The sequence below is a fragment of the Lepeophtheirus salmonis genome, chromosome 8 (genome assembly GCF_016086655.4).
Source record: "Lepeophtheirus salmonis chromosome 8, UVic_Lsal_1.4, whole genome shotgun sequence".
Classification (NCBI taxonomy): domain Eukaryota; kingdom Metazoa; phylum Arthropoda; class Copepoda; order Siphonostomatoida; family Caligidae; genus Lepeophtheirus; species Lepeophtheirus salmonis.
This window is the reverse complement of record NC_052138.2, coordinates 35,610,897-35,682,985: the sequence shown is the minus strand read 5'-3', so window position 1 is coordinate 35,682,985 and position 72,089 is coordinate 35,610,897. Positions and strand designations below refer to the sequence as shown.

Genomic DNA, 72,089 nt, shown 5'->3' with positions numbered 1-72,089 from the left:
ACAATGACTTCTAACTTTGCGGAACATCGCTTAGTGCTCAATAATACTGATCAATTTCATAAGTTGGACTCCATCCTCCATCCACAGTTCCTTACTTAGAACTGAAAAATAAGAAACATTCTATGAATTCGAGTTTTTATTGTCCTTGGCAAACAAATTTGTCCACTCTATCACACTAATCTGATAGCAATTCTGTTTATGAGACTCAATTTGTGATGTACGTCTATTATTATTTGGACTATTAATTACTTTACATCCTAGACAATTCAAGCCTTAAGTGTCATGTTCTTAATACTTGTAAATCATTTATGGGATTAGAAAATATGAATATCATTGCAATTACAAAACTTAGTGAGTCTGGATTTCTAAATCGTAACTCACAATAATAAAATATTCCCGTTGTCAAGACCTAGGATCTCCACGCAAGTAAATTAATAACAGATTTTAACTAAATGTTTTTCATAAAAGTTTTATTTAAATCTTGTTATTGTTCTAATAATTCTTGACAAAACAATTAACAATTAAGAAGATTAAAGATATTTTCCCCTTGAAACATAAATTGTTTAGTTCATATTAATTCCCTATTTAATTTGTTTATTCTTTTTGATTTCTACTATTTAATTTTGCTATTTCATCTCTTCCCTTGCCAAATTTGTGTTTCAGAGGCTAATGATAATATCATTAACCTATGAAACAAAAATTTAGCGATTCAACTAATCATATTTCTTCCAATAAAAGAGGCATTTATTAGTGAAAGCTATGATGAGCATCACATTCTGATTCCAGAATATCGAAAACATGAGGTAATCTGCTAATATTTCATTACTAAAACTATGCCTATTTTTTCCATGCTTCAAATAGTGATGCCTTTTAAAATTGATTAGGATCAGAATTAATTTGTCTGTGAAGAACATAGCTCACATTGGTTTATTTTGCATATCATTTATAGATTATTAAAAAGTCCAGTTGTTGTTACTGTGGCAGCCTGGAAATAGTCCCTTTTGAGACTTGTAGTATTGTCCCCAATCTTTTCCATTCACGACGTTACGATGAAAAATCCTAAAAAAAAGTAACTGAGCACAATCTAGTTTGATTTCCATATTCATGATATAACCATTTTATATATTCTATTGCGTAATTGAGTTCAATCAAGCTTCTTGTAAAATTCTTCTGAGGAAGATACTGTATAAATCATCTGGAAGTTCTTAATTCCATTTTTTTTTTCAGTTTCCTTAGGGAGCCGAACTGAAGAAAGGCAAGAATTTGAGCCAAACTGGTGGAATTAGTTCAGAGTAATAAAGGGTAAGATTTGAAAACTAGGACCATCTATTGTATGATTTTTACACTGAAGTTTGTTAATATTCTCAGATACAAGTATACTAATCAGAAGAGATAAATTGTAGTTCACTAAGGAGGAAATATTTTGAAGGTACCTAATGCTGTTTAATTATGTTTCTAGGCCAGTTTTGATACTTTAAGTTTTAGTTACTCTGAATACAGAAACCTTGTGCAATAAAACTCATACCCATGATTCCATACTTAAATAAATCAAACACGTTATTTAAGTTAAATATCACACTTTCAGCTTAATCCTGTGTTAACTCATTATAATTCAGTATTTATATATTATTACTGTTGTTTTTTTACTACTTTTGAATTTCTTTGTGGCATTAAGGGAGGGGAGGTTGCGCGAACCTTCCTATTATTATTTGTTAAGATACCTATAATTGCATTACGATATCATTTTCAAAATATACATAAAATATTAAATCAATAAAAATCAAGAAAATAAAACAAAAATAATAACAAAAAAAAACACTTTACACAATAATACCAATATGCTATATTAAGACCAAAATCGTATTTAACTAAGAACAGACTCGTTTCTTCCACCTCTTTCTACAAAATTTTAAGGTCAAATAATGCCTACTTGAGTTTGATGGATTATATCTGATACTATCAGAGGCCTAGCCCAAAGCACCATCAATTTAAATTAGAATCTTCAATTCAATTCGCCGAAATTAAAATTGCACAAACATCATATTGAACATGATATTGACTAAAATTACTCCAATTTTGATATTCAATTTCTACTCCAAGTCCAACAATGACTAACACTTATATCTGAACAATAAATTCTCAGACTTACCCTTTGTTAATCCACCCACTATTGATTATTGTATTCTTATTCTTTTATTTTTAAGAATATAAGAATAATGAACAAGGCTTTAGATCATACAAAAATATTTTCAAGAAGGAATTACAAAAAGAGTGAGATCTTAAAATCTTATATTTTTTAACCCCTGGTCATATTTTTTATCTAGAGATAAGATTTATTTCAGAGCGCGAGGAAAAAGCGAGGGTGAGACTTATGGTATATTTGAATTAAGACTATTGTTTATATCAACTTTCTATTATGAGAAAATAAAATTTACAGCTAAAAAGAGGAGAAAGGACTACATCAGAAATAACCATAGTAAAGGGAAAAAATTATTGTTTATTTTAATTCATATATTCTTATTTGATTATGCCTTTGTAAGTCAATTTATTCCAAAAATAGGCGAGAATTCTTTTTTCGGAGGGATGAAGCTAGCACACACACACATCTTATTAAATAATGTACAAAAAAGGAGAAAGTGGACACACATCAAAAACCTTTTATAACTGATATACTAATTTTCCTATTTTCTCTGAAAAAGTTGAAATTATTTTGTTATTTTTGCAAAATTAAATTAAAGGAAGTGTGAAAAACTATAATTATGTAGAAATTATATTCAATTTAATCGTTTTTTCAACCTTTCCTAGGATATTTATTAAAAAAATTACTACAAAACTGCAGATAATTATTGTTTCAGTACTTTTCGCTGTAGTAGAGTTATTTAATTGTTAAATATCACTAAAAAAACCATTAAAATTGGTTTTTTCTATTAGGTGTGCATATATAGAAATAATGTATTATTAATTTAATTGAATATTGGTTTTTAACTAAATGATCGATAAATTATGACATTGATCTTTTAATTATATTGTAACATATAAATACCAGAATATTTGATAATTATTACTTTAAATATACTAAATAATAAATACTAATTCTTTTAAAAAATCAATTGGAAAGATATACAAATGTTGTTGTTTTTTATAATAAAAAGTAGTTTCTGAATAAATTACTCTTATAAAATTTTAAACTTGTTTCATGAACAGTTTTACATGCATAAAAAACTTTATTAAAGTTTTTAAAAACATTTCATTAAATATAAAAAATGTGCAATACAATATTATACATATGTATATGTTTTTATAACAATAGTGAATCAAATACTTATACAAAGTTAGATAAGCAATAAGAAATGTTTGAAGGTTCTTCAAAAAAAGTTATAAAATAACTTTTTTTTTTCTTGAAATTCTAAGCCATTAAAGAGGAGATGCATATCATTAGAAAAGAATTAATTAATTCAAAATATTTTTTCTTCGTTTAGTTATATATATGGAAAACTAAATATGCGGTAATTTAACAACAAAACAAAAATACAATCTTGAACAAAAATAAAAAAAAGCATATAGTCTCTTAAATAATCATGAATACAAATAGTCTTTTATTTTTTGGGAATATTTCCGTCAGTTATAGGTAATGTATATTAAGTTCAAGAATGAGTTAAAATCGAAAAAAATGTTAACTTAATTGTTCAATCTTTATTTTATTTTTAAGCTTTAATTTTGCCCCGATAGGGTCTTTCAAAAATTAAACTAACAATTTATCTTTGTGACAAGACGCTACTCTTAAGTGAAATTTGTAACTCCTCTCACGCATTAATAAGAATATATTTCTGATTGAAATGAAAGATAATTTATCACGAAATACAAAATTATGTATGTTGATCCTCTAAAAATAACGTAATCAATTATGCCAAAAGATGCAAAATGTTCTCAGTGAGGGAAAACTTCAAACAAAATAAATCTACTTTTTTAAATATGAAATATTGGACTTTTTCAAAGATATAAAATGAAATAGAAGACACTAAGTCCTTTTGGTTTACCTTTCAAATTTCAGAAGACCTTTAACTCCCAATTGTCTACAATCCTCCAAAATTTATTCAAGAATATGTTCAAAATTGGTTATATCCTAGAGTTTATCAAAAATGGTCTATTAACTTTGATTCACAAAAAGAATAAAAATTGAGAAGATAGTTTAAAACTTTCAAACAAAATCACAAATAAATATCTCTTCTATGGTACTTACTGGTATATTAAACAAAATAATTATTAAACTGCTTCCAAACATAAAAACTCAAGAGCAGATTTGTTTTATGAACGCAAGGCTTCTAGAAGATATTTCAGACGCTCAATGTCTATCCAAAAAATCAAAATTTTGCAGCTTGGTTAGTTGATTTTCAAAAGTTTTTGATAAACTCTCCTTCAAATTTATGACAAAGCGACATCTTAAAAATTGATTTTCAGATGGATCTTATTGGAATTATATAAAAGCTTCTTGGTAAAACATCATGTATTTTGTTGTACCTGTCATAGATTTTTGTGGTCCTTCAAACTACAGGGAGCGGGGACCAAATTTTCTCCTACTTTAAATCTTGATAACTTGACGACGACATTATCAAATAAAAAACCGGTTACCAAATAGGAAAGCTATTCTCGTCAGCTGACGATACGTAGTTCAGTTAGCATCATGCCGTCATCATATGAGGAGATAAAGAGCTATAAGTGGAACAAGGAGCTTTTGAGGTCCACCGTAGTCATGGCATTGGTTAATAATGGAGGTGAAATCTCCAATTCAACGATTGCTTCAACCTTAGGAGTGAATTTACGGACTGTTCAGCGTATCGGTAAGAAGCTAGAGGACACCTGGGATGTTGATGTCACCATAAAGAGGGCACCCAAGGAGGAGGGCGCCGACAGGAAGGTCAGGGACACCGACTTTGTCGACAAGGTGAAGAAGATGGTTGAGGATGACCCTACCAGGTCCATGAAGGCCAAGGGGTGGCCGAAGACAGTCCCTGGGTGTGGCAACAGGACTCAACACCCTGCCATGTGTCCAAAATCTCCATGCAGTGGTTCGAGAACTGTTATGACGTGTTAACCAAGGATTTGTGGCCTCCTAACTCTCCCGACCTTAATCCTTTGTACTATTTTGTCTGGGGCTATGTCGAGAGACATACCAACAGACATCCCCATAGCAACAAGGCCAGCCTAATGGACTCCACCAAGGATCTCATTTGGCAACAATGAGATGGTCAGAAGAGCCTGCGGCCGGTTCAGAGGCCGTATTGAGGCCGTTATTGATGGCAACGGTGATTATATCGAATGAATGGCTACTTTATACCTATATGCTCGTCATAATTTTGATTTTCAATAAAAAAGTTAAAAAATGTACATTTTGTGTTGTTTTTTGTAGAAAAATATTTTGGCGACAATTTGATCCCCGCTCCCTCTATATCTTACTTGGAAGCGGAGGTGAGATCATGAAAGAGACTGAACAAATGACCATGGATCAATTCCATAACTATAACAACTAAGAGCTAAGAAATTTCATATTGATGCTATACCAAGTAGCCAAAGGGCCCTTTAATCATTATTGAAGGAAAAATTATGAGACGAGGATACTTTCCAAACCAAGTTAAAATGGATTAAAAAGTGATTTTTGGAAATACATTCTCTAATCTCCGAGACAAATGGTTCAGATACAGATTAAAAATGTCTTTCATTTATTAAAACAATTATCAAGTCCAAGAAGAGGATAGAGTATATCACCTCTGTCAACCGGAACTGGAGACCTTTTTTTCATATATTTTACACATATTCTAAGATAGTATCATTGATAAGAATTATAGAAGCCTAAAAAACTATCAGGTTACTCTTTGGCCTTCAGATTGTCTAGCATCAACTTTGCCTCTGTCAAAAACACCTTTAGAATCAAATATATTATTACGGGAATCAAAAGAGTTATTTACGTGATAAAAATTAAAAACAAACCTATTCTGGATGGGCTCAAGAGTGGGGTTTCGACAAGAGAGTCATTATCAGGTTTCTCAAGGGATAAAATGAAGTTTCAACGTTAAGAAACAAAGTACTTAGCAAATCTTCAAATCCAGAAAAAGAAAAAAACGTGACGTTGGTCTCTTGTTATCGACAAACTTTAATTCACGAATGGCGTGTTCTCTTTTCAATTTTTATGTTTTATACCTAGCTTAATGTATATGTATTCTGCAAAATATTTAGTTAGTTGACATAATTAATTATTTTGCTTTATATTGAAACATTTTAATTCTTAAATAATATTACAGTAAGAACTTGAATAGTAATAATGAAAAAGATATCAATAAAATCTAAAGTCATTTTTAGGAAAGTTCATTATAGTTTGCTTTTATTTTTACGAAACACATATGTACAAATGAAGGTACATTCATACAGGGTTTAACAGCTAAAGCCGTACAATGTCTGACGTCATCAAGTTTAATAACAAAGTAAGATGGTAAAGGTCTACATCCTTTATTTATTTATATAGGCATAGAAACAATCTTTTATTCAATTCGGAAGCTGTAAGCCGCCATTACGCGCTAGATCATGCGCATAAATCTGGTAGAGGCGTTTGGACGTTAGTAGAATACAGCTTCTTGGCCTCAGGCGCGATGCTGGTCTTCAATTCATTTATGGAGGGGTATAATTGGCGCAAGTCAAGACTAACTCCCTTTCGATGTAGATGTCCAACACATGTTGGGGGAGCCGGGGCAGGTTTTGACGTCCAAGAAAGTTTTGGCATTGGCTCGCAAAGATTTCCTTGACCAGCTAGGACATCGACTTCATTGTATTATATTCAATTGACCTCTTTAGGACGGTCAAGAATGTCGGGATCCTCTTTTTGTCGCTTGTATACTTCTAGAGTACTCTAGTGACGTCATCCGACTGGCTATGCACTTTAAAAAAACTGATGGAGTCGATATTAGTTGATTATTATTTTATAACTGTTAGGAATTCTTCAGAGCCTCGCAAGAGCTAATTCAACTACAAAAAGTTGTGAACACGGATTAAGTGAATAGAAGCAAAAAAATTGACAGTTGATCACAAAATGCAGAGTATATTTTTGTGTTAGTGAGGTAACTCCGTCTTGTACTTTTTTTTGACTAATGATGTACTCGTATCTAGTCTTATATCCTCTTACAAAACAAAAAGTTAAATTAATGATACCATTTGGTACAGCCTGTAAGATCATTATTTCTTAACTAACACACAAAAACTATTTATTTATTCAATCCGTGCAATAAAGTATATTCTGTAGTCTTCTTTTGTTAATTTTTTTTTCTTTTTTTTTTTTGCATTAATATGAAATAATTATGTATAATATTATATTTAACTATTAATAAAATAAGCATTAATTATATTTTAAAAACAAAGCCATTATCTTGACTCGTTCATTAGAGTGAGTTATATTTATGTTTCAATGTATCTAATAATGTAATGTACAGTTAATTAGAGAATTATTTTGATTCAACCATTTAAACCATATCCAAAATCACATAAAGACCGTTTTTTATAGTGTTGATATTTCTCGATTATACTAAGTCAAATTTGTGAAATGCTTAACTACGCCCACAGATCATTTAAAAATTTTCAAGTAATTCAGATCTGATATTTCATAAAAAGAGAGAGCATTTTAAATCTGGAACAACTTTAGACCTCATTATCTTGCCCACCCTAAGATCTATGTTTATCAAAGTGTGTTCATACGAATTAAATGACAAAACTTTAAAATAAATAATACAACATCATTGAGATATACTCCGAATAGGAACGCCGAATGACCATTATTTTGTGCTTGTGATCCGTTGAATCTTCACGGACGTCTATTCAAGAGGTAGTGGTCAACATGGACAATAAGTTCATCAACAAGGTTTGTGGCAGGTTTAGGGCCAAGTTGGAGGCTATGGCTGAATCTGGAGGCTGTTGGTTTGAGTAATTGACTTCACTATGGAGCCCTATATGTATGAGAAAAATATTTTTTAATTGTTGAGTTATTTTTTGGAAATTAATTTTTAATATAGTCTATCATTAAAGTTACATTTATTCTAAAAGATGTTTCAAAAGTATATTAATGCTGTTAAAATCTATTTTTAACATATTTAATGCAATTTTATTAAACATTATGAGCAGAAAATCCCACCTCACTATTATAGGTAAAAAAAACACATGTTTTTTGTCAGTCGTTCATAGGTCAACTTTTGTCTCGTTGAGAATTTTGAAGGATTAGTCCACTTTTGTCTCTCATTAGTTATCTGAAAAATGATTTGTTAAACTCGAAATAAGTTGAGATTAATTCCCTCTTCTGAAATGAAGAACACAATAGTAGAACAGATGCAGTACTTTCCAAACTGTGGTATGCGAGCTTCGTGTAGTAATACTGTTAATAAGGTAAGCATATGATATAGTTTATTCAGTTACTTCAATATATATTTAAAAAATCTATAATTAACTAAGTAAATATGTTTAAAATACAATACGAAATTTACTTAATTCGTTATACAGGTTTCTAAAGAATAAAATCTTCAATAGACTTTGGAAAAGAGCAAACTCTGTATCTGAGCAACAGTTTCGCTGGAACCAAAAATTGTTTTTTCATCTGTATTTATTTATACATGATAAGAACATGCGGCTTAATGTTATAAAAAATTCTTTAATATGCCATCAAAACTATTTATTATAAATTACAAATTAAATAAACCCATACCATACTAAACACATTCTTATCATAATGGCAAAAAACATTCTACCATTACACATTTGTTAATGGTTAAAAATATATTAATCAATATCTGAAAATCAGGTGATACATCAAAACAGAATGAAGATTACTAAGCAAAACTTTTTATTCTGGACTATGAGCATCCCTCATATAGACATCCATAAATTATGACTTGATTTCATCCATTATTATTTCAAGCTCCATGAACACAAAATGACTCGTTGCATAGCCGTAGTGAGTGAGTGATTCTAAAAGAGGGACATTCAAGGGAGTCCTCGTAGCAAATCGTTCATGGAAACGGCGAAGAGCGTATGTCTAAGAAGGATTTTCTTGACAGCTTCCAACCTGTATGTTTCTCTTGCAATGAAAATTCCTAAATAAGAATGTGAATCATGGAATTTTCTGTAGTAGAACTCCGGTACCTCCCATCAACTTCCCATAATCAAATAAATATTCCCAAAAAGGGTTTAAGAAATCCCAATAAATATTTGTCTTGACTGTGAATTTGTATTTTTTTAGTTTGTTTACTTTCTTTATTTAAAGATTCATTTTAAGAATATAAGCTAACATTCTACCTCCTGGGCAATAAGTTTAAGCTTTCATGTTTATTTATATACACAATTGCTTCGGCTTATACATATTTAAATGTATGTTCTGTAAATAATATAAACCAAATAATGACTGACGATAAAAAAAGATTTTAAAACATGAAATTCAACTTTCTTGTTGTCCATTTTTTTTTATTCTTCAATGGCTATAAACAATATAAAAATTAATAGCAAATTGATTATATTTGTTAGGAAGCTGTCAAAAGAGGGAAAGTCAGTTATGAAATGTATAATTAAATATATATATATATAGAATAAAGGTAATTTTCTTTTTGTTTGTTTGAATGATTTTCGATATGCCAATGTATTTGTATAAGCATAGATATAGTCCTGTCGAAAGTCAAGGACTGTTATTAAAAGAAACATAATGTTTAAAGTTAAACCTTTTTATAATTAAAAATAAGCATTTATAAATTTTATAATTAATTGATAATACAATGTACATAGGTAACATGGGGCATGAACAAATTAAACAAATAGTCAAGTGAGTTGCGATTAAATTCTGAACACATTGAATTTTAAAATTCATCAACATATCTATAATTCATTTATTAACACCAAAATTTCAACAAAATTTATACTATAAATAGATGTGTATCTGAGCTCTAATAACCATTAATGTAGCCATTTTTAGCGGCAATTATGGCTTTCAGACGGCAGCCGAAGGCCTGGAACCCGCTGCTGATGCAGTACTCTGCCAAGGCATCTCAATTGTGGCTTTTAGGAATGTTTGAATGACGGACACTGCAGACCTTTCCTTGAGATTGACGTTAAAGGTGTAGTCGAGGGAGTTTGCATTAGGAATGTAGGGAGCCAAAAATGTCAAAAAAGTGTTCAAAAGAACCCAAAAGTATCATTCAAAAGAGAACAAAGGAGATGGGTTTCTTTCATTGCCGGTGTTAAAAATAGCCTTTCCAAAATCACATGGCTACTTCCTCCCATTTTTTTATAGCTGTCTGAACAGTCTCGTCTGATACCTCGATATCTCTTGCATTGACCCTCATGGACTTGAAGGGATTTGCCTGGGCAATTTTCTTTAACTCCTCCGGATGCTTTCTGGCTATTTTGACATAGTCTTTCTTCCTCCCCAACTTGCTGACGGCCAATAGGGTGGTCCTGGAGAAGCCCAACTCCTTGGAGTACGCGAATGAAAATAAATCGATCACGTTTAAGTGTCATTTTCTGGACTTGTACGCAAGCTAAAGAGCTCAGGTTTGTAATGTTTTGTAAAAATTGTTGATAGTTTAATCTATCAAAATATCAAAAAATTTCAATCATTTAACCTTCATTAATTATTGAATTAGTAAATTGTCAGATTTCAATGAACCACACGGTATTTTAGTATGTCTTAAGCATATTTTTGTAAGCTACACCAAAACATCCTATACAATTTAATAAATTATATTCATTTATTTATAAAAAATTGGGAAATTATAATACAAACAAAATATTTGGGGTTTTCAGGATATAGATTCTTTTTGAAGATGTGCACTAAAGATGCAAAGATCTTCTTTTTTTTTTTTTTTTTTGTAAATATATTTCAAAATTAAATGATTTGCTTTGATAAACTTTTTTTTCGGAGAAAAGATATCGTATTTACAAAATAAAATAATTTCCAGGTCTCATGTCAGTATATAATTGTAGCTTGCATGTTTATACTTACATATAAAAAAATTGCTTTATTGAACATTCGTGCAATTAAAAGTAAATTATTTCAAAAAAATGTTTATGCTTGCAATCCATCTATATAATTAAGTGAAAATAAATGTTTTTTTAATAAAAAAACTCTAATGATTTTTTAATAGCTTATTGTAAAAAAAATTAAAAGAAGATTATTTAATTAAAATTTTGCAAACAAATCAACAATAGAATACATATTTTACAAGCAATAAACTAACGTTCTAACTCTTTTAAAGTATTGTTAATAGTGGCACTTCTAATAAACATTAATAATTCAAGAACTGTGTTAGTAATAAATTATGTTTTAACTATTTTATTTTGAATTAAACATGTAAAAAGATATTTTAATTGTAATACTTTACTTTACTAAAATTAGTAATATATAATAATGTTATACCATATATAATGGGATTCTCACGTACACATCTATATTAAGATATTAGTACTGCAGTAGGCAAATGTTGTGGTTTTTAAGATCATTTAAATCTATTATTTTAAGAAAAGGACAAAAATTATTTTTCAATAAATTTGGAAGGGCTCTTCATACTTTCACGGGCCAAATTTTTTTTAATAATAATGATATCCATATCTAAATACTTATCCAATGGTATCACATAAGTAATATATCCAGTTCTTTACATCCTTATAAGTGTATACTGCTTAAATTCAACTCCCTTTTCAAAGATTTTAACAATATCCAAGACATAAATTACCTCTGAGGAAAACGATACCAGTCACAAAGTTGCGGTGCAAAGTTAGACATTGTTGATTGTATTGAAGAAATATCCATGTTGTAAAGAGTCAGGTAAGACCTATTAAAGAAGCCTATAGCTCAATTTGTCGAGAGAATAAGCATAATATATATATTCGTTCCATGATCATTGATAGAGAAATACTACATTGTTACACATAGCCACATTGTAATTTTCCATAATTCATATACATCAGAAAATTATTGATAGACTAAGTAGAAAGCAGAAGATGAAGATCAATAAGATGTTTGCATCAATTATCTCATAGAGCCATTTTTCAGAGATGTTATTGGTGTGCAATTTTTTGTGCTAAAATGAAGTATAAAGCCTATGGTCTAATCTTTATAATCAAGAACTTTTCTTTACAGGTTGCCCAAATATATGAACTACATCTAAAGTAATATTTTATGTTATGTTATATGCATGTTCCGCACAATTTGGTTAAAAGTGGACGGGCACTGTAATTATTAAAAATATTGTTAAATGTTGGTTGACCAACTGCTCTCGTTGGCCCAGACATGACGTTTTTTTAGAATCTGTCCATAACGTCTTTATGAATTTATTAAATATTTAAATATCCAGTTTTTGTATAGTTTCGTGTATGAAAAAAGAGTAAATATTTGTACAAATGAGGACGGCTGGTCTTCCTAATTTAATATACGATAAGGATTTTCTGTATACAATCTATTATACAAGAAATTTAAAAATAATAAAAGTTCAAAATAAAATGTATATGTTGTGTACAAGTTGCAACCAAAAGCTGAGATGAATGATGGTAGATGAAAGATATACAGTACTTGGGATGAGGATAATGCAATAAGAGAATATATGATTGATATCTGAATGAGATAATTTTTGCCTATATTTTTACAAATTTATAAAATGCAGGGTAGGGCAGTAAAATGTGGAACTTGAGAGATGGATTTAGAACTGCCACAATAATTTAATATTTTTAAAATGGACAAAAAATAATTATGATTAAATATGTAGACAAAGTTTTTTGCAAAACTTTTTTCAATCAGAGTCTTTACATGTCGCCTAAAAGCCATACACGAGTTGATAACAAACTCCATTGACAAGTTGTCCCATGCAGCCACAATGGAGGTCTCCAATGAGACCACATTTGGGTGCGAGGACCTGTTAGTTTCCATCTCCAAATTGCTCCATATAGAAAAGGCCAGTTGGTTCAAATCTTGTGAGGAAAGAGGCCACTTTTCTTTGGACCAGAATTAAGCAATGTTATCTGCAAAATAATTTTGGTACTTGGCGGACGTGTGAGAGGGGTGGCATTCTGAGTCTGCATGTAGTTACCCTACGGGTAGTTGGTCTTCAGCCATGGCAAGATGGTACACCTAAGCACCTGATAGTAGGCCTCCTGGCCGATTTTCTGTCCAGCCTTGCAAAAGAACGGAGGCATCTTTATTTCATAAGAGGCCACAACGTCGAGTACCATTCTTTGGTCCAGATATTTGGTGTGGCAAATCTCTTGGACCTCTTCTTTTGTTTCCACAAGCCAGCGGTCGTTCCAGCGGTTATGGAACAGATCAAGTGTGAAAATCTTCCTATCCCAGAAAATTTTCACAATTGACTCATTTGCCTTACTCTATGCAAGGAATTTCTTGTACTTCTCGGGCCACTTGGCTTTCATGCCCTCTGTCAGAAGGTGGCTTTTCGTACTCGTGAAAGAAACTAATCCCAAATGGTGCTCTTGAGACCTGCTGATGGCTGATGAGTCACATAGATGTCCATGGCGAGATGATTCATCGACTGAGTGGGATCATTCATTATATTCTTCTCCAAACTTAACAATGCCCGTAATCTTCATCACATCAACTCCAGCATCTAGGAGATCTGAGATGTGCAGCCTTTTTTCTTGTTGCTCGCTCATGATGATTAAATGAAAAAAAAAATGATTAGTTTAGTTTATGTATGTAAAAAGGACGGTTGAAACAGAATATCAAAAAATAATCACTAATCCTTTGCATAGTAATGAGAAAAAAACATTAATTTACAGTCCACGTATTGTTGTACTACATTGCATATGTTAAGTATTATATGACATATCATAAAGTTCGAATGTCCACGGTTATATAACTCATAAATTCATAATAGCCATGTATTTTTAATGGCTCAAAATGATATGATAGTTTTAATGTATAATTGGTTATACGAATGTCCAATGTCTTAATTAAATAATGAACTTTAAGACAAATGATTTGCAATTTGTAGGATTTGCGAATACAAGTTGCAACTTGTACTGACTAAATAAAAGAAGAGTCGTAAACATTGGACAAATCATGTGCTTGTTATGAAATAGAGTTTGTACATATTTATATTCATTATTAATTACCTTTTGTTATTTTATTAATTCGTAATAGGATTTAGAAATAATTGAATAAAGCCTAAATTATTTTATAACATATGGATCATTTTCTACTCTTCAATCAATTTAAAATCCCCATACGTCAATGGATTAACTTCTTAAATACCCTTTTTAATTGTATAATCATGTGCAAGATTTCGTGAAGAAGATTTTAATAATGGATATAGGATGGAGTTGGACCTAGAGCTGTAGTTGAATCCAAAGTCCTCCTGGTTCCAAGTCTTTTTGCTCAATGTTGAATTTGACCATACAGGACACTCCTCATTGGCCTCTACGTGCACCACTCATATCGAAAGGAAGAGCTTACCCCTAAGTGTCCCACAGTCGTTGGGACAGCTCTTTAACTTTTATACAAGGTACTGTAAGACAAGAGATCGCAAAATGAAAGTCCTGAGGATCACACCCACATTGCAAAAGATGGTTACGAATTATCACAACCAGTTCAGCTTCTTTTTGTTCCCTTCTACTTCCTTAACGCAATTACCACAAATTCCATTCTCAACCCTGCATCATGAAGCTTATCACACTTTAAGTTGGGTTGGAGTTTCGCCATCTTTGTGGCCACGTGTAGTGTTTAACTACCTTATGTATTTTTGGATAACTTCGGAGTAGTAAAATAATATAATAGGCGGAATAAAGGTAAATCAAGGATTATATAAAAGGCCCACTAATTCCACAAAATACATTAATACAAAGTAGACACATATTATAACACTCCTTAGACTGGGACAAAGTTCCAGTTCAGATCTACTAGATATAATAACACATTTCACCAAAGAATGCGGGAGCGTTCAATTATATACAATTATCATACATAAAAAAAAGGAATATTTTTTGGTGGTCCTGCAGATGATTTGGTCCTAAACACCAATCTTCTTGGCATACTCCTCCATCTACTTCAAAAGGTTGGCCTGGGCAGCCTCCTTGACTTGTTTCAGATTAAATTTCATTTTATCGCCCGACCAAGTTTCCTGTCTACCACCTCCGAGCTCATAACGACACAAACGGTTGGCCTGAAGATCCCCAACTGCTTTGAAATCTCCGTTGGTTTCTTGCCAGCGTTCAAAAGTGCGCGGACAAAAATTCTTTGGTCACGTTAAGAGCGCATTTTTTCGGCTTCTAAGATACTTAGTAAGATCTAGCTTTTTTAATTTATTTCATATTTTTGTTTTTGTAGTATTTGGCCTGAACAATTTGACTACATTCACAAAAACCTTGATTAATGTAGCAAAAACAAAGTGTAAAGATTTTTTGGCCGCACCCGGTAGGATCTCTATTAAAAAATTCATTATATTCTCTTTTACCACGGAAAGTTTATTGTGGAACATAATTCCAAGTACCCTCTGAAGCTGCCATAAGTTAATCTTTTCTCAGTCTTGGAAGAGCATTGGCCTTCCTCTCAACAACAATCTTAAAGAATTAGTCCAATTGTCTACACTCAGTAAAAGAAAAAGTCTAACAATATTTTGGACTTCATGCCAAAAAATGGAAACACACTGTACCTTGACAATTTTGGTTGAGCAGGAAGAGAAAAAAGATAAATCTGCCCTTTTCTTTCTTAACTTTTTTAATTAATGATTTTAAATTTTTAGAAGAAAAAAAACTGAGGGCCTTTCTTTTTTTCAAACAATCTTTAAATGGTCAAAAATAATTTTATATTTTTGTTTTTGATTGACTTGATTGCCAAATCTTTAATGAGTTTTTTTTTTTAAAGTAATTTATATCTTTATTTCTTTTGGTGACTTTTTTCGAGAAAATAATAAATGCTTTTCATTTTTTAAATGAACTTTTAGCAACAAAAAAAAGTTATTTTAATTTAAATTTCGTCTTCATATATATATTTATTTAAATTATGCACTTATCAACCCCTCCATTCTAAAGAAACCATGACTTTAGTACCTAATCTTATCAAAAATCCATGGAACAGACTATAATTTTTATTATTATACAAATATGACAATATCAAAACTTTATTTCTTAATAAAATAATTATGAAAAAGATAAAGATATGTCTTTTCCGAAAAGAAATAAATTTATATAGAAAAATACTTCAAGCGTTAAGAAAAAATAAAACAAAGACGCAAACAAAGTTACATTTAAGCCCAAAATAAACTTATTAAAAAATATATGATCTATTCATATAATATACTACAAAAATATATCTAGTTTCTTAATAAAATTAGCCAAAAGTATGCACAAATTATTATTTTTGTAAAGCCAAACACCAACCAAAAGTATTCTTTTTAATAGATATGGCATTGACTCATTTAGAAATTAATATATCATTAACAAAACGATTACAACACTTGGTCAAGGTCGAAGTACACTTTTTTATCTTTCTTTAAAAAAATTGAGTCGTCTTTTAGATCTGTATTCAAGAATACTGAAGAATTTGAAGAAGAAAGGAATTGAAGCAGCAGTTGCCAGAAGGCACGCCTTAAAAAAGAAACTTAAGACACCTATGATATCAGTGTCGAAAAAGAAAGATCCTCTCAACTTTATCAACAACAGACCTGTCACAGTTCTTAACACATCGTATAAGATCCTCACTGGAATCCTTAAAAAAATGATTAGTGATTATTAAGTTTATTGGAAATAGCGTTTATTTTGTATATTTTACATTATAGCAAATATCTGATTTTCATAAATCAGACAAATCAAACTCAGGAGCTAAATTACAATTATTTTAAATCTATTAATTATTCTGTCAAACCATTTTTAGGTCATAGTTATTTTCGACGGCTAACTCATATTTCCTGCTATTCAAATGCAAGATAGCAACTGCCTTTATTCCAAAGAAAACTATAGCATCTGACCACTGGAATTAACCCCCTACCCACCCACCCACTACTTATACAGCCTGATAACTCCACCTTTTATAAATAGTAAATTATCTTGATATCCCCTACATTATAAGGTCCAGAAGCTGTCAATCACTATAAAGTCATCAAACACAATAGGAGTTGCTATTTACATCTTTATAAGATACTATGAAACGTGAACTGTATGTTTACTGTATGTTGGTAGATAATATATTTTTATAATGAAGACATCAAACTAATAATACTTTTACAAGTTCATATGGATTACTATAGAGGGCGACAAAAGTCAGGTCCCTTTTCTCTTCCTTTCATTATCTTTGTGAAAGCCTTTTCACTAAGGTCCTCTATAGTATTCTTTTCAAAGTTGTATAAAATGCAGTACATATTTAAAAACAGAGAATGAATCAATATTGATGTAATTTGACGTTGAAATTGTAACTTATTGGAACAAACAAACTACAAATGGGGTGTGTTATCATTAAACCTATCTTTTAACAAAAGAAAGGGATACAAATTTTTTTTCTTTACTTTATATATGGATACAATATTTCATACTGGGTAGTCCATTGAGAAATGAAAAGATACTAATTCAATAATAAATGAAAATTGAGTGAATAAAATTAATTCATAGCTTGATATATTAAAGTATAAGCAATTACTTACAAAACAGACAAAAACCTAACCTCTCTAACTTACGTACAAGTCGAAACAATAAGAATTGAACATGACAGACAAATTTCCATTCGGACAGTGCACCAAATTTTTTGTAGTAATCATTACATTAGTTTATTTGATTATATCAAATAATGACACTTGAACATGATCGACGCACTCCGACCTTTGGGCGTCTCCAGACCCACCTTATACGTCCTCAGCAAGTCTGAAACGTTGGAAAGGAAGAAGGTCTATGGCATAAAGGCCAAACTGGACCTAGAGGGGGTAAAAAAATAGCCCAGTCCAATCCCCTCAATTCCATGAGAGCCAAAGCTGGGCATATTGTGTTTTGACACCAGACTGTCCAGAGAGCTACAAAAAAGTTGGTGGATTTAACCTTGTGAAGGTGTAGAAGCCACTTTTAACACAAGCGATCAAAGAAACCTATCTCCTACGTTTCCAGACTTTTTTAAATGAGTATCTTGGTTCCTTTTTTGACACTTATGGCCCTGATGCCAACACCTTCGACTACATCTTTTGTGTGCAAGTCGAGGGGAAGGCTTTTAATGTTCGTTATCCTCTTAAATCCACTCTAAGCCAGCACTGGGACTCCATGACAGATTACTACATCTGTAATGAGTGGCAAACCGTCTTCCACTACCTGGAAGCAATCACTCCAGCTAAGGGCAGCTCCGTTAACGAGTACGAGATCTCAGACACACATCTATTTATGGCATTAATTTTGTTGAATTTCCATTGTTAAATAATAAATAAATTCAAATTTGTGATATGAATTTAGATGCCTAAGATATTTAACTGTGATTTAAAACCTTCATTTCATTTAAAGCTTATATTAGCCCCTGATAAGGCTCTTTCTAATAAATTATCTCAATTACTTAATCTTTTATCTGATAACCAGTTGTACATACTTAAAGTTCCATCTGAGACGTCTCCAAAGGATTTATAGAAAAATGACAATAAATTGTTAAATAATAAAAAGTAAAAGTAACATATAAATATCTGAAATACTATAAGTTTATTTTAGAAATTATTTTTATTTTTAATATTAACAAGCAAAAAGTGACACAATATTAATTTGCTAACTTATGTAATTTAATGTATTAGCAAGTGAAGAATCTGAAGCCCTTCAAAATATAATAATGTGCTACATAATACTTATTAATAAGTCATTTTCATGAAATATTTAAAATTACGAAAGATATTAATTATGGTGGGGAAAAAGTAATTTCGTATTTCCCTTACCTTTTTTATAACTAAGAATATTTTGTTCAACAGAGTATCGGCTCGTATACATTGCAAATTATCTTGGTCACCTTCGACGCATTTTTCCCTTTCAGGAAGAAAAAATGTAAAATATTGCGAATTTCTTACTTAGGAGACCACTATACTCAAGCCAAAAATAATTAAGCACTTTACCAGCCAAATGCAATAATGTACGAAAAGCGTGTGTTGTATAAACGTACACCTTTATAACACTTTATCGTATTACTCAATGTGACCAATAATGACATTTTATTAGATCAGCTGCAACCAGCTGTTAGAAGAAGGAAATAAACACAAATTGTACACAGTATATAGCAAGGACATATACCGGGTTCGGCAAAAAATCTTTACACTTTGAATCTAGACCTTTATCAAGATGTATTTTAGCAACCAGATGTAATAGGATATGACAATAAAAAAAATGATTAAGATGATGTCTTGTCTATCTTCGCTGTAGCCCCCCCCCCTTGGCAGCAATTTTGGCCTCCAGACAGCCACAGAAGGCCTTCCACCCATTTCAGATGGGTGCAAGACATGACATCCCAGTGCTGGTTGAGGGTGTCCTTGAGGTTATTGATATTTGGGTGACGGACGGTTTAGGCTTTGGACTCAACATGCACCCAAAAAGTGAAGTCGAATTGGTTGGCATCTGGTGAGTAGGACGGGTAGATTTCCTTTGGCCAGAAAGGCAAGTTGTCCTACAACCACTATTATATTGACACGTTGAAAAAGTTTAGGTGACACTCCTTTGTTAGATTAGGAGTAAATTTTTTTTTTAACTTTTTTATGTTATTCATTCCTTAGATAAATGAAGATACGTGAATCCTATAGTTTATTTTATAAATGTCCAAAATTAAGCTACATGCTGAAGATGACTGTAGGGATCTGGGAGTCTTCGTTTCAAATATTGATCTTCAAGACTGATTAGCTCATGATGTACCTATAAAAACTTCAACACAATCCACCTAATCATTAAATAAGTTCTATTTGTCCTCTACTCCAGACGTTCAATTATGTTTAGGATTCTTAGAGTCCTCGATAAGTTGATCAGGAAAGAAATTTGTGGACCTGTATCAGAAAAAAAAAGTAAGTTTACATTTGTCAAGCCCACTGTCATAGAAGCCCTACCGTCAATGTTCTCAAATAGAATAGTAATTCAAAAACGTTGGACACACATTAATTAATGATGTTTTTATTTTGCAAAAAGCTATTGACATAACCCCCTGATGTAGTATACTTCAATATAATCGATTCTGTTATATGTATGAAAATAGTATTGGTTTCGAGTAATAATTTAGTTTACCTCAGTCAATAGTGTTATATGCAATACATAACACAAAGAATCATTCCGTTCGATACCCAGTGATTTCCAACGGAAAAAAAATAACAAAGTTCCTATGAAAGAAAAGAAATATTTTCAAATCTTGCTCGATGGTTTAAAACCATCTGGCATTCACAAAAAAAAACATTTAACATGGTATCGTATCTCACATAACTGAAAACACTTGTTAGAATTTACCCAAAATTACAAGCTTTTTTTCTCATCAATCTCCCTATTCAAGGATTTCTCAGTGTAAAAAGAGTTGTATAAGGGTAATATGAATGAGGATATATTCTGTAATCCTGAGTATACAATTTTAGTATATATTCATGTGAAAGTTACATTATATTTGAGTTTTTTTAAAGAAAAATATAAGGTACGTTGAGTCCTGAACGAATATATATATATTGATTGGAGAACATAAAATATTATTTATTCGATGGAGAGAGATAAACTATTAATTTGAAAATGGGTATTATAAAATTTTTATTGGTTATTTCAGGGATAAGGGGGGAATGGTGTTAAAAATGACTTTTCACTTTGGAAAACTACCTCCATACTTTTTTAATCTAATATAAATTTATTGTGCTTTCATGTTGGTATTAGCTTTTGTAAAGGCACTAAATGCATGTATATATAGACCATCACATCTCAGTTTTAAGAAAAGAACCAGGTATATGCATAACATTAAAGTCAAATCAAATAACTGATAATTAAAGTAATTTTTTTAATAATCCATTTGACTTTTAACAGAAAAAGTCCTTAAAAATCCTTCAGTAACTGGAAATTTTATGCAATACTTTGTTTATTCTATGTTTGACATAATAATCTCTCACTTGTTTTTCCAATGACAGAAGTCACATACAGATTATAATGAAATAAGCGGTCAGATTGAAGTATACAGGATATTATTATTATATATATTTTTTTTTTATTCATCCCAATGTTTCAGGCATTTTTATAAAAAAAATATTGAAATATAACAAAAGAAAGAAAAAAAGATTAATAATTAATAGGGCATAAGATAACTTTAAACAATAGAAAAGGCGTTCACACTTCCTCGTTGGGATGATTCTGTACTTCTTCTGGAATTCTATCATTTACATATATATTATTGGCAAAAAAAAATTCTAATTTTATTTTGTGAAAAGATCAACCAATAAAGTGAAGTGAGGGGCATAGTATAAACCAGCGTTTCCTGAAGTGAGCGATACTGTCTGTTGGGGGTGGTAATGCAAAAGAAGTGATTGGGGGTAGAAAAACGTATCTCCTGTAGGTTACCAATTATTAATAACATACTAAACAAGCTCGTTTTTTTACATCCCTATCAATGAGGCTTCATTTCTACTCACATAATTAATTAAAACAAGTAATAATAATAATTTTCATTAACTTTGGTTATTAATGATTTAAAGCTGTTATAAAGTAACCTAAGTTTAAGACTAAGGGCTACTACATTGCTCTATTACCTACTGGCTCTTTCAATAGATTATTCTGCCTTTTTATGGAACTCCTTAATGCATATATATACGATGACAAGATCTGGAGGATGTTATATATTTTTGACAATAAAGTCAATAATTCACAAGGTCAAAAGATACAATCACAGACCTTGATATGAAAGGGCATCTCCACAATGAACGGTCCTTCCATTAAAGGAGATGAGATCCATGGCATAGGGCACAAAGAGACGAGATGCCTTGAACAGAACATGACTAAAAAAGAGGATCAGAAAGCTTGTGATTAAGATATCGAAATAGAAAAACTAGAAACGACAAATAGATACAGATCGCATTCAAATTCAGGCGTAGAGGGCATTTTTTTAAAGCATTTTACTAGTATTGCTTATAATATTACATTAAGATAGGCGGCAAACAATACATTCTTTATCAAAGGATAACGTTATTTCAACAATATTTTGGCAAATAATGTACAAAAAAAGAGAGGAATCACAAGTTTTTATATTTTTAATCTGAAAACAGATTCCATAACTTTTTCTCAGGTTTCATGGCTTTCAAGTTGTACGTCAAGGACTTTTGTCGCCACCGACAGCGGTAACTGTAAAAACTGTAGGGCTTTCATGGGAAAATTTGCACTAAGATTATATATAAAACATTGTAAATGCTGTATCTAATTGACATTTCTGGTATTTTTGATTATATAATGTTTTCTTAAGTGCATTGATATTTTATAAATAACATTTTTGTATATTATTAACATTTAAATTGGCACTAAATCATTTTTTTTTTAAATAGCTTAAAGTATTATCATAATATCAAATATTTATTTTAGTAAAGTGATGGGAAATATTTAAATATAAAAATAAAGTGTAATTTATTTTTTTATTTAATTTTTTTTAAATAAAACGTAAAAGGTTTGAATATTTAAATATTGGAAAAAATATTTACGATTTAACAATAGTAAGCAATGAACGGAAGTAGTAACAATAAAAGTCCAGAAAAGCATAAAGTTTTCACCTGTTAAAAATTTAAATTTTAATGCCTTGGGGATATATATCTGAGTTTTGTATGCTATTTGTAATTTGAACGTCACAACGCTGTGACCTTTATTGTAGAGAGTAGGGATCCAAAACTTGTTGTTGCATGACTCCATTACGAAAATCAGAATTTTCATGAAATCAAGAAAAGGCAATGGAAAATCGAGCTCTAGTTTAAATATTATATTTGGCTATATATTTTTAATCAATATGTCCTTCTACAACAGTAATAATGGTATAAATACACGGTGATCAAATTGGCAGCTCTTGACGATGAATACCCTGGCCATTGCGTACCACACTGTCAGACAAGGTGACTATATATAAAGTTGAGTCAACCAGGATCTTCTAAGGCAGTGTGGTTGGTGTTAGTTGACTCAGATGACGTAGTGAATTTACTGTTACGGTAGCTCAGATAATTTCATTGAATTGAAGTCCACTAATTTGGATCTATTTAAGCGAAAATGGCATCATCTCGAGGTTCAAAGTGTGTTTGTGCCATGGCCTGTTGTCCCAATCCAAGGGATGCCCAGTATTTTGTATTTCCCAAGAAAAAATTGATGCCCCAGTGTCTTTGAATCTCAGTCCGCAGGAGAAAAGTTCCAATTAATATTAAGAATGCTAAGATTTTTGATATGAATTTTCATTGTATGATTTTGAGCGGAATATCCAGGCTGAGCTTCTTGACTAAAAGGCTAGGAAAAAATTAAAAAGCGGTGCAATCCCCTCACTGTATATTACCTTTGTTTCTCCCAGTTCAGATGAACCCAAATCGTCCAGAGATACTCGTAAGCAAACTTGCGAAACGAAAGAGCTTGAGAAAGAACTATTGGAAACAAGCAAGGTACAGGAAACCAGTATGGAATCGGAAACAGAGACGGATAATGAAGAGCTCATGGCAATTTGTAGCAGGATCGCTGAATCCCACCAAGAGCCTTTTGAATATGACGCAAAGCACTCAGATTCCCGTTTACAAATTCGAAAAAAAAGTCCAGTGTGAGGAAGCAAATGAGCCTTTGTTTTGGGGAATGCAAGTGCAAAAAAAAATTGCAAAAATAACTTTTAACGAAAAGGGAATTGTGTCGGAACAAAACTAAGTGCAAGTTACTAAACTCAAAGAAGTTGAATCAAAATGTAATAAGGACCACCCTAGAAAAGAGCCACTTCAAAATCCAAGTAAGAAGAATAATAGATACCTTAAATAATTTCAATCGAGGATATCCAAAAGAGGAAGTAACCACTGCCCTCCTTTTACGAAGCATTAGTTCTCCAGCCTTTGAATATTTACGTTTCAGGAAACTTCTTCGATTGCCCAGTCGCCAGCCTTAAGAAATCTTTTTACAAGATTTTTACTGTGAACCTGTCTTCGTCGAAGATAGCATCAAAATTATTTCTGAAAAAGTAGTATTTCAGAAAAAAATATAAGGAGCGTATGGCTTAAACAAGCTAGAATCTTTATCAAAGCCATTGGTTTTGATTTAGGTAACAAATCATTAATCTCCCAGTTACAACTCCCTCTGAACAACTTTTCATTTGAAAATCCTACGGATAAAAACGGCAAATTTCTACCTTACTAGACTGTCTTCCTTTGCTCAAATTATTTTGAAATAATGTATTAGATCATGGATACATATTTAATGATTTGGATAGAAATTCTGTAAGTTTGAGTTAAGAGGACTTCCAAGATTTTGGTGAGTTAAAGATAACCTTCAATATAGCTAAAGAATGCCATCTTGATTGTACCAGAAATGCGAGACAACGAATTAGAACTGCGGCGCGGCTTTTATCAAACACAATGTTCTAAACATTTTTATTCATCTATAGGCATAAGAAAGAATCTCAGTCTAGAATATAGTTTTTGATTGTTTTGACTGTATGAATGCTAGTAGATCATACAGCAAAGAAGAAAAACTTTCTTGTGAATTTGGAAGAACAGACGCATGCTTTGAACGAAATGGAGTGGTTGGTTCTGTCCATAAAAGTGATGGAGAAAATTTTTCGTTCAACAAAATCATTATTTCAATGTATCAAGGATAATGGAATGAAATTCATTTAACCCACTCATCTAAATCCAGATTGTCTTCAGAATGTATTCTGACGGATTCTTGCCATCATAGGAAACATTACTCATCCATACCCAGTAGAAGACTAAAAGTAATTTTAATTGGAAAAATCATTAACTTGTCTTAAGAAGTCTAGCTGTTGAAGAGGAGATAAATGATGAGGATGATAGCGAAATAGTTACGAAATCAAATCCAAGTCACTTTTTTGTGTCAAATATACTAGAAAATGAACATGATGAAGATACATTTGATTCATATGAAACTTTTGAAGTTTTTGGACTTCTGGAAGCTCTTGAAGCCCAAAAAGTTATTACGCCAGATACAGAAGAATCATTTCAAGTTTTCAATTATTGTTCAGATCAAGGTCTGGCTTATATTGCATGATTTTTTGCAAAAAAATTAAAAGACATTTATCCCAATCTAGGGGAAAAGACATGTAACTACGGATTTGATGAAGAAACGTCTAGCCCTTGGATTGAATTTGTCTTTAAGGGGGGCCTTACGATCCCCTCGTGTGAGTTTTCGAAATTTTGTTATTGTCTGGAAAAATATTTGTATGTTTTTGATTGTAACCATGAAGACGCAATGGACAAAACCCCAAACGTATTTGAAAGGCTGCATAATCATCTAATTGAATTATATCCTAACTGACCAAAAGAAGTCATCATATATTTTGTGAAAACAAGGATACTAATTAGAGTAAATATCCTTAATAAAAAGCTCAAACTGAAGAACGCAAGTGCTATTTTGAGAAAAGTTAGACAGATTAGTCAATTTACAAATTAGTATTTATTATTTATGTAAAAACATATGTATGCTATAATTCTTACTTAATGCTATTCTTTTCTTCACCACTCTTATATTATGTAATAAAATGGCAAATTAGATAATATACATAAGAAATATAAGTATAAGCTTACATAAGGATTAGAATTAATATATACACTATGCAAATTAATGTTAGTCTTTTTAAATAACTACTTCTGAAATTGCCATGGTCCTAAGTGTGGCAAACATTTTCATTAAAGACACTCCAAAATGCAAATTAGAGGGGGTTGATGTCAAACTGGAGGAGGACCAGATAGAAGCAGGCCAGAAGTCAGACATATTTTTGCTGCAAAAGCATTGGACAGCATATGGCTGTAATGAACATCTTGATGTTGTACTCAGTCCAAATGGAGATTCAAACAGTCTTTGCAACCTTCTCAGTACTGACACCGACGCAGTTGAGAAATCCCACACTTTGCCTTTTCTGTGGTTGATTCAACATCTTTGCACTTTAAGAACTAATATAAAACAAAACTCGATTATTTGTCTTTCAGCTGTTGCTTCGTTGCGTAAACGGGGATAAAATTGTAATTAAATGATATCACAATTTTTATGTTACCACATAGTACAAATATATCAATTGTTCTTCCCAAAAAGAGAGAAAAAAATAAAAATCAGTTGACTGTTACCGATTTTTTCACACTATGGTAAACTTTTTTGATAATTGTAGGAACTTTCTAAAGCTAATTCGAGTTTAACCAATCTACGTTTAGATCACTAATAAAAGGCATGACTAGATAGTTGAAAAATAGACTGATGTTTAAAAAACCTCGGATTAATTTTTATATTCATGGGATAACTCTGTCTTTATTGACCTTTTATTAAAATATAGCATCAGCCATCTTCATTAAGGAACATATCTTAATGCTTTCATTTCATGTTTATTTATTAATGTTACTTTTTTCTTTTTATTATGTATGACTGAGCGAACTGCCTTCAGCTAAAATTTATAATGTACCACAAAAACTCATTAATACAGTTTCCCATTAATAAAATAGTTTTATTTTTTGAAAAGGAAAAAAGATCTGTACATTAGAATTTACAAATTTATGTGACCTCTCTTTTCGATCGTTGAGAGGGAATTCTGTTATTCTAAAAAATAACTTAATAGTATATTATTGTAGTTTATGTTAATGTACATTTTTATAAAACTTTATCTTTCTGTAACTGTACAATACAACATTTTCTTCTTGCAATATTAATTATTTTCTAAGTCATTTGATTGTAAATTTAATATATATTACAAATCTTATACTTATCTAAAATATCATATGGTGAATAGTCGTACTTATAAGTTTATACTTTTATCTTTAAAAAATCGTTCAACCAAGTCTTAAGGTGGTGAATGAGTAATTAGACTTAATAATTAAAATCTCTCGTGATCTAAGATTCAAGAAACATATACGTTATATTATAAGGAAGGCAAAATTGAAGCTTGGAATCATTAAAAGAAGTTTCAAAAACACATATCCCTTCGTTTATGATGAAGGACTTTACACTTTATCTCCTTTTGATATTAATCTGATCTTTACAGAAAAACACAGTCGGGAATAATCTTATATATGTTGGCTATGACTTGGTAAAACTAATCATGGAAAATCTGGTCTATTACATTTTATGGAATGCAACATACACTTAATACCGAGTGTAACAACGAAATCCAGCACTTTATATTTCCAGATTTTTACGATATATATGATGATGAAAAAGTGGGAGGACGTCCTTTCCTCGAGCTTAAAAGTGTCATCTAGATCTCACCAGCCCACCAAAAGATGATTGTCCAACTAGGGTAGGCATTAGGGTAAACGATAGTGAGGTAGTTATGGATCTCAGAAACTGTTTGTAGCGTATCAAAAAGTACGAGCAAAAATTGTGAGTTTCCATGTTCAGCAATGAATGGAAAAAAAGGTGCCAATGTAGTTTGTAGGCATTAGCTATTTAGTCTCTGAATAATTATATTTTAATACTATTATTTTATAATGTATTTTAAAGAAGTACACCAAAAATTAACGGGAAAACGTATTTCAAATATACATTTTAACACTGAACGATCTATTGGAGAATCAACGAAAAAAGAACTCACCATCCTTTTTTCCATTTCTTATCTCCAAACTGTGTTTATCCTTCACAAAAATCCCATTTATTATCGACATATTATATTAGAGCTCTCTAAACACTAAAAGAAGAACTGAGAAATAACTAGAAAGACCATTTGTTATACTTTTTAGGGAAACCCCAAATTTATTAGATTTAAAGAGTCAAATATATATACTCTTGTATCAAAAAAAAGGATGTATGATATACTCAATAATGGAGTTATATTATTTCATAAAAGCTATAATGTATTACTTTCTTGATGATGACTGAGATGACACCATACCCTGTTCATGAAATTATAATGGATTAAATTGTATTAAGCCATAAATAGGGATGTGAAAATTGAGAAATCCTCGTGAAAATACATTTTTTTATAAAATAATAAGTTGGTAGCCTGCAAAGTATTAGTTCTCTTATTAATTCTTAATCCCAACTTTTGACCTTGAATTTGCATTGAGGAGCACTATATTTTTTAGTACATATGTCGTTGATTAAAGTTACCAACATAACCATCTTTTTGAATTTACACGCACAAGGGCAAAGTCAATTTTTACATCCCTAGTCATATTCTTGGCGCTAGGAAGCGAAAAGAAAAATTAACAACAGCTGGATGATGTTGAGTCATTCCATGGAAAATATAGATTTAATTATACCCAATTTGAATAAAATATAGATTTATTTATACCCAATTTGAATAAAATATAGATTTATTTGAATAAAATTTAGTTTTTCAAATAACTAGATATGTTAAGGGATCAATAAAAAATATAATCTGAAGGGAATAAAAAGCGTGTTTTAGTGTATGCTTTTGTTTTAACTTCAGTGATACCTATATGTATTCGTTAGCTACTGAATTTTTCGACAGAAATGAATACTTCATTTTCTTTAATTCTATATTATGATTTTGCAACTTACAATATCATATAAATGGTTTATGGCAGACTCATGAAATTTCGTCAAACGATAGATGAAAGGTTTAGGTTTGTTTGAAAAAAAAAAAAAAAAAAACTACTTGTAAAAGTGTCATAATTTTAATTCTAATACCGACATATTACTTGAGTATCACTTATAAATTCCCTTCTCTCCTTCTGAGAACTAAATTAGCGCCCCCTACAACTTAATTAACATACATACAAATAACATATTACACCTTATGAAAAGAGCTCAGAACTCAGAGCTGGGTTTAATTAAAGATCTTAAATTTCATTTTTACTGTACCATTAATAGATTATTTGACCTAAGAAATTTATTCAAACCGGATGAAAACATAAAATAATGTGTAAATTAGTATGGAATGACTATGTTACATAAATGAGTCATGTAACATACGCTTTTAGGTTTCTTTGCACGCTTTATTTATAACCAAATGGGTACAGCTTGATATATAACTTCATATAAATTTTATGACTCGGGTCATTTCTGAAAATATAGTTATTTATCTAAGAAGAAATGTCCCCAATGAGCTTTCTTTTTGCTCATGTTCATGAACGGATCTCACAATCTGTAATATCCCTAGCCAAAACCTTGTGTATAACAAACTCATAATAAGAGGTCATACCTCATTAAGCACCTTGAATCAAATACAATTTAGATAGTTATGTTTGTTTTTGAAACAAATATTAATGGTGTACTATTAAAAAAGACAATCATGTCATTGTCCTTGAGTCATAATAATGAAAAGGGAAATATCCCTTAAATGATCACACTTTTGTTCGTGATTACCATGGGGAAAATGGAATTTTTTTTAATGTATTTAGTAAAAAATAATGATACTAGTAACTTTTGTGTTATTACAATGCTTCTCAAATTGTATAACATTCACCCAAAAAAAAAAAATGAAGAAGTGTTATAAGGTTAGGCGTAGGTAGAAGCCTAGATAAATTGATGATCTAAATGTGTTTCATATATTTTATATGTTTGGATATGTATAGATTATCTGTAAAACCATTAAATATATACACACGCCCACCCAGATCTTGGTCATTTCTGGCCCTCTTGAAGTGGCCTAAGCAATATATTTGCGCTTATATTTCACCGCTTTCTTTTATGATCTGTAGAAATAGGGGGAAACCAAGAGCCATAAATAATATAATAGCCCCAAAGTATTAAAAAAATTCCCTATTATGAAACTAAAAATGTAGAGATGATCATATGTTATATGAGGGTATGTAAATAAAAAAGTTTAAGAGATAATTTGTTATTAAAAAATAAACTTATGTAGATTATAATAAGTATATTTTTGCTATCATCTATACCTATCTAAATAGAATCACTGAAGAAGAGCACTTTAAAATATTGTCAATTGATATTTGCAATATATACTTCTTAATAGGGCATCTACTCCATCTTATTTACTCTCCAGTAATGAAACATGCATATGGGTATAGGCATGTATTACATTGTCACAATTTTCAACTCAAAAGTCAAGAAAATAGCAAAAATAAATGAAATTTGCAGCATTATTTTTGGGGATTAAATAGAGCAGAGAACGAAACTCCTTGGCAAGAGAAGGCGGTATTGGAGAGTATGTGTCTTAAAATCATATACGAGTATATTTATTTGTTGAAGAAAAATCATATTGTAACTAATGTACTTTAAATTAAAAAGTCATCATTGGATCTGTTGTTTCCAATGTTCTTAAGCTGGGTTATCACTATTGTTGTATCGGACTTATTTATGACCATGGTTCAGTTCGGTCCGGCTACATCTAGTCCAGTGGGTCCTTAAAAAGGGTAAAATTGATCCTTTATGAGAGAAATCGAGGTTATTTTCCTGTTCTTAATAGAATAAATTAGACTATGAATATAGATTTAAATTAAAGCTACAGTTTGTTATTAGTTATACGTTGTAAATAGATGTGCCAGGTATAGAGAAAATATTTGAAATTTAAGATATTTAACACGAGAAACAATAAATGAAAAGGATTAAAATCGATCTATTTCTAATCTATTTATAAATGTCTGAACATAATTTATCCAATTTTAACGGAGGAAAAACAATACAATTAACTTCTCACTGCTATGTTTCACTTTACTCTCAAAACATTGACTATTCAAATGACTAAGTAATGAAATAGCATGGCTAATGGCTATGTTCTAGCCAACATAATAATTTAGACTTGAGAGATGTTATGAAATTGTGATTGTATAGGCCATAGAGCACGTTTGTAATTTTTGATGTAAGCTTATATATGAGTAAACTTCATAGGTTTAATAAATCAATAATAATTAATACCTATAATTTATAATCATTTAAGAAAAAAAAACTTGACAAAAACTCAATGAAAGCCTTAGATTATAAATTATTTTTATTTACATGAATTAAAATAACTTTTGTAGTTGGAGTCGTTACAAATTTTCCAACTTCTGACTCCGACTCGACCAAAAAAGGCACTCACTCCGACTTTGCAGCCCTGGACACAACACTAGTAACCCCATATATCATGCGCGTTCACGTAATTTATTTCTAAGAACTTTGCATATAATAATCTTGAAGCATTAACAAATCTCCCTTTCAAAATAAGGACGTACCGTAATTTAAAATGTTTATTGTTTATGTCAGAGAAATTTATCAAGTACGTAACTTTTGTGCTTCTAAAGTACATCAAACATCGAGGTAGTTTCACTTTTACAAACAAGGAATATTTTAAATCACAAAACTTCATTATTTTAAAAGGAACAACTGTTGAGGTTTGAAGGTTATATATCCAAAATGTAAGCATTTAAAAGCATAGTGTAAAAACCACCCCCCAGAGAGTTATTTGTATTCCAAAAGTAACAAATACTTACTTCTTCAAAAATATAGATTTCTAACCTCTCAATGATAATTATCAATGTTACTAGTAAGAAGAAACTAAATGGTACTTGCTTCAACAAACTAATCCAATGTTCGTGTGATTTAGCTTTTTGTAAGAATGTGTATAGTAATTTAAGAAACACTCACTTGTTAATTAACCATATTAAAAAAAAACATTTCCAAACAAATCGAATAGCTACATATGTCAAATATTACCATTGATGCATAAATCATGGCCTGCCGCTATTTAAAAGTAAAAGTAAACGAAAATGCACATAGTAATTCTGACAATTTGAAGAATTTTTGGTAGGAGAGTAGCTTAGCTTTAATGACGTTGTATTAGATCAGTTTCAAGCATGTGTGATAGAAAAGAAATCAACACAAATCCTACTACTTATATAGGCTTGAATTACTTCAATGTAGATCCTCAATTATACCCCACGTCGTGCAAGGAATTTCACTTTAATTTAATTTTCTGCATTCATATCTTTGATACCAATACTGCGTTGGTTGGTTTTTTAGAGCCAGTTATTATCTCCGTTTTTATTTTCCTCATTCTTAGCTAAGAGGGAAAAAAATAAGAAGATAACTAATACTGAAAGACCAACTAATTGATCTGTATGATCGTTGAAATGCAAAAAAATCCGACCCCTAAAAAATAACTGAAAGGTATAGGGTATACTGGTTAGGAAGTTAATCCTAGGACCGATGCAAAACTAACTGTGATCCATATGTAGCGCTGGTCGGTAAAAGTAAAATAAACCGAAAATAACTGCAGTAACCCTGAAAATTGGAAGAATGGTTAGAAGGAGAGCAACTTAGTAGTCATGACGTTTTATTATATTAGCTGCAATCAGCCGTAAGAAGAAGAAAAATGCACACTCACCCCACTAAGTAAGAACACATAGGTTGGAATTTCTCGATGTCCATCTTCAATTCTACTCGGAGTACAGCAAGGACTTACACTTATAACTCCCGAGCAAACCCTCATTGTTACTCCCCATCTTTGATGAGGAGCACACGCAGTGGTTATTACTTTATACTTTGCTGTTTTCTTCAAATAAATAAAATACAAATAATAGCAGTTTTATAAAATTTAAAATTATGTTCAGATTACCAACTTGAAACAGCTTCTCCCGATTTGTAGAACATACTTTATACTGTATACATTTTTTTAATATAAATAAAACAAATAAACGGTCATATAACAACCAATTATATTTTCTTAATTAATTCACCATTTTTTATTTTATTTTCAAATATATCATTAACGCGAACAAACATGTTTATCATATATATTTATTTGACAACAAAGAATAACATTACTATTGTATAAAAAAAACTAATCTAAATTGTCAAATCAAATATACTGAACAAACTTTTGTTATATCATCTATGATTATAAAGAATGAAAAAACAACAGCTATTGTTTTTAAGACTTAACTAATTGTATATTTAACTTACTTTATTTTGAAAATAAATAATTTTATATTACAAAATAAACTCTGGGGGAATGTCATATAGTCATTTAATTGAATGTATCATATCCTTACATCAATAGAGTATTAATTAACAAAATCTTTATCTATATTACTTTAATAATGTTTAAAAATGTGATGTACGGGTTATGAAAAAAGTCCTTTATATCAGTTTTGTTTGCTTTGGTTAATGAGCTCCCAAAAAAAAAACAATTTTTAAATATATTTTTCATAATTAAGTATTTGAGATTTGTAAATTATTATTTTGAATAAGTTATCCTTTATTCTAGAATATTCCTTTTATAAGAAAGCCCAAAATCTTAAATCAATAAGCATTTATGTAGTTAGTAAAAATATGAAGCATTTTACATACTGTTAAATATTGTACGTTTATTTATTTATGATATTATAAGTTGTGGGTGTTGAAAACTATTAAATATCTATTAAAGTGCTCTTGATACATCACTTAATTTTTATTTTAGGAGAAAAAAAAGTAGCCAGAAGTTAATTGGCAGTTATTTGTAACTGTTCGGCTATTATATACTTAGTAGTAGGAATATTCATACAGAATGCAATAACATTAAAAAAAAGCAAAAAAAACAATTTTTAAAAATCAGGAAAGTTTTATTTTTATTTGAAGATTATAGTACAAACTTACTGTCATGTTTCACATAGCTTTAAAAAATATATTATAAAAATTACGTCTGCCATTGTTGAATGTACGAAACTCTGATATTTAAATACCAGAGGATTATTTGCATTTTGTTTGTTATTCCTTCAATACATTTTTCATGAAAAGGGTTTAAATGATAATTATCTTATACAAAAAGATGCAAAATTAAATACAAAACATTTCTTTCTTTTAGTTGTGGATGATTAGTATATAAAATAATCAGTAATTGGCAATTTTTTCAAAGGTGTTAAACAAATTTGGTTCGTATTATCCAATTTGGGGGGATGGAATCACACCAATTTAGAGTTCCTGCATAGCATACCATTCTGATTACTTCAATTTTAGCTCAAGTTATACAAATGAATTGAAAACAAAACTTTTTGATTTATGAGAAATTGAAAGAGTCAACGGATTTTCAGAAATTTTATTAATAAAATTTTTTTAATGTCCCTTTAATTGGTATATTAAATCTTCCTAGGGAAAATTAAAAGTTATTATTAAAAAATCTATCAAAGTCAATCCTTTTAAATTTTAATATATATGTCAGGTGAATCTTTAATTTAAATTACAATATAAAATAATTAAAAAGATATTAGCTTACAAAAGTGATCCTTCATTTTAGATGACTTTTGTATGATGAAACAATTTTTTTAGGAATTTCAATCAAGCTAATAAAAATAATAATTAATCTTTCATATGCTATGTTTTCAAATACTTATTTTTAATTTTTATTTTTGCCAAACACATTGCAATTAAAGGCTTTAATTATCCTTTTTGTGTTTTACAACTCAAATATTATATGGGAGTTTTAGCTCGGTGTGTTCCAAGACCTGAATTATATCAAAATAATCAATAATTTAATATTGATCAATAGAAAATGGGTTTTACAGATGAGAAAGTTTTCCTTTAAACGAAAGAATGAGTAAATATTCCTGAATTCAAGATTTTAAAAGACTCACAAAATATTGAAAACACATGTTGAAGAATGTACGCTTCAATCTAATGCTGATAGAAGGTTTGGTATTGTATTTTAATGAGGAATCGATTTTTCAATCCATATCATTTAAATGAGCTAAAACAATATAAAATATTTTTGTTTATTAAAAAAAATATTTGTACAGAGTAAGATGGATAATTTGTGATAACCTAAATACATATCCTAAACTGGGATTACATCTCACACAAAATTCCTAAAGAAAACGTAAATTAATTTCAACCATAGACGTAATGGAAGGCCCTAGGCTATATATCCCCCCCACACTCCTCCCTACAAATCCTCTCGGTCCATTGTTTAGAAGGTTGGATTGAATTTAAAAACTTGCAAAGGAAATTGTATTGCAATAATATTACTCACACGTGAAGGAACTCCCTTGGGGAATTAAACAAAAAAATTTTTAGACATTTATTGTAAATTTTAAATTTATAATGTGTTGTATTCTTCATGAAGTTTGAATAAAATACGGACAATTTTCTCCCTAGTATTTTTACTAACTGGCAATTTTCGCCCTCGGCAATTTTCTTTAGGGAAATCTACCACAGGCAGCTTTCTTCAAGGCAGTTTTCCGTGCATGTATAAATAGGTATGTTAAAGGATTCTTAAAAATTATATTTGAAGGTTATTATTAACTTAATTTGATGTAGCTTTTTCTCCTGATTTCAGTGATGCAAATATTTTCAGTATTTATTTGACGGAGGGATTTGAATTTTTTGACAGAAGTTCGGAATTCCTTTTTTCTGCTTCTAATTTTAAGATATAGTTAGATGATGTTTCAACAATATTTGACAATATTGAGTTGCGTCAATATATAAAAAATCTGAAATTAAAATAAAGAAAATGAGATAATTTCGATAATTTCATATACATATTTAAGTAAATTATGGGCTTTTTATTCAAAATTGTGGGATAATTTTAGATAACCAAGAATTTAAAAAATATTTAAAATACTCATATCGTCCCTAATATGGTCCCTTTCAAATAAAATATGGCAATTTATCATTCATTTATTGTCACAATCACTTTTTGTGCTAATTTAAGAGCAATTTATAGTTCCTTTAAAGTGCTAATCAAAACAATTTATCTATAGACATTATCAATAATTCTTCCAATAATACAAAATATGGAACCCACACTCAATTTTGCATCATTAAGCTTCCTTTTGTTTTCAAATATATAACTTTTATATGGATAGTAAAATATTTTTTCTTTTGTATCAAAATATATGATTTTTATAAAGATAGTAAAATATTTAAATAAGTTATCAAAGTTAAAAAATATTCAATTTAAAAATATAGTCAATATAACTTAATATTGAATCAAACATAACGACGATAAAACATATTATTTTTGAGATACGAAGATGAAACATTATAATAAAATAAAATGTGGAATTAATGAAATATTGTTTATTAATATTTTTATCGATATTTTACATTAATAATATACATATGCTTCATTGTACATATACAAATTTTTATTAAATATATTAATAGGCGTAGAAAACAGGGTGCAAACTGTAGTACTTCTCACCACAATGGAGGTAATCTTTTAGATATATTATTTAATACAACTGGAAAAATAGTTTAAATTAAATAAAAGATGTATATTAATATGTTATAAGAAAACATTTTGTTGGGGCTAAAAAAATGCATAGCAAAGGACTTTAATAATTCAGAATTTGTTAAACAACTTCATATCATTGGGTTATTGGAAAATGGTTTCCTGGTCTAAGGAGGAATAACTTTAAAACATAACATTTAGAGATTAATATTTTAAATATGCAATTAGTAATTGTAAGGAATGCGTAAAAACCATATGATATGTCTTTTGTATAGTAGTCTACATCAATTTCTTATGAAAAAATAAGTATATATATGTATCATTACCTAAATGTTTGACTATATATTAGCCTTAAAACTTAAAGTTGCATAATAAAAAAACTAAATAAATATATAATAAAAAGTTTATAAGCAAGGTATACAAAAAAGTACATCATTGATTCAAAAAATAGAAATTAAATGCGTAAAAAATATATCGAAAATTAAATACGAGTATATAAAACCACAGCTTTGTATTGTTCTTCAATGAGGATTTCATTGCAAATGATGGACAACAAGACATTTATATATCCTATAATACCTAAATTAAACTTTAAAAACGTCATGTTTTAGCCGGCATTAATTTATAGGATAAAATACGAGGGTCGTTTGAAAAGTCCAAGAGATGTTATTACTGGCGTGTATCAGGGTTGTGTTTAATTATTAACATCTCTTGGAAGAACACACACCAAACTTTCAGCCAGATAAGTACATTTACTTCTGTTTGGCATTCGTTTGAATCGAGGAAGTTGAGTGATTTTCAAAAAATGGAAAGAAAAAAGAATTTCGTCTGTTAATTAAAAAATACTTTAGGAAAGGCAAAACGCCTCGGGAGACTAAAAAGAAGACTGATAGACATTATGGGGACTCTGAAACTTCAATCAAAACAGTTTATAAGTGGTTTTAAAATTTTCGGAGCGGTCATATGGGCACAAGAGACGCTGAAAGTTATGGCCGCCTAGTTGAGGTTATTACTACAGAATCATTGATGAAGTCCATGATATGGTGATGGAGAATAGAAGAGTTAAGGTGTATGGCATTGCTACATTTGTGGGCCAATTGTGAGCGTTTTTATTCGAGCTCAGTTTTCAAATGGCCCAGTAACGATGAATAGTATGTACTTGTAATAGTTTTACGCTTTTACAGAGAGTCGATGAGGATTATTCCTTACGAATCCAAAAGATAGTTGCCATAATTTTTTCAGTCGATTCTTTTATTCAAACGAATGCCAAACAGAGAGACATAGACTGATCTGCCTGAAAGTTGGAGTGTGTTCTTCCAAGAGATTCATCTAACTAAACATAACCTGGATATGTACCAGTAGCGCCATCTCTTCTACTTTGGACACACTTTTCAAACGATCCTCGTTAATATCGTTGTTAGTATCAGTTACAGTTTTCTACACTGAAACCAATAATATCAAGAAATACTGTGATCTAAGGAGATGCCTTTCTTCATACCTTGTACTGTAAAATATAATAAACATGATTTATAATATGTATTAACCAAGAAGGTTATATATTCTTTGTATCAACCATAATAAATATTCCTAAGTAGATATCAATATCTTCAACAATCGTCTATACGCAAGGATGCTCTGAAAGACGGATGACCAACGTTTTCTCGACAATAATAAACTAGTGGATGAACCAAAATATATAATGAGGTAATTTCCTATCCTCATAAAAAAATTATTTAGTCCCACTTTTTCTAATGTTACTTAATTCTTATTTAAAACCTAACCTTAAGCGTCATTGTAGATATTAAAAAAATTATACTTAAATAAATTAATCTAATTTAAAAAGCCATACATTTTTGTTGCTGTAACGATCATCTTGACGATAGGTATCCTAGCTGCAGTCATTTATGTTAGACTTAAATAAGTATATATAAAGTAATATCAATTATATAGTAAAATACGTATAATAATGTACCATTTTAAATTAAGGATTAGATAGGTATACATTTACTAATTGATATATACAATTTTTTTAAAGAGTTTTGATATGGACCGATAACTGTGTGTAATTAAGATTATGACCCCATTGATTTATACTTAAGTGAAATATTGTATTTAAAAGGAATACAGCTATCCTAAGTTGAATTATATTTACTTTTTTATAAGTTCCAAAATACGTATAAAACATGGGGAAAAAAATGAAAAATTATTTTACAAAAGTTGAAGCACATATATCAAAGAACAAAACTTTTTTTTTTTTTTAAATACTGAGTATCTACCATTTTATTATAATTATTGTAATATATGTGCAATTTAATGGTTACCTAATTTCTGACCATAATTTTCTGGAAGTTTATATTGCACGAATGGTTAATATTTACTTTATAAAATTCCGTTAAAGGATAGTTGAAACATTTTAGTAGTTTGGCAAACTTTCCAAAATAAAGTATTTAAAAAAAAGAATATATAGAATTTACAACGATTACTATTTTACCATTGAATTGTTTTTTAAATCCCCCCCCCCTCTTGTACAAACAAAATATTTGAGGGTGCGCTCTATGTTGTGAACATGTGTATTCCTTTCCCATTTATAAAGCTAAAGATATAAATATAACGACAATTGAAGACAAAACAGGCTTAAATGTCTAGTCATTTAATTGGATTACTATATTTTCCCATGGTTTGTCATTGTTAAAATCTAGATACGATATGGGTATTTCATTCATTGTTCTTCACCTAGGTAAATTAAATATATTGTCACTTTTCATGATTCCAAAAAAAATCAAATTTCCGGATAAGAATATAACCCAAGATAGATGATTGAAATTAATTGACATATATATTATCAACAATTATTTACGTCAAGTGAAAAAACTCTTGTAAATTTTTTTAAAGTTAAGTTTTGTCAGGAATTAAAGAAATCAGCCCAGGCAAATCCCCTCAAGTCTATGAGGACCCTTAGAAGACACCAGACTGTCTATAGACCAATCAAAAAAGTGGGTGTAAAAAGCCTTGTGAAAGTGAACAGGTCACTTTTGACTTTCAACATTGAAAGAAATCCATCCTCTCAGTTTCAAGATTCTTTTCAGTTCTTTGGAAGACTTTTTTGACACTTTTGGCCCCCTTCAGCCCTGACTACACCTTTTGGATGCATGTCGAGGGGGAGACCTTCAGTATTATTCATACAAACACAGAAATCCTCAAGGCCACTGTCAGCCAGCAGAAGTGTTGCCAGGCCTTCCTTCACCGCCTAGAGCCATAATTGCCCCTCAGGACGACTACATTAATGATTAAGAGAGCTCAGACACACATCTATTTATAGTATTAATTTAGTTAAAATTCTTTCGTTAATTAATAAATTATACCTTTTTGAAGTTTAAAATTAAGAAAGGTTCTCAGATTTTAATGTACCACTTTGTAAATGTTTGGTTCTTTTTTTTTAGCATACCGTACACGATATATTTTATACAACTCTAGGTATAACTTCATCAAGGTTTTTTGTTAAGATCAGCTGCTTATTATATGAATTTGGTGGGAGAAAATGAATTACTGCAATTACGTGGAGAATCTTCTCCACTTACAATTGCATTTTTATATGTACATTCAGATTAACTATCTCGAAAACTAAACAACCATATAATTATATGATTTGCATTTAAAAGGCCAATCATTTTTCTGGACCTATTAGATATGCATATACAAGAATAATTATATCCTGTATCTATTTTTCCACATTCCTATACAAAATAAAAGATCATTAAAAATATATAATTGAGAAATAAAAACACAGGAAAAAAATACAAGCTCGACCAATCTTCTAGCGGTAGTGGCAAGCATTACTCAGATTTATTCAGCGTCGACTAAGAGACAAATATTATTTTATTAATGAAGAAGATAACTTCCCAAGAAACTATATTATATGTTAAGAGTTAAGATTTGTGAATGGACGGGGTAAAAGGTAGGCCATTTTGAGACTGACCGCAGTACAACAGCTATTCCAACATTGACACGAATCAGCCAGACTGCTGTTGGTATTAGCTACGTTCCCAAGAACAAAGCCCTCATCAACCTCAACACGCTGCTGGACGAGTTTAAGTACTATTTCTGTATTTCAAAACCAACAAACCAATAATGTTGTTTCTGAGGGATTCCTTCAGCTTTAACTTGACAACTTTCCAATTGAAGCAGAAGATATCAAAGAATAGTTTTTTGACCAGGTACATGAATCCGCAGCTAATACAGTTTTCGTGGAGAACAGCCTGAAGGTATTCTGGACCACTATGCATGGTTCGTGTCCTTGTGTTGCTGTGGCGGTCATCACAGTACTGGTTGCATCTCCTTCCACGTTCCAGTGCAATTTGGTGTATTCGACCATGATTAAAATCGAAATCAAATTGGGAGACCACCTGATTAACCTCGAATCTGAATTGCACTGCGGCATTTCAAAAATGGAATCGAACATTGAGACAAAAAAAAAGTAAAAGTCTCATTAACCTGTATGCGTCTAGCATTGCATTCTTTGTAGTTTTTTTATTGGCCAAATAAATTGGAAAAACAAAGAATTAAGATATCAGATTTTTTCTCATGTATTTTATTTCCATGTGAAAAAATGTTAATAAAAAATTGAATATTTGCAAAAAAAAAATTAATACACACAAAATGGCCTTTTAAGTTATATTGCATCATATTTAATATAAATATCCCGAGTCTGCTTTAAACTTTTTAATATTTATATTTTTTTATTAGGGTTTTCATTTTATACCTGCACAAGCAATATATGAAATAAATGAAGGAAAAAGGATCACGAAAAAAAGAAAAATAAAGAAATATTTTAGTTTATAACTATCTCTTTCATAAAAAGTCCTACCTAATCATTACAAACATATCACAAAGCAAAATACAAACTGTCAACATACACACATTGCAAGACACATACAAGCATATAACATGAACCAAAATAAGAGCAAATAAGAATAAAATGTAATGAGTAATTCAGCATTAAAAGTACCAACAGTCTTCATATTAAAAAAAAAAAAAAATTATGTTTTATGCTTTGTCAGACCTTACAATCCACTTTAAAAGTTCAAATGAAATTCCGACATTGATATAACAACTAATAACAATAGCACAATATTTCCAACAAGATCTAGAAGTGTACGGAATCATCAAAGAGAAGGCAACATATAACAGCTCTTATCTACTCAAGAGCTAAAGGTTTATAATAGTAAGGAGACAATTTTGTGTCATCGAGCTGCTGAGACGCAGGCCTTCCTGAGATATAACTTTACCTCAACATGTGCCCACCCTCTATCTATACAAATCTAGAAGATATGATGTGATACTCCTCACAGAAGTGTTCAGTTTCTAGAGGATTGAATCAAGGAGTGGGTCAAGTTCAAGTTTGACCACATAGTCAAGGTCTGCAAGGAATTAAAGGTCTCGTATTGAGGCAATTATTATTGTTGAGAGCTCACATATTGAATAAAAGTTGTGACAAGCAGTATTATCAGATGATTTTTGTCAAATAAATGGCCTCATACACCTCTTGTTTAAATTTTACTGTTGAAAATAAATAAATGTGTACCACAAGATAAGACCAACCCTGTAGTATAGTCAAATTATATCTTAATTTGCTATAATTTATTAAAAGCTAATCATTCAATAACTTGAAAAGGATAATATTATATTGTCCATCTGTTTTCATTCCGAACCTATACTTAACGTTTTAAGTGTTGCAATTGTCCCTGGCTAGATTGACTATGACAACATTTGACTGGTTGCATTCAAATGCATTTTGGGGAGAAAACTATTTTTAAAAAATCATTCAATAGATTCAATAGGTCATGAGCAAACTAAAAAATATATATTATCCGCAAGGTGGTGTGACAGTCTACAGCTTGTTGTTTCAACTAGTTGTTTAAAAAAATAACACACACTAAGAATAATTTTTATGGAACCCTATATTTTAGTAACATATATTTTCATGTTTTATATTCAATAATTTTCAAATTAAGGGAGTTGTGTTACTCTTTCACGCTTTGTTTACAAACTAATATAAATTTAAAAAAGATCATGCCCCATAATAACAAGCATATGCTGATATGTTGTCTGAAAATTTTAGATGTTTGAGTTAAATCATCTTCGAGTGATTGATACAAAATAAAAGTTGCTTTTGATCTCCTTAACTTATTTTATGAAATTTATTTAAATTTGGCAGGATTTTAAAAATCAATTTGTTTTAAATTCGCTAATTTACTTTTTCTGCAAATATTTTTCATTCCAATTCTCGAAATTAATTAGCTCTCGTTCTCTATTTTGTTTTATTTTACTATAATGAAATGAATTAAATGGATTAAAAATTTACTCAATCAATGTTCTTAGATTAACATATACAAGTTAATAGTGGAAAGTAGTGGAAGTAATAATTGAATAATAATAAAATCTAATTATCATTTATAGTTTTTTGTTTTATAAGTGATGTGCAAAAATAAAAAGAATCTAGAACAAATATTCTATAGACAATTTTTTTTTTCAATTCAAATTTGTGGGATAATTTGGGATATACAATAGTAATATCAGCTATAGAAAAAACCCTATATTGGTTTTAAGAGACTTATATTGGCCCCATTTATCATTCTTAAATTGGGCAATCAAGTTTGGCTGATTTGGCACCTCCAAAGGATTAAAAAGAATATTTTGTATATGGAAATTGACGATAATTTGTCAAGGAATACAAATGTAATCCACACTCAATTTGGGGGAAAATCCTTACAGCTTGAATTTGTGTTGACGGTGGACATATGTGTGTAAGGGGAGCACACGCTCTTCATGCCGCCAATTCTGCACGCTGTCTTGGATCACTGAGGCAGCTGATTTTTTTTTGTTAGATAGTTTGTTCAAACTTTGCAGCAATTTGGAAAAATTGGTATCATTTGATGCCCAATGCCTCAGGGTTAACCCTGATGCCTAATTGAACGTGTTAGAGATCAAAGTGAAGCCTTGGATCCACAGATTGACAATGGGAGGCTTTAAATTTAGCAGCAGAATTTGGATCCCTTCCACACATCGAATAAAAGTCTCAAATGACTCCAAGACTATTTTGACGTCATAGTTTTGGGCTCCAAACTCGCCAGATCTGAATCCAAGGAATTTTTATGTAAAACACGATTAAACGACATACCACCCGACTTTATTCAACACCAAAGTCGAAATTATTAGTCGGATAATGAAGGAATTCCAGGATTACTAAAGGGACCAAGTGCCAAAGGCTAGAGACTGTATCTGAGGCTGGAGGTGACTTTATTGAATAAAATTAATTAAAATCAATCAAGCTTTTTTTAATCTCATTACTGGTTAGAGAGAAAGTTGCATTTGAAAAAAAAATCCTTTCTGTGGCACAGATAGCTTGCGCGCCCAGTATATATGAAATACCTTTTTGCAAACAATGCTTAATATTCTAAAGTGAATGTATAACTATTATTTCTTACTATATAATATGAACATGGATGCATTTCTTCACACTGTTGACTTTAATATGAAATTAAAGTAGGTCCCTTCGTATATTTATTTATTCAAAATAACTTAACTTAATTAAAAAATAATTTTGGGATGGGATTTTTAGTCAGTATTTTAGGCTATAAATTACAATGTGTTCATTTACTTTTGTTACATTTTTATGATATTCCGTAATTTCATATCAATTTACTTGTTTAAGAAAGAAGTTTTAAAAGCAATTGTTGATATACTACATGTTTCATTTGGAAGCAACAATTTGTATAAATAAAGCAAAGTTTGGCTCTTACGCATTTAAAATAAAATCAACTTTTGCTTCCTTCAATCAGAAAATATTTTCCATCAAGGAAATTAGAGTATTTCATTATGTGACCATGAGATACAAATTGAGTTTGCAGAAAGTTTATACAATTAGACTGAATTGAGTGAATTATTTTCTTTTCCAAAAAAAGCTTGATGTTTGGTATGAAAAAGTTTTTATAAATTAGCATTATTTTAACTGATGAACCATCCAGCATGTAAAAAATAAAGTATATCTATATGTTATTCCTAAATCTGAAATCGGCATAGATACTTGATTTAATAAAAAAATATTATATTTAACGACTCATTTTTAACAACGGGCGTATGGAGCTGGAGCTCAGTCAGGTATTGGTCTAAAAACTAAAGTACATCGTGGCTCTTCCCGTCATATTTATTATTTTTTCTCAAATATTTTATTCATGAGGTGATAACATTTAAAAATTGAGTGGTATGTACATATGAGTAAATTGGTTGTTCTTTGGGGGATTTATTTATATATATTAACATCAAAGTTTGCTTGTAAATCGACGCCTAATAAGATTGGGTACTTCCAATTAAGTTTAATAGGTGGAAACATATTTTGTTATTGATAGGGTTTTGTCATAGTGACGTAACTTGAGATTTGTATTTGTTAAATAAAAAAGTTATATTGACAACAGGGGTGAAATGAAGCAAAAAGAATACTTTTGATTGAAATGTCTTTCTGTAGAAAATTTCCCATAGATATCAGCAGAGATTTGTCATTAAACAGAATATCAGTTGACGGGGTTACAAATCCAGTTTAAGATTGTGGAATTGTTCCTAGAAAACCTGATTAAGGAAGAAAGAGTAATATTTTTTTCAAAAGCTGCAATGAAGTATCATATAGAGAGGGTCACCGGTAACACTCTTTGTAATTTAACTCATCTCATATCTGTTTGTTCTGAATAAAAAAATTACCACCTACTCCTTGAATCTCCTGTGAAATTGTAATTAAAATCATCCAGAATCAAAAATAGTTTTATGTGCTGAATCTTAAAAAAGAAAATCAGTCAGTGTTTTCATCCACGTAAAAAAGCCAAACGGGATGAGAAAAGCACTGGAAAGTAAAATAAGGACTATAAGTCACTGAGCAGATTCGTTTGCATATAAATGTAATGCATAAAAATTGATGTATAACTGATATATTTGTCATTTTCTGAATAATTTTCAATTTTTTTCTTGTATTTTTCACCAAAGGTCAATTTTCAATTCTTATGAAGAAATGCCCAAATCGATTCATTTTGAACATTGAACATAAATCTTAAAATTAATCTACATAATTTTTAATATCCCGAACATTTTATTAGATATTTTTTGAAATATTTGCTAGTATGATCCAGTTATCGAGGGATATTTTTTCGACGACATTATTTGTCATATTTTTTTCGGTTTTGAATGTAAGAAAAAAAAACCTGGTAGTTTTTCGTTCCTCTTTACAATGATTATAAATGTTATTATATAATTTTTACAAAATTAGTAAAAACGTTTCTTGCAATTATGTTCACAAATTTAGATTTGGTAATTTTTTGACAAAAATAAAAAATTGATTTTTCATGGAAGCAAATTTTGCCTTGCATATATATTAGTTTGTTATTTGATGTTTATAAAAAAAGTTCTTTTTTAAATTCATTATAATATATTTCATATAATAGAAAGGAAGAATATAATGCCTATTAGAATACTCTAACGCTTTCCCGGGTAACCTGTTGCTTGTAATCTAATAGAAATAATTTCTTACTTAGCAAAGACATAAAAATTCTCTTTCGCATAGGGGCACTTACAAGTTGAAATTGGAAGTTTATTTGATCATTTTTATATCGTAATATGACCTACTGGCTATAGAAAAAGTAATAAGACCTTCTGAAAATACAGTTAAAAATACGTGTTGTTGATTAAATATTAAAATTCTGATTATTTTTAGTAGCTTAGATTTTAAGCCTTTGATTGATTTATTGTACGTGTTGTAAACAAAAGAAATCCTTAGAATACGCTTCATCAGTTTAAACGAAGGATTTATTAATGATATTATACAGTAAAATTGTCTGTCATTCCCTTAGGACCTTATCAAGCAAAGGAGAAGTACTTTCAAGCAATGTCGTTGTGATGACAAAACATCATTTCCAAGTGATTTAGAAGTAACATTTTATGTAACAAAAAAACTTACCTAGATTAAAACATATGGACAAAGTACAAGGAAGATCTTTAGCGTTTAAAATACAACTATTTTTTAATAAGTTTTATATCATAGAAAGTACGAATATATATAAATTTCTTGTGAAGCAATTCCTGAATGAACCTATATCCTTGAATATGAATTTAATATCATGATTAGTGAAAAAGTATATTATTATTTAATTTAATCTATGTTGATAAGAGAATGACAGGCCCGCTTCTAATAAGGACTCTCTGTAGCTTCTATCTTATCATTCATGGAGTTGTATTATTTCGTTGCAATACGTCACTAATCTCTGTCGCTTTATTTCAAAACTAAAATATGTTAATAACCCTCAGGCTCTATTGATTAACATGTATTGTGGAGCAGAACCGAATGAAGTCCTGAATTTTTTGACTCAATTTAAATTATAAGTGGATTTATACATTTTGAAAATACAGAGTTAATAAAAAAATCTGTTCAATAATCTGGATTATTCATAATCACTCAACTTTGACAAATAATAAAAATATTGACTTATAATATCTCCTGAAGTTCTTTTATTTTTAAGATCCTACAAATATCTAATTTTTCGGATCCTTTATAATTCAGAATTTACCATTTGGAAATACATTTGAATGCATATTTAATACGGTAAATGATAATATAAATTTGTTTTTTAAAAGAGACTGCCAAGATTAAATAATTGCATCATAGTCCAAGATAGTAAACAATCAGTTTTATGGACTGAATTATGTTTTTTATACGACTCAAGAATAATAATTTATGAAAAGTTGTTTTTTACATTCAAACTATGCTTTTTGGGTCCCTCTTCCTAGTTTATTGTTGTTGTTTTGGTTTTTTTGTTTTATGAGAAATAAATCTTTACATCTTTTTCTAAAAAAATGTTAAATAACAAAATATACCTTTTTTGATATATTTAATTTTTTATAAAGGATTTTTTGCTATTTTTTTTAAATCACCGTGTAAATGAATCACAACTTCCAACAGATACGCCAGAACTTTCCGACTATAACACAATCACTTTCTCAAACGACAGGACGTTTTTATTAATATAGCGAATTATATCATCTTTTTTTCTTTCAATTACCTCTAGCACAATTGTAATTTCTAAACGTACGAACTCAAACTTTTTTATCATGGGGTTATAAAAAGCATGTTGAACAATAACATATTTTTATAATCAAATACAGATCATCTTGTTTAACAATCTTTTTTTTTTTTTGTCACTTAACTCTTCTTGATTGTATTAAGCAATAAGTGATCGCATCTAGAACGTTTATTTAATAGCAATACATTATTAAACTTCAGTTAAGAATAGATGAAGAAAATAATAGTAGTTTTTCCTTTGTAGCTATTTTCTTTTTTACTAACTATAATTATATAAAACTGAACACACCTCCAAAACAATTTTTTGATTACTTTTATTTGTCTTTCATGATTCCACTCACACATATTTACTCGATATAAGTATATAGAAGTTCTTTCCTCAAGAATAAAATTTGAATGATAACAGCCTGAGTAGATAAATAAATATTGTTCAAGTTGTAAACAACAACAAAATTCACACACTAAAAATAGGATTTACAACTCTAAATTTGTATACTCTCTTTTTTTTTAATGATGCACTGACCTTTACTTATATTCTATGCTTCAGATACTTGTTGCTAAATCTAATCAAAAAGGCGAATTTATTATTCATTACATACAATATGTTTTCCAATTTTCATTTCTTTTTTAAAATGACTCTCTCAGCTTTAGCTACACGCACATGTGTGTTGTGAAAAATGAGACATCTACAAACAAACAGACAAACTTCACCTTATAGAGGTATTTTGATTTCAAAGACTATTCATGGATTAGATGAAGCAATTGTAATACTTTAATGCTCACTCCATCTGAACAATTATAAGAAATTTTAAATAACATTAAACAATCTATCTATCTGTCTAGAACACTTTTGAAATATCGGGAAGGTAGAAATTACAATTTTTTCTTCCTCATTAATTATAATTTTCGTATTTTATTACATTTTCAAAAATGCAATTCACCCTTTTCACAAATTTATAGTTCAATAATAAAATCATTTAAGCCCTCATCATCTTTAGGCATTACCATATCTCCTATAATCCGAACCCTAATTTTGTTTTGTATTATTTTTTCTATGCTTTTACCTATATAAATCCCAATTATTTAAGACTAACATTTGTTAGTAAAATTCTAAAAAAACTTGTTTATTTTTTTCCTACACACTATTTTTAACTCGCTTAAATAATCAAAAAATTAAAAAATTTTGGACAAGCCATTGAATTCAAGATACATGGTCCTTTTTTCCACTTGAGACATAAATCCTTCTTCTTATATAAAATTGATGTAAATTTTTTTATTATAATTCTTTGGAAATAAAAATTATATATACTATCCGTACTTTTATACTTTTTACTCATCATTAAAACGTATTAATATATGTATTCTACTTATGTTACTCTGAATTAAATGTTTCAACTGCCATAGTGTTGAGTTTTATTCGAAAAAATTATGGAATGAGAGGGTTTATTTTTGTGGCAAAATAGTTTTTAAAATATAATATGATAATTATGAAACAATTTGACTAAAATGAAGGGGGCACACGGATTTGAACCATGGACCTATCGATCTGCAGTCGATTGCTCTACCACTGAGCTATACCCCCAGTGATTGTAATTTGTGTCGGGTATTAAATTTATTTAATACTTTTTTTATGTATATAAGCGTAACACTCCTACCTGTATATATGTATAAAGAGAGAAAAGTAGCAGTGGAGAATAAATATTGAAAAATTTACAGATGCTCTTTTTTACACAACTTTACATTGTTAAAAATTCAGCAATACTTAATTTCAAAATACATAAATTTCTACAACAAAACATTAAATATTTTTCTCTTGCATTTCGACTACGATGACAATTCTTGTCAAACTTTAATACTTTTAAAAAAATTAATAGTAAAATAATTCTTTGAAATGTTCAAAAATTTACTATTTTATTAGTTAATCAATAAGTCTTTTACTCAAATAAAGTTCTGCGTTTTTTAAATAATTCCACGTCATCTACAGAAGAGTAGTAAATACAAATACAACTTGTGAGTGAGCGTTCATTACTATTACCTTCCTGGTCCTTTTTTTTCCCACAAAGAAATACTTTTCTTCCCACTTTTCTAACAGGACTCTCGGTATACACTTTTCACTTTTTTAGTAGTCAAACTGATGAGTGTACGTCATTGGTCATTTTCTTTTAATCTTTAAATTCCTTCTTACTAACTAATTTGAGTATTAAAAAAATGTGGTCTGACAAATATTTACAATATGGATTCACGTATATAAAGAAACGTGATGGGAGTCAGGGTCCTCAATGCATGATTTGTACTGCCACGTTGAGCAATTATATGCAGTCTAACGAACCATTTAATTCAAGATACATGGTCTTTTTCTTCTTTTTTTTCCACTTGAGGTATAAATCCTTCTTCTTATATAAAATTGATGTATTTAGATACATTTGTTGATGATAGTTCTTTGGAAATAAACATTATACATCCGTACTTTTATACTTTTTACTCATCATTAAAACGTATTAATATATGTATTCTACTTATGTTATTCTGAATTAAATGTTTCAACTGCCATAGTGTTGAGTTTTATTCGAAATAATTATAAAATGAAAAGGTTTATTTTTTAAAAATAATATGAGAATTATGAAACAATTTGACTAAAATGAAGGGGGCACACGGATTTGAACCATGGACCTATCGATCTGCAGTCGATTGCTCTACCACTGAGCTATACCCCCACTTACTTATTTTGCTAGGTACTTTTATAATTTAATACTTTTTTATGAAGAAAAGCGTAACATTCCTACCTGTATATATATATAAAGAGAGAAATGTAGGAGTGGAGAATAAATATTAAATTGCAGTTGTGCAATTTGCTAAAACTTTGCATTTGTGTTCAACTTACCTAGCTCCAGTACCAAAATTAGTTTCCTCTGATTATAAAAAGAATTTCTAATTTCAGGGGCAACTGCATCATCCTAGTGTCTAGTCTCTAAAGGAGTCCTTCAAGAAGAAGTGAACCAAACTCGAGTTTGACAGAATAGTCAAGGTCTGCAATGGAATTATGCCTCGTATTTAGGTAATTATTAAAACTAAGTACTCACATACTAAATAAAGGTTGTGCAAAGCAGAGTCCTGATATAACTTTGTTAATCTAATGTATTCACAAATCCTCTTGCTTAACCTTTACTCTTTAAAATTTGAAAAAAATAAAGTATGTAGCACTAAATAAGATGAACCCCCGCAGAAGATGAACACACCTCCAAAACAATTTTTTGATTACTTTTATCTGTCTTTCAGGATCACCCTCAGATGTATTTACTCTATATATAGAAGTTCTTTCCTCAAGAATAAAATTTTAATGATAGCAGCTTGAGTAGATAAATAAATATTGTTCAAGTTTTCTAAATTTGTGTACTCTCCTTTTTTTTTAATGATGCAATGACCTTTACCTATATTCTATGCTACAGATACTTCTTGCTAAATCTAATATAAAGGCAAATTTATTATTTATTACATACAATATGTACTCCCCTTTTCATGTCTTCTTTAATATAACTCTCTCAGCTTCAGCTACACGCACATGTGTGTTCTGAAAAATGAGTCATCTACAAACAAACAGACAAACTTCACCTTATAGAGGTATTTTGATTTCAAAGACTATTCTTGGATTAGATGAAGCAATTGTAATACTATAATGCTCACTTCATCTGAACAAGTATATGCAATTTTAAATAACATTAAACAATCTATCTATCTGTCTACAGGACTTTTGATATATCGGGAAGGTAGAAATTACAATTTTTCCTTCCTCATTAATTATAATTTTCGTATTTTTATTACATTTTCAAAAATGCAATTCACCCTTTTCACAAATTTATAGTTCAATAATAAAATCATTTACGCCCTCATCATCTTTAGGCATTACCATATCTCCTATAAACCGCACCCTAATTTTGTTTTGTATTATTTTTTCTATGCTTTTAGCTATATAAATCCCAATTATTTAAGACTAAAATTTGTTTGTAAAATACTAAAACAACTTGTTTATTTTTTTCCTACACACTATTTTTAACTCGCTTAAATAATCAAAAAAATCAAAAATTTTGGACCAGCCATTGAATTCAAGATACATGGTCTTTCTTTTCCCACATGTGGCATAAATCCTTCTTCTTATATAAAATTGATGTATTTAGATACATTTTTGGATGATAATTCTTTGGAAATAAACATTATATATACTATCCGTACTTTTTACTCATCATTAAAAGATATATATATATTTATTTTACTTATGTTACTCTGAATTAAATGTTTCAATTGCCATAGTGTTGAGTTTTATTCGAAAAAATTATATAATGAAAGGGTTTATTTTTGTAGCAAAATAGTTTTTAAAATATAATATGAGAATTATGAAACAATTTGACTAAAATGAAGGGGGCACACGGATTTGAACCATGGACCTATCGATCTGCAGTCGATTGCTCTACCACTGAGCTATACCCCCACTTAGTGTATTTTTCGTGAGATACTAGAATAAACAATGTTTTTGTATGTATAAAGTGTAACACTCCCACCTGTACATATATAAAGAGAGAAATGTAGGAGTGGAGAATAAATATTAAAAAATTTACAGTTGTTCTTTTTTACATCAATACTTAATTTTTCTAAGATTCCTCATCTTAAATGATAAAATCGTAAAACTGAAGAGTAAGGGTTTCAAAATACATAAAGTTCTACAACAAAACATCAAATATTTTTGTCTTGCATTTCGACTACGATGACAATTCTTGTCAAACTTCAATACTTTAAAAAAAATTAATAATAAAATAATTCTTTGAAATGTTCAAAAATTTACTATTTTATTTAATCTAAGGAGTAGGATATTTTTTTCTATATCAAAAGGCTGAAGATTCATGTCATAGTAGTTAATCAATTAGGCAGATACTCAAATAAAGTTCTGCGTTTTTTAAATAATTCCACGTCATCTACAGAAGAGTAGTAAACACAAATACAACTTGGGAGTGAGCGTTCATTACTATTATCTTTCTGGTCCTTTTTTTCCACAAAGAAATACTTTCCTTCCCACTCTTCTATAATGATGATAATTCTTAGGAAATAAACATTATATGTACTATCCGTACTTTTATACTTTTTACTCATAATTAAAACGTATTAATATATGTATTTTACTTATGTTATTCTGAATTAAATGTTTTAATTGCCATAGTGTTGAGTTTTATTCGAAAAAATTATAAAATGAGATGGTTTATTTTTGTGGAAAAATAATTTGTATAATATAATATGAGAAATATGAAACAATTTGACTAAAATGAAGGGGGCACACGGATTTGAACCATGGACCTATCGATCTGCAGTCGATTGCTCTACCACTGAGCTATACCCCCACTTACTATAAATTTTGTTAGGTATTACAATAAATAATACGTTTTTTATGAAGAAAAGCGTAACATTCCTACCTGTATATATATATATATAAAGAGAGAAATGTAGGAGTGGAGAATAAATATAAAAAAATTAACAGTTGTTCTATTCTACAATAACTTTACATTGTAAAAAATTCAGCAATACTTAATTTTTCTAGGATTCCTAATCTTAAATGATAAAATCGTAAAACTGAAGAACAAGGGTGTCATAATACATAAATTTCTACAACAAAACATCAAATATTTTTGTCTTGCCTTTCACCTACTATGGCAATTCTTGTCAAACTTTAATACTTCTCAAAAAATTAATAATAAAATAATTTTTTGAAATGTTCAAAAATTTACTATTTTATTTAAAGAAAAACTGAGAAATTGAATTTATAAAAAATAACTAAACATGGACCTGAATATAGAGAAATACTAATAACGATAATAGTGAGCTTGTTACAGTATAACCGTGCATGGGAAACCTTATTTAGATTTCATTTAATCCTCCTTCTAAATCAATACACGGCAATTTTAATTTTAATTGCAAGGATAATGGTGATTGTTGTCTTACTTTAAAGGCGTAAATCAATAAAAGAATAACTTAAGCTCTGGTGAAATTTAAATAAAAAACTAGATTTGAGCTACGTTGTGGTTAAGGTTGGTTGCCTATTAACTAGGATTGATTGATTTCTTAGGTAGGGGCAACTATAAGTTTAGTAAGGTGTTTTGTCCCGTTTTGAAAAACAATGATAAAAACGCATTTATTTCAAAAAATGAGAAAAAGAAAGACTTTAGACATAACATAAATGTTGTTCAGAAGTACGCAAGGCTATGTTCTGATCATAACAGATTCATGGGCATTGGAGGGCAAGTTTTATTTTTGGAAATAACTTTAATTTTTTTTTAAACAAAATTGATTCCTCGTGTCTCAACGTTTTTGTATGATATGTGTTGTAGATAGGGAAATGCATTTATTGATTAATATGTAGTGTAGAGTAGACCCGAATGAAGTCCTAAATTTTTTGACTCAATATAAATTATGAGTCGATTTATACATATTGAAAACAATGAGTTAATAAAAAAAATACGACTCAAGAATAATAATTTGTAAAAAGTTGTTTTCTACATTCAAACTATGCTGTTTGGGTGACTCTGTCTAGTCTATTGTTTTTTTGTTTTGTTTTTTGAGAAATAAATCTTTGCATCTCTTTGTAAATAAATGTTAAAAACAAAATATACCTTTTTTGATATATTTAATTTTTTATGAAGGATTTTTTGCTATTTTTTTTTAATCACCGTGTAAATAAATCACAACTTCTAACTAATATGCCAGAACTTTTCGACTATGTCACAATCACTTTCTCAAATGATAGGGCATTTTTATTAGTATAGCAAATTATATCATCTTTTTTTTTTCAATTACCTCTAGTACAATTGCAATTTCTAAACGTACAAACCAAAACTTTTTATCATGGGTTTTTAAAAAGCATGTTGAACCGTAACATATTTTTATAATCAAATACATATCATCTTGTTTAACAATCTTTTTTTTTTTTTTGTCACTTATCTTTTCTTGATTGTATTAAGCAATAAGTGATCGCATCTAGAACGTTTATTTAATAGCAAAACATTATTAAACTTCAGTTAAGAACAGAAGAAGAAAATAATAGTAGTTTTTCCTTTGTAGTTATTTTCTTTTTTTACTAATTATAATTACATAAATTTGTAATTATAATTAAATTAGTAACTACTTTACACATATACATACATAGATCAATCGTCAATTTTTAAAAACAAGCTTTTTTTTTTTTTTTTTTGCTTTTTGTTTCTTTGATTTGGAAAGGTATAAATATTTTGAGCCATACCTCTTGCTACTTGAACAAAAAATATAGCTAATGGTATGAGTTCTTCAGTTAGGTAACACAAATGTGCCGAGAATGTCATTATTGCTGCATCTACACAAGTTTTATAGATTTTCATATAACTGATCAAGTTATTGGGTGATATGAGATCATTCAAAGGTGCTGCTGAAGGAAATGGAGCTGTAAACCACCAACACAGGTTACCAAAACTAAAAAAAACTCACATAACGATTTAGTTTCTGTTACTGGCCAGTCACAAATATAATACCCTTAGGTAATTCTTAAACTATATTTTTGTTGAGAAGATCAATTTCTATAGGATAAAGACGCTTAGACATCACCTTTGCATTGTTTAAGGCATCAGATTAGATGAACTGTCGAAAACTTTATCCTTTCCCTCACTTATGTTGAAAATTACCAGCAATTCCAGGACCTTACAATCCCCTCTATCAAAAGTATCAATGGACAACATTTTGCAGAGCTGAAGGATATCTTCTTCTTCTCTTCTAGTCTATCATCCAGAGCTGGATAATTGAGGTCCTTGATATTATAACAAAATAATGACTTAGTTGAAAGAATAGTTTAACCCATTACTCAAACATTGTCCAATGCTATTATTGAACAAAGCGGGATCTATGCATGCAAATTCGTGAATCAGTAACACCTACTTGAAACAAAAAAATGAATATTTACAAACTATGTAGATAAATTTGACGAATGTACAAGTAAGTCTGTATATGTGTTCAACTGACATATTTCCAGTACTTCAGAGAGGGCCATTTGATTCTAACGATAATTCTAATTTGGGGGGGAGCAGTAGAACTGCAACACTCTAAATGGTTTTTTTTTTATTCTTGTTATAATATAAATACAATATTTACCTTTTAAATTTAAATTTATATTGCACTGAAAGGGTAATGACTAAGAAAAAAAGTATAAAGGTTTTCGTTTTATTATTTTTTTATACTGAAGTTTAATCATGTTAATATATGTAATAAACAGTTTAGACCTTACTACAATCAAGGAAATTAGAGTCACAAAAAAAATTATAAAACATCATAATCTATTTTGTACAAAATGGTTATAATATTTTGCACGAAAAAAAAGTTTTTGTGCATACGTGTTTAGAAATTGCAGTTTTGCAATTTGCTAAAACTTTGTATTTGTGTTCAACTTACCTATCTCCAGTACCAAAATTAGTTTCCTCTGATTATTAAAAGAATTTCTAATTTTGGGGCAACTGCATATCCTAGAAAGAAGTCTCTTAAGGATGACTTCAAGAAGAAGTGAGCCAAACTCTAGTTTGACCAAATAGCCAAGGCCTGTAATGGAATTATGCCTCGTATTTAGGTCATTATTAGAACTATATACTCACATACCGAATAAAGGTTGTGCAGGGTACAGTGCTGATATGACTTTTTTAAATTAATGTATTCACAAAACCTCTTGCTTAATCTTCACTCTTTAAAATTTCAAAAAATAAAATATGTAGCACTAAATAAGATGAACCCCCGCAGAAGATGAACACACCTCCAAAACAATTTTTTGATTACTTTTATTTGTCTTTCATGATCCCATTCACACGTATTTACTCGATATATAGAAGTTCTTTCCTCAAGAATAAAATTTTAATTATAACAGCTTGAGTAGATAAATAAATATTGCTCAAGTTGTAAACAACAACAAAATTCAAACACTAAAAATAGGATTTACAACTCTAAATTTGTGTACTCTCTTTTTTTTTAATGATGCAATGACCTTTACCTATATTCTATGCTACAGATACTTGTTGCTAAATCTAATCAAAAAGGCGAATTTATTATTCATTACATACAATATGTACTCCAATTTTCATTTCTTTTTTAAAATGACTCTCTCAGCTTTAGCTACACGCTCTGTGTGTTGTGAAAAATGAGACATCTACAAACAAACAGACAAACTTCACCTTATACAGGTATTTTGATTTCAAAGACTATTCATGGATTAGATGAAGCAATTGTAATACTTTAATGCTCACTCCATCTGAACAATATTAAGAAATTTTAAATAACATTAAACAATCTATCTATCTGTCTAGAGGACTTTTGAAATATCGGGAAGGTAGAAATTACAATTTTTTCTTCCTCATTAATTATAATTTTCGTATTTTATTACATTTTCAAAAATGCAATTCACCCTTTTCACAAATTTATAGTTCAATAATAAAATCATTTACGCCCTCATCATCTTTAGGCATTACCATATCTCCTATAAACCGCAGCCTAATTTTGTTTTGTATTATTTTTTCTATGCTTTTAGCTATATAAATCCCAATTATTTAAGACTAAAATTTGTTTGTAAAATACTAAAACAACTTGTTTATTTTTTCCCTACACACTATTTTTAACTCACTTAAATAATCAAAAAAATCAAAAAATTTGGACCAGCCATTGAATTCAAGATACATGGTCTTTCTTTTCCCACATGTGGCATAAATCCTTCTTCTTATATAAAATTAATGTATTTAGATACATTTTTGGATGATAATTCTTTGGAAATAAACATTATATATACTATCCGTACTTTTTACTCATCATTAAAAGATATATATATATTTATTTTACTTATGTTACTCTGAATTAAATGTTTCAATTGCCATAGTGTTGAGTTTTATTCGAAAAAATTATATAATGAAAGGGTTTATTTTTGTAGCAAAATAATTTTTAAAATATAATAGGAGAATTATGAAACAATTTGACTAAAATGAAGGGGGCACACGGATTTGAACCATGGACCTATCGATCTGCAGTCGATTGCTCTACCACTGAGCTATACCCCCACTTAGTATTTAAAACGTGAGATACTACACTAAACAATGTTTTTGTATGTATAAAAGCGTAACACTCCCACTTGTACATATATAAAGAGAGAAATGTAGGAGTGGAGAATAAATATTAAAAAATTTACAGTTGTTCTTTTTACATCAATACTTAATTTTTCTAAGATTCCTCATCTTAAATGATAAAATCGTAAAACTGAAGAGTAAGGGTTTCAAAATACATAAATTTCTACAACAAAACATCAAATATTTTTGTCTTGCATTTCGACTACGATGACAATTCTTGTCAAACTTCAATACTTTAAAAAAAATTAATAATAAAATAATTCTTTGAAATGTTCAAAAATTTACTATTTTATTTAATCTAAGGAGTAGGATATTTTTTTTTTCTATATCAAAAGGCTGAAGATTCATGTCATAGTAGTTAATCAATTAGGCAGATACTCAAATAAAGTTCTGCGTTTTTTAAATAATTCCACGTCATCTACAGAAGAGTAGTAAACACAAATACAACTTGGGAGTGAGCGTTCATTACTATTATCTTTCTGGTCCTTTTTTTCCACAAAGAAATACTTTCCTTCCCACTCTTCTATAATGATGATAATTCTTAGGAAATAAACATTATATGTACTATCCGTACTTTTATACTTTTTACTCATAATTAAAACGTATTAATATATGTATTTTACTTATGTTATTCTGAATTAAATGTTTTAATTGCCATAGTGTTGAGTTTTATTCGAAAAAATTATAAAATGAGATGGTTTATTTTTGTGGAAAAATAATTTGTATAATATAATATGAGAAATATGAAACAATTTGACTAAAATGAAGGGGCACACGGATTTGAACCATGGACCTATCGATCTGCAGTCGATTGCTCTACCACTGAGCTATACCCCACTTACTATAAATTTTGTTAGGTATTACAATAAATAATACGTTTTTTATGAAGAAAAGCGTAACATTCCTACCTGTATATATATATATATATAAAGAGAGAAATGTAGGAGTGGAGAATAAATATAAAAAAATTAACAGTTGTTCTATTCTACAATAACTTTACATTGTAAAAATTCAGCAATACTTAATTTTTCTAGGATTCCTAATCTTAAATGATAAAATCGTAAAACTGAAGAACAAGGGTGTCATAATACATAAATTTCTACAACAAAACATCAAATATTTTTGTCTTGCCTTTCACCTACTATGGCAATTCTTGTCAAACTTTAATACTTCTCAAAAAAATTAATAATAAAATAATTTTTTGAAATGTTCAAAAATTTACTATTTTATTTAAAGAAAAACTGAGAAATTGAATTTATAAAAAATAACTAAACATGGACCTGAATATAGAGAAATACTAATAACGATAATAGTGAGCTTGTTACAGTATAACCCTGCATGGGAAACCTTATTTAGATTTCATTTAATCCTCCTTCTAAATCAATACACGGCAATTTTAATTGCAAGGATAATGGTGATTGTTGTCTTACTTTACAGGCGTAAATCAATAAAAGAATAACTTAAGCTCTGGTGAAATTTAAATAAAAACTAGATTTGAGCTACGTTGTGGTTAAGGTTGGTTGCCTATTAACTAGGATTGATTGATTTCTTAGGTAGGGGCAACTATAAGTTTAGTAAGGTGTTTTGTCCCGTTTTGAAAAACAATGATAAAAACGCATTTATTTCAAAAAATGAGAAAAAGAAAGACTTTAGACATAACATAAATGTTGTTCAGAAGTACGCAAGGCTATGTTCTGATCATAACAGATTCATGGGCATTGAGGGCAAGTTTTATTTTTGCAAATAACTTTAATTTTTTTTTAAACAAAATTGATTCCTCGTGTCTCAACGTTTTTGTATGATATGTGTTGTAGATAGGGAAATGCATTTATTGATTAATATGTAGTGTAGAGTAGACCCGAATGAAGTCCTAAATTTTTTGACTCAATATAAATTATGAGTCGATTTATACATATTGAAAACACAGAGTTAATAAAAAAAATCTGTACAATAATCTGTATTATTCATAATCACTCAACTTTGACAAATAATAAAAATATTGACTTATAATATCTCCTGAATTTATTTTATTTCTAAGATCCTACTAATATCTCCTTTTCGGATCCTTTATAAATCAGAAGTTACCATTTTTAAATACATATTTAATACGGTAAATGATAATAGAAATTTGTTTTTTAAAAGAGACTGCCAAGATAGTAAACAATCAGTTTTATGGACTGAATTATGTTTTTTATAAGACTCAAGAATAATAATTTGTAAAAAGTTGTTTTCTACATTCAAACTATGCTGTTTGGGTGACTCTGTCTAGTCTATTGTTTTTTTGTTTTGTTTTTGGAGAAATAAATCTTTGCATCTTTTTCTAAATAAATGTTAAAAACAAAATATACCTTTTTGATATATTTAATTTTTTCTGAAGGATTTTTTGCTATTTTTTTGTAATCACCGTGTAAATAAATCACAACTTCTAACTAATATGCCAGAACTTTTCGACTATGTCACAATCACTTTCTCAAATGATAGGGCATTTTTATTAATATAGCAAATTATATCATCTTTTTTTTTCAATTACCTCTAGTACAATTGCAATTTCTAAACGTACAAACCAAAACTTTTTATCATGGGTTTTTAAAAAGCATGTTGAACCGTAACATATTTTTATAATCAAATACATATCATCTTGTTTAACAATCTTTTTTTTTTTTTTTTGTCACTTATCTTTTCTTGATTGTATTAAGCAATAAGTGATGGCACCTAGAACGTTTATTTAATAGCAAAACATTATTAAACTTCAGTTAAGAACAGAAGAAGAAAATAATAGTAGTTTTTCCTTTGTAGTTATTTTCTTTTTTTTTACTAATTATAATTACATAAATTTGTAATTATAATTAAATTAGTAACTACTTTACACATATACATACATAGATCAATCGTCAATTTTTAAAAACAAGCTTTTTTTTTTTTTTTTTTTTGCTTTTTGTTTCTTTGATTTGGAAAGGAATAAATATTTTGAGCCATACCTCTTGCTACTTGAACAAAAAATATAGCTAATGGTATGAGTTAGTCAGTTAGGTAACACAAATGTGCCGAGAATGTCATTATTGCTGCATCTACACAAGTTTTATAGATTTTCATATAACTGATCAAGTTATTGGGTGATATGAGATCATTCAGAGGTGCTGCTGAAGGAAATGGAGCTGTAAACCACCAACACAGGTTACCAAAAATAAAATAAAACTTACATAACGATTTAGTTTCTGTTACTGGCCAGTCACAAATATAATACCCTAGGTAATTCTTAAACTATATTTTTGTTGAGAAGATCAATTTCTATAGGATAAAGACGCTTAGACATCACCTTTGCATTGTGTAAGGCATCAGATTAGATGAACTGTCGAAAACTTTATCCTTTCCCTCACTTATGTTGAAAATTACCAGCAATTCCAGGACCTTACAATCCCCTCTATCAAAAGTATCAATGGACAACATTTTGCAGAGCTGAAGGATATCTTCTTCTTCTCTTCTAGTCTATCATCCAGAGCTGGATAATTGAGGTCCTTGATATTATAACAAAATAATGACTTGGTTGAAAGAATAGTTTAACCCATTACTCAAACATTGTCCAATGCTATTATTGAACAAAGCGGGATCTATGAATGCAAATTCGTGAATCAGTAACACCTACTTGAAACAAAAAATGAATATTTACAAACTATGTAGATAAATTTGACGAATGTACAAGTAAGTCTGTATATGTGTTCAACTGACATTATTCCAGTACTTCAGAGAGGGCCATCTGATTCTAACGATAATTCTAATTTGGGGGAGCAGTAGAACTGCAACACTCTAAATGGTTTTTTTTATTCTTGTTATAATATAAATACAATATTTACATTTTAAATTTAAATTTATATTGCACTGAAAGGGTAATGACTAAGAAAAAAGTATAAAGGTTTTTGTTTTATTATTTTCTGTACTGAAGTTTAATAATGTTAATATATATTTAATAAACAGTTTAGACCTTACTACAATCAAGGAAATTAGAGTCACAAAAAAAATTATAAAACATCATAATCTATTTTGTACAAAATGGTTATAATATTTTGCACGGAAAAAAAGTTTTTGTGCATACGTGTTTAGAAATTGCAGTTTTGCAATTTGCTAAAACTTTGTATTTGTGTTCAACTTACCTATCTCCAGTACCAAAATTAGTTTCCTCTGATTATTAAAAGAATTTCTAATTTTGGGGCAACTGCATCATCCTAGAAAGAAGTCTCTTAAGGATGACTTCAAGAAGAAGTGAGCCAAACTCTAGTTTGACCAAATAGCCAAGGCCTGTAATGGAATTATGCCTCGTATTTAGGTCATTATTAGAACTATATACTCACATACTGAATAAAGGTTGTGCAAGGTACAGTGCTGATATGACTTTTTTAAATTAATGTATTCACAAAACCTCTTGCTTAATCTTCACTCTTTAAAATTTCAAAAAAATAAAATATGTAGCACTAAATAAGATGAACCCCGTAGAAGATGAACACACCTTCAAAACAATTTTTTGATTACTTTTATTTGTCTTTCATGATCCCATTCACACGTATTTACTCGATATATAGAAGTTCTTTCCTCAAGAATAAAATTTTAATTATAACAGCTTGAGTAGATAAATAAATATTGCTCAAGTTGTAAACTACAACAAAATTCAAACACTAAAAATAGGATTTACAACTCTAAATTTGTGTACTCTCTTTTTTTTTTATGATGCAATTACCTTTACCTATATTCTATGCTACAGATACTTGTTGCTAAATCTAATATAAAGGCAAATTTATTATTCATTACATACAATATGTTTTCCAATTTTCATTTCTTTTTAAAATGACTCTCTCAGCTTTAGCTACACGCTCTGTGTGTTGTGAAAAATGAGACATCTACAAACAAACAGACAAACTTCACCTTATAGAGGTATTTTGATTTCAAAGACTATTCTTGGATTAGATGAAGCAATTGTAATACTTTAATGCTCACTCCATCTGAACAATTATAAGAAATTTTAAATAACATTAAACAATCTATCTATCTGTCTAGAAGACTTTTGAAATATCGGGAAGGTAGAAATTACAATTTTTTCTTCCTCATTAATTATAATTTTGTATTTTATTACATTTTCAAAAATGCAATTCACCCTTTTCACAAATTTATAGTTCAATAATAAAATCATTTAAGCCCTCATCATCTTTAGGCATTACCATATCTCCTATAATCCGAACCCTAATTTTGTTTTGTATTATTTTTTCTATGCTTTTACCTATATAAATCCCAATTATTTAAGGCTAAAATTTGTTAGTAAAATACTAAAAAACATGTTTATTTTTTTCCTACACACTATTTTTAACTCGCTTAAATAATCAAAAAAATCAAAAATTTTGGACCAGCCATTGAATTCAAGATACAGGGTCTTTTTTTCCACTTGAGGCATAAATCCGTCTTCTTATATAAAATTGATGTATTTAGATACATTTTTGGATGATAATTCTTTGGAAATAAACATTATATATACTATCCGTACTTTTATACTTTTTACTCATCATTAAAGCGTATTAATATATATATTTTACACATGTTCATCCGAATTCAATGTTTCAATTGCCATAGTGTTGAGTTTTATTCGAAAAAATTTTAAAATGAAAGGGTTTATTTTTACAAAATAATATGAGAATTATGAAACAATTTGACAAAAATGAAGGGGGCACACGGATTTGAACCATGGACCTATCGATCTGCAGTCGATTGCTCTACCACTGAGCTATACCCCCACTTAGTATATTAGAAAGGTGATTACTACAATAAAAATGTTTTTGTATGTATAAAAGCGTAACACTCCCACCTGTATTTTTATATAAAGAGAGAAATGTAGGAGTGGAGAATAAATATTAAAAAATTTACAGTTGTTCTATTTTACAGTAATACTTCATTTTTCTAAGATTCCTAATCTTAAATGATAAAATCGTAAAACTGAAGAGTAAGGTTGTCATAATACATAAATTTCTACAACAAAACATCAAATATTTTTGTCCTGCATTTCGACTACGATGACAATTCTTTTCAAACTTTAATACTTTAAAAAAAAATTAATAATAAAATAATTCTTTGAAATGTTCAAAAATTTACTATTTTATTTGATCTAAGGAGTAGGATATTTTTTTCTATTTAATGTATCCAAAGGCTGAAGATTCATATCATAATAGTTAATCAATTAATCTGTTACTCAAATAATGCTCAGTGGTGTTTAAATAATTCCACGTCATCTACAGAAGAGTAGTAAACACAAATACAACTTGGGAGTGAGCGTTCATTACTATTATCTTTCCTCCCCACTCTTCTATAAAAACAGGACACTCGGTATCCACTTTTTACTTTTTTAGCAGCACTAATGATGAGTGTACGTCGTGCGTAATTTTCTTTTAATCTTTCAATTCCTTCTTACTAACTATTTGGAGTATTAAAAAAAAGTGGTCTGATGAATATATAAAATATGGATTCACGTATATAAAGAAACGTGATGGGAGTCAGGGTCCTCAATTTATCATTTGCACTGCCATGTTGAGCAATTCTATGCAGTCTAACAATCGTAAAAATGAAGGAAGACTTCCTAAAGCTGCAGGGTGATTAGAAATACAAAAACACAGCACAGACTGAATTCAAGGTGAAGAGACCCCAGTTTCAATAGCAACCATTCAGAACAACAACACTGTCAAGATTTTGGTGTCAGCAAATCTTACCAATCTCCTTTTCGAGTAGGGTTGACATAAAAAGGAAAAAAGACCTTTGTTCTGAGAAGGATTTGAGAGGAATAATTGACAAGGCGAAGACATGCATTTCTGAACTTGTGTATGATAGGCAACAGCAAAAAAAACACATCGATTTGTAGCAGATGTACATTGAATGGTGTTGTTGAGTGAAATTCATGGTTTGTTGATTTTGTACACAAATAAAATATATACCTATGCTCTGGAAAAAATCATACTTTATTTTTAAATCACAAAAGGGTTCGATGAATGCACGGATGAAGCTTGCAGGGTTCAGTACCTCCAATAAGGTTATGAATCACGGTATTTATATATAGTATGTTTCAATATCTATAAATAATTGATAATTTTGATAAGTTAAAAAAAAGGTAGTCTTTGAAATAAAAATATTAATCTTTGGATTAAACGCTATATTACGTGTGCCCAAAATTCAATATACAATACTAAACATAATAATAGATTGGCGTTGATAAAAAAAAACGCTACTTCTAAGGCTTTAAATTTTAAATGATGAGTAATATGAAAAAGCTCCAAGGATTAAATAAAATAAGTCAATATCCAAAAATAATATTTTGCTAATGTAAGAGTGCATAATGGCCTCTAAAAAATCCAAAAATCCATTCTTATCAAGTAAAATAAAAAATTATTTTTTTAAATCTATATTATCCTAGCATGCTTTTATGTTGACACGTCATATACATCAGCAATAATCGACAAAACTATGTCCAAGATCGGTTTCAGGAGATAAATGTCCAATTATTTCCAAATGTCTACTAATCGATAAATGCTTGGCAACATCCTATTAAAATTCAACCAATCAACGATCAGAATTTTAATGAACATGAATATAAGCAAAAAAATCAGTAGGCAACAGTGTAAAAATTACAGTAAAAAAAAGATATGTTAGCAGAGTTTTGCTGTGTAATACCAAAAAAGGAAATTTATAATGGTTTCTAGAGGAGGATTGCATATATAATATCATCAATCTTCAAATTATGCTACCTAAATACTTTATTTATTAAAGTGGTAAACTAAGGTCAGATATTGATTCGATCTTTTTCTGATGAAAGCTTTATCAAAGTCAGAGTATAAAATGTTTGAGATATTGAAGGTAAAAATATATATATATGTTGTTCAACCATGCGTTTTTATATCATAAAAAAAAAAAGTTAAATCATAACTTAATAGCTAATATATGCATCCCTGAGATAAGTTGTTAATGAACTAAAATCCAACACGCAAGGATAATCTAAACGATTTTTGATCAAATTTATCATCAGAAGCAGTTCAAAACTCAGAGTTGGATTGAGTGAATGATACAAAATTTAATTTAATTTTTCATATTTTTTTGCCAAAAAACGTTTTTGTTTGATGACAGCTGTGGATTTTAATTTTTTTTTCAAAAAATAATTAATTTTTCCTTAACAGCTATGGGTTTTTGAATTTTTTTCCAAAGTATGTAATATTTTGAGAATAGCTGTGAATTTTTGAATTTTTTTTTTCGAAAAAAAAATCAAAAAACTAACATACATTTTTAGAACAACAAATGTATATATTTATTTTGAAGGATGTTTAAGGGGGATACTCAAAAGTTCAAGTGATTAAATATATTTGAAATTAATATTCAAAAATTGACATTTTTTTTAAATGGAGGTACAGAAAATCCCAATTCACTATGTTCACATTTTATGTAACAAAAAAAATGACCTAGATTAAAAACAGCTGGACATAGTACATGGAAGATCTTTACTGTTTAAAATACATTATTTTTTAATAAGCTTTATATCATACGAAGTACGAATATATATAAATTTGATATTTGATGTTTTGTTGTAGAAATTTATGTATTTTGAAACCCTTGCTCTTCAGTTTTACGATTTTATCATTTAAGATTAAGACTCCTAGAAAAATTAAGTATTGCTGAATTTTCTACAATGTAAAGTTTTTGTAAAATAGAAGAACTGTAAATTTTTTAATATTTATTCTCCATTCCTACATTTCTCTCTTTTTATATATGTACAGGTGGGAGTGTTATGCTTTTATACATAACAAAAATTATTAAATATAGTAATACCTAACAAAATTTGTAGTAAGTGGGGGTATAGCTCAGTGGTAGAGCAATCGACTGCAGATCGATAGGTCCATGGTTCAAATCCGTGTGCCCCCTTCATTTTCGTCAAATTGTTTCATAATTCTCATATTATATTTTCAAAATTATTTTGCCACAAAAATAAACCCTTTCATTATATAATTTTTTCGAATAAAACTCAACGTTATAGCAATTGAAACATTTAATTCAGAGTAACATAAGTAAAATACATATATTAATACGTTTTAATGATGAGTAAAAAGTATAAAATAGAATGTATAATTTGTTTATTTCCAATGAACGTTTATTTAACAGCTAAACATTATTAAACTTCAGCTAAGAATAGAAGAAGAAAATAATAGTAGTTTTTCCTTTGTAGCCATTTTCTTTTTTACTAACTATAATTACAATTAAATTAGTAACTACTTTTCACATATACATGCATAGATCAATCGTCAATAATTTAAAACCAGCTGTTTTTTTATTTATTTTTTTTGCTTTTTGTTTCTTTGATTTGGAAGGGAATATCTTGAGCTGTGCCTCTTGCTTCAGAGCTTTTGCTTTAAAGTCAGTAATTTCGATTTCTTTTACAGCTTGAACAAAAAATATAGCTAATGGTATGAGTTCTTCAGTTAGGTAACACAAATGTCCTGAGAATACCATTATGGCTGCATCTGCACAAGTTTTATAGATTTTCATATAACTGATCAAGTTATTGATTGGTAATAGATCATTCAATGATGCTGCTGAAGGAAATGGAGCTGTAAGCCACCGACACTATTCTTGGATTAGATGGAACAATTGTAAGACTATAATACTCACTCCATCTGAACAAGTATATAAAATTTTAAAAATAATAAACATCTATCTGTCTACAGGACTTTTGAAATATCGGGAAGGTAGAAATTACTATTTTTCCTTCTACATTATTGATAATTTTCGTATTTTTTTTGCATTTGTAAAAATGCAATTCACCCTTCACAAATTTATAGTTCAATAATGAAATCATTTAAGCCCTCATCATCTTTAGTCATTACCATACTCCTAAGAACCGAACCCTAATTTTATTTTATATTATTTTTTCTATCCTTTTAGCTATATTTAGCCCAATTATTAACATGTTTATTTACACACTATTATTAACTCGCTAAAATAATCAAAAAAATCAAAAAATTTGGTAAAACCATTGAATTCAAGATACATGGTCTTTTTTTTTTTTTTTTTTTTCCCCACTTGAGGCATAAATCCTTCTTCTTATATAAAATTGATGTATTTAGACACATTTTTTGATGATAGTTCTTTGGAAATAAACATTATACAATTATCCGTACTTTTATACTTTTTACTCATCATTAAAACGTATTAATATATGTATTTTACACATGTTATTTCGAATTAAATGTTTCAATTGCCATAATAATATGAGAATTATGAAACAATTTGACAAAAATGAAGGGGGCACACGGATTTGAACCATGGACCTATCGATCTGCAGTCGATTGCTCTACCACTGAGCTATACCCCCACTTATAATTAAGAAGTTTTACTATCAATAATACGTTTTTGTATGTATAAAAGCGTAACACTCCCACCTGTACATATATAAAGAGAGAAATGTAGGAGTGGAGAATAAATATTAAAAAATTTACAGTTGTTCTTTTTACATCAATACTTAATTTTTCTAAGATTCCTAATCTTAAATGATAAAATCGAAAAACTGAAAAGCAAGGGTGTCAACATGTATAAATTTCTAGGACAAAACATCAAATATTTTTGTCTTGCATTTCGACTAAGGTGGCAATTATTGTCAAAATTTAATAATTTAAAAAAAATATAATAAAAGAATTCTTTGAAATGTTCAAAAATTTACTATTTTATTTAATCTAAGGAGTAGAATATTTTTTTCTATTTAATGTATTAAAAGTCTGAAGATTTATGACATAGTAGTTAATCCATTAATCTGTTACTCAAATAAAAGCACAGTGTTTTTTAAATAATTCCACGTCATCTACAGAAGAGTAAAAACAAAAATATAACTTGGGATTGAGCGTTTATTGCTATAGTTTTGACAACATATACCAGGGGTAATCAAACTTTTTTAACTGCGGCCCTAATAAATGAAATATTGGCGAGCATGGGCTGCATAATCATTCTTTTTCGTAACTTGTAACAGTGAAGGATTCGTTTTCAGCAAACTTTCCCTTCAAGAGTTTTCTTTGAGTTTCTTAACTATAATTAATTAACTCATAACTCTCAGAGTGTAATGTTCCAGAAAACTTTGGTTTTACTGTGACGACGAAGATTATACTCTTTCAAAACTGATCACTTTTACGATATATTTAGAAATTAGCTTTCTGGTCCTTTGTTTCCACAAAGAAATACTTTTCTTCCCACTCTTCTAACCGGACTCTCGGTATCCACTTTTTACTTTTTTAGTAGCACTAATGATGAGTCATTTGTCATTTTCTTTTAATCTTTCAATATACAATCTGTTTCTAATATAGAAATTTACCTATTACAATTTATAGTTGATTGTTTTAGTTTTGAATTTTAACATCTTTTTAATTGGCTATCTTTAAGATAGTGTGTTCGTGATAGTATAATTAAATATGAATTAAGTAATATGACATTTTGATAAGGGAATTTTATTTGATGTAACTCCTTTTTAATTATGGTCTAATATAAATTACCATATTACATATATATGTTGCGTCAGCATAAAAACAGTTTTGAGAAAGAAATGAAGAAAAAGGAGAATTCCCAAATGTTTTGTTTACAGCTCAATCTGAGTATTTGAGTCAATTATTGGGATTATATTCAAATTTATGGGATGGCTGAAGATACCCAAGAGTTTTAGCTATAGTTTTGAGCCTTATTGGTCCAAATATGGCCTCTTTCAAATAAAATCAATTATAATCTTTGTATTCAAATTTGTTGGATGAGTTAAGAAACTCAATGTTTATAACTAAAGGTTTATAATTCATAAAACCTTCTATGAAATATTACTCATTTTGAACGAATTTTATGTACTAAAGTTAATTTAAGTTACAAGATAGGTATTTTTAGGTTTTTATTTTTTTTATAGTGATGATCAATTTTTGATACTGTAACTGCAATTTTCGGTACCCAAATTTGTACTCAGGATAATTGGTTTATAGAAATTAAGGATAATTTGTTGAAGAATATAAATATAAACTACCATCAAATTTGCAAAAAATCATTTTCGCTTTATTTCGTGTTGACGTACCATTTCTGTTAATTATCCCTTATTTTCGTCTATTGAGTAATATTTTAGATTTAATCCCTACTTATTCGCTGTAATGATATTTGACTTGTCATATTAATGTGTAGCAGTGCAATTTATGTTAAAGCTTTCTCTCAAAAATCAAAACTGTTTTTCAATCTGAAATATATTAACTTCAAGGTACATTTGCATGGATAAAAAGTGCATTTTATTATTTGATTTATTTAATTCTCAGAAATTGTTTATTTATATTATTCTTTATTTCAACATTATTTCAAGGTATATTAAGACTTTGATCAAATAGCAGTATATCTATATATATTTTTAATCAAAGGATTTCGATGAATGACTTCGATCAAATAAAATAAAACTCTAGAAGTTGAATTGGTAAGTCTAAATATAAACTCATTTATTTAAACTTTATGTCTATAACGAATAAATGACTTTTAAAATATGGGAATTGAAGGAAAATAAAACTCTTTCAATATCTATCTATATATTTTTTCTTTAAATATGTATATAATGATTAACTATATTTAAGCCCATAAAGAAGTTTATTTAAAGGGTGACACTTTAAAAGTTTTCCCCTCTCCCTCCATTTTTTAAGAAAAGTCAATATAATTATGATATTCAATAAAAATATCAGAAAATGGAATTAATAAAGTGTAAATATTTATATTTAAAGGTTATGCATATTGCGAGAAATTTGTCCATATAAAAAAGAAACGATAATCAGCATGGTAACTCGGACAGTTTGGCTTAACTGTCATGAAGTTTTATTAAATCAGCCATACGCAGTTATGAAGAGTGGGAGAAAGCCATACAGGGCTTTATATCAACAATTGTCTGACCACATATACAGGAAAACTGTTCTGTCGGACAGGTTATATAATGTCCAAAAGGACAGGTGGTCCCGATTCCTGGAAACTAAGCTCATTTTGACATCTAACAAAGTTGTGTTATCGTATAATCATTGGATTATGCCTTATTTGAATAAATATATATCGAAAGCCATTACCAGGTAGTCAATTGAAATCTCAACACTAACTAACTCAATAATTTATTAAGGTTAAGTGATTGAAATTAAATTGTATTTCAATATACTAAAGCATAAGCTTTTAGTTACAAAAAAAACTGAGTTATCTAGCTTAGGTACAAGTCGAGAAAATGAAACATGAATGTGATCGATGAACTTCAAGCAGTTGAGTGTCGTCAGGACAATCGTCCACGCCGCCAACAAGTCAAAACGTTGGAGGTGAAGAAGGGCTTTGATAAAAATGCCAAACTGATTAGATTGTTGTTGTTTTTTTTAGATTGGAATATGGAGAATGTAATGAACATGATATTTACAATTTACATATATAGCTGTGTCTTTTTGAAAAATGAATAGGTGTTATTGGCACTAAAAAAAAGGAATTAAATAATAATTACAACTGCTAAGGGAAAAGAAAATCCATTCTTCAGATAATCAATTCCATAAAAACGGGAGGCGCATGAAAAGTTGAAACGATTTACATCAATAATTATATACTATTAACATAAAACTTTTCAACCTATAGAAATGGTAAAAAAACTCCAACAAAACGGGCAATCTAAAAATACTCTAAATTTTCATCTTAGCTATAAAATGATGCATTTTCATTAATTTAGTCGTGCTTTTTTTAACTTGTTTTTTTAGGAGTAATATAATTTACGCCGTCATAAATATATATTTGCCTCTTAAATGCAGGTGTCTCCAGTTAGACATAAATATTATAATTGAGTTATACTTTACACTATTTTCCTTATTGACTTTTTAGTTGTCCTTTGAAATTAGGAATACAACGATAAATTTAAATAAATTTGACGTTTCATATTAATATTAACACTTAATTTGAATCAAGTATGAAATATTGTGACTATGTATTGTGAAAGGAATAAACGACAGTTTAAGTTATCAATATTGTACTTATGCGTACATTTTTTTATGAAATTAACAGAAATAAGGGAAGTTTTGATCAAGCTGAAAAAAGACACTTGGAAAAGAATATGTTCTATAAAGTTCTGCGCTTATAAGTCCCGTGCTCAAAAGAATCACGCGGAAATGAATGACCGTCATATTTATAAAGAGTAATCATTTAAAGTTTGAGACTCGGACAACAATAATTTTTTTTATCCTGGAGTGGAAGCTCGAACATGCCCAACAAAATTATTTGTATTTTAGGATGGTCGGCTTAACAAATATTACACCCAATTACATCCCAAAAATAATAATTTTGAGGATTTAGATTTGGGAATAAGGGCATCCAATCTTATTTCCCCAAAGTTGTCAAATGATCATGTTTGACTTTCTTTGAAGGTGAAGGATGGAGCCGTGTCCTACAGCCAAACATTTGGATAATCGTATTTGATCCGGGGTAGGTCGAATTCTTGAAAAATTTTAGAAAACCCATCGTTTCCCAAATATTTAATCACAAATCTAACATTCCAAAAAAT

At 29.3% G+C, this 72,089-nt stretch overlaps 1 long non-coding RNA gene and 9 other non-coding genes across 10 annotated transcripts; 1 reads left to right on the top strand and 9 right to left on the bottom strand.

The window, feature by feature from the left end:
- Nucleotides 1-32,962: 32,962 nt before the first annotated feature.
- LOC139906224 (uncharacterized) lies at nt 32,963-47,901 on the bottom strand. The gene is made up of 2 exons (XR_011781587.1): nt 47,647-47,901; nt 32,963-35,498 (listed from the first exon to the last, which is right to left on the bottom strand). It is a non-coding gene; the product is annotated as an uncharacterized lncRNA (long non-coding RNA).
- A 966-nt stretch (nt 47,902-48,867) lies between these two features.
- On the bottom strand, nt 48,868-48,939 carry TRNAC-GCA (transfer RNA cysteine (anticodon GCA)). The gene has a single exon. It is a non-coding gene; the product is annotated as a tRNA-Cys (tRNA).
- Nucleotides 48,940-49,999: 1,060 nt separating this feature from the next.
- Nucleotides 50,000-50,071, bottom strand: TRNAC-GCA (transfer RNA cysteine (anticodon GCA)). Its single transcript has one exon. It is a non-coding gene; the product is annotated as a tRNA-Cys (tRNA).
- Nucleotides 50,072-51,768: 1,697 nt separating this feature from the next.
- On the bottom strand, nt 51,769-51,840 carry TRNAC-GCA (transfer RNA cysteine (anticodon GCA)). Its single transcript has one exon. It is a non-coding gene; the product is annotated as a tRNA-Cys (tRNA).
- An 829-nt stretch (nt 51,841-52,669) lies between these two features.
- Nucleotides 52,670-52,741, bottom strand: TRNAC-GCA (transfer RNA cysteine (anticodon GCA)). The gene has a single exon. It is a non-coding gene; the product is annotated as a tRNA-Cys (tRNA).
- Nucleotides 52,742-57,376: 4,635 nt separating this feature from the next.
- TRNAC-GCA (transfer RNA cysteine (anticodon GCA)) lies at nt 57,377-57,448 on the bottom strand. Its single transcript has one exon. It is a non-coding gene; the product is annotated as a tRNA-Cys (tRNA).
- An 831-nt stretch (nt 57,449-58,279) lies between these two features.
- TRNAC-GCA (transfer RNA cysteine (anticodon GCA)) lies at nt 58,280-58,351 on the bottom strand. Its single transcript has one exon. It is a non-coding gene; the product is annotated as a tRNA-Cys (tRNA).
- A 4,865-nt stretch (nt 58,352-63,216) lies between these two features.
- TRNAC-GCA (transfer RNA cysteine (anticodon GCA)) lies at nt 63,217-63,288 on the bottom strand. The gene has a single exon. It is a non-coding gene; the product is annotated as a tRNA-Cys (tRNA).
- A 3,088-nt stretch (nt 63,289-66,376) lies between these two features.
- Nucleotides 66,377-66,448, top strand: TRNAC-GCA (transfer RNA cysteine (anticodon GCA)). The gene has a single exon. It is a non-coding gene; the product is annotated as a tRNA-Cys (tRNA).
- A 1,375-nt stretch (nt 66,449-67,823) lies between these two features.
- On the bottom strand, nt 67,824-67,895 carry TRNAC-GCA (transfer RNA cysteine (anticodon GCA)). Its single transcript has one exon. It is a non-coding gene; the product is annotated as a tRNA-Cys (tRNA).
- Between the last annotated feature and the right edge of the window lie 4,194 nt (nt 67,896-72,089).